Raw genomic sequence first — 68200 nt, 5'->3', positions numbered from 1 at the left:
CCGACGCTTTGTAGAAGATTTTAGGTGACTTGGGGCAATATATAGGCCGCACGCTAACTTCTGCGAACTCCTAGACCAATTAGAACCATAAACTAGTTTTAGCCCCCTACGTACCCCTTATTACTAGCAATCTTCTATAGAGCGTCTAAGAGCTTATAGGAGTCTCTTTAGTAATAACTAAATATTTTAGATTGTGTATTTTAGCTTTAACTGGCTCTACAGAGGCCCTATTAACAGTTATTATCACTTTATTTAATGCATTTTAATCTTTAGGTAATAACCTTTAATTCTATACGTATAAATACTAATTATAATATATTTAGAGGCACGAGATATAGCGCGTAAAACCTTAAACGCGTTTTTAAAACGCATCTTTATACCACCTACGGACGTTCTACCTACTATTATCCACACTATAACCATATTACGTCTATTTTTTATTATAAGTCGATTCCTATAACCTTCTATAAACTTCTATAAACTCCTACAAACTCCTAGGTTAACCAGAACGCTTATATGCGGGACACTAGGATATATTACCCTACTATATACACCTATTACTGGCTAGAATACTACTAGGCTATATTCTTACTAACTCCTATAAACTCCTATAAACTCCTGTGAACTCCTATAAACTCCTAGGCCAATTAAATGCCGCCTAACCGCGATTGTAGGAAGAAATGGTATAAGGGCGGCTGGTGGAAGGCGGGGATAGGTGGGGCAGAAGCTTATCTACGCCTAATATTGTAACCAAGTCGTATTGCAGCAATTGATTAAATAGATCTAGAAGAATTGCCGTCTATTATTTAGGAAGCTTAGTATAAGGGAAATGTTCCTTTATAGACGAATGTTTTAAAAAAATGTCTTAAATAAATACTCCAGCATATAAACCTAGGAGGCCGCCCTTAGACCCCTTATCCGGAGCAGGTGCGCACCTTAAGATGTTTAATATTTGGTTTTAGTAATATACTTCTTATTGTACGCACCGGTTTTGGAAAGAGTCTTATTTTTTATACTTTTTTAATCTTAATGGGCAAGATTACTATCTAGTTGGTCCTATTAAGTAAGCTTGGGGATAAGCAGTTAGATAATATCCGGAAGCTTAATGGTTCTAATCTATATCTTATTACTGCTAAGAATAGGATTATAGATAAGGCCTTAATTGTAAAGGTAAAGGATGGTGTGTATATATACGTTCTTTTTAGTCCTAAGTAGGCCTTATTAAAGTCTTTCCGGGCTGCGTTAAAGAGCCCAGAACTATAGGCTAGGATTAGACTTATTATAATTAATAAGTGTTATCTAGTAAAGTAATAGGAAACGTTTTAACTAGCGTTTACTATAATAGGCGAGCTACGGATAATTCTTTGTTAGGATGTAGTTTGGTTTAGTTGTTCGGCTATACTTAATAAGGAGGTAGAGCAACTAGTTCTTTAGAACGCCGGTTTTTGCTCTATTAGTAGTTGTATATACCAGACTGAGGTTATTAGGACTTCTGTAAATCGCCCCGATGTCTTAATCTACGTACTGCCGCTTGGTAGAGGTAAGGTGGATTTATAGGACGTACTATACTTCCTATTAGATATGTGTATAGATTTAGATACCGCAGTTTTAGAGCAAATACCAAAGACGATTGTCTTTATAGACAGTCGTTGGTCTGTTTAGGAAGCAGCGGTATACTTTTAAAGAGTACTCCTTATAAAGACTTTAACTGTCGGAACATTAATTACGTGACGTAGTCATGGGACTACGAAGTGAGACTAACTGTCTGACCTTGGAGCAACCCCTTTCTTCTAGACAACAATCAACTACTAACTTCAACACCGCATACGTACCACTACAAGTGATATTCGTGCACGTTAATAAAGAGAGTTATACCGATACTGATTAGTAGATATATAGATTAGGAAATACGCAATAGCTAGCGCTTAAGAAGTAGTACTAGAAATAGGTTACGATTGCCTAGTTCTTGTTTGTTTTATTAAAGGAGAAAGCTATATTACCCTTAAAGCTTAAGACCACGTATTAACTTAACTGCTAACGCGTTAGATCGCCTAGAGAATTATATCTTTATTTAGAGAAGATTACGACCTCCCTTAAGCTTAAGAGAATTTGTACTAGCTTTACAGCTAATATAACAGATCGCTAAGAGAATAGCAATCTTGCTAAGAATACTTTATAGGCCTAACGGCTGTAGAGAACGTACACACTACCCTCGACCTTAACCTTAACTTAACCTTAACCTCAACCCTTAACCTTAACCTTAACCTCAAACCTTAAATCTCGAACCTTAAACCTTTACAACCTCTACTTAAACGCACACTGCTTTACACTATAATGGAGTGGTAAGAAAAGATATTAAAGCATAGTAATAGAATTACTGCTACTATAGCTTTTAAAGATGAGCTAGGAGACTATATAGTAATAAAGGTCTACGTACACACATAGGAGAACTTTATAGACTATATACTATAGATAGTATTTAAGGAGGAATTTAAAGGCTTTACTACTGAGGATTTTAAACGTATGCGAACTAATATAAAAGCAAAGTTACGTATTTATCTACTTAAGAGAGGAGTATATGTTGGAAAGCACAATAACAGATATTTAATCTTAGAAGCACTATTCGACCTCCTCTAAGAAGAAGAGTTTCACAAATAGATAGACGAAGAGATTGGTCTAGCCCTTAATGATATTAAGCCAATAATTACTATAGCTCTATAAGACCAACTTAATTTAACCTTAGATAAGCTTGCTATAGCTCTACCGGCGTTAACACCTTTCTATAGTCCCTTACTAGCTATATAAGTATCACCAGCTCTTCTACCAGCTATTCTAACCGCTATACCGCCAACTACTCCGATTGCTACACCACCAGCTACTCCGATTGCTGTACCGCTAGCTACTTTAATCACTACCCCTGCTATCTCTGCTACCCCTCCCGGTCCTTAATCCTCTAATTATAACTAAATCCACACTCTTATTAACTAATTGCTATAGTTACAGCAACTATAGTAGCCGCAACAGCTACCTATATATACACTACCTGAACTAGTTATGCTTAGTGTAGAGTAAGGACCTAGGCAAGGGCCTGGATATAGTAAAGAGGTAGCTATAATTGTAAAGATCTATATAGACGACCAAAAGTACAATGGAGTTAGTGACAGCTTTAACTTTAAGTTAACTATCTTCTACAACATCTGTAAGAGATCTGGCTTGCCACCAGAAGGCTACACAGTAGCATTCCCTAGCATGCTAAAAGGGCTTGCTCAGGACTACTACTATAATAGTAACCTTGAGTTAAGACCTTTTACGGAAGCCTATAACTATATATAACAGTTTTTTAAAGGGCTAGAATACTACCGCAAGAACCTTATAGAGTGGAATAGTATAACCCTTTAAGAAGTTATAGACGAGAACCCTAATAAGTTAATCTATTAGAACTTCCAACTGCTTATAGATAAACTGCTAAAGTAACGTTATAAACTACACCCAGACCTCTATATAAACCGCATTCTTATAAATAAGCTAGTTACTGCTTACTAGGGAGTACTAGTATGCCGTATTGCTGTCTCCAACCCTTTAGAAGACCTCTCTTAGTTAATTAGTAAACTATAATCCTCTATTGTTGCATGGGAAAAAGAATACCCCCTATAGGCCTTAATAAGATCGTCTTACTAAGCTTTTTTTTTACGGATTAACGCTACTACTGAAATAACCAGAATTAAGACCGAAACACTAACCGCTATAGTAGCAATCGCCCCTATAGAACTAACGGCAGACTAAAGGCTAAGTGCTACGTCTGTAAGAAGGAGGACTGCTGTTTATAGAAATATATAGAGGAGGAGCGTAATCGGTCTAGAGACGATTATAAGAGACGCTTTACTAATATTAAGGGCCATAATAAGGGTAACTTTGACAACTACTTTAAGCAATACGTCGCTGCTTGCGAAAAAGATAAAGACGATAATTTAGACTTTGAAGCCTATATATAAGACGCTAAAGACGCTAATAACTTTAGGAACGATGCCGGAGAACCTAATAATAGTTCTGCCTATATTACCACCTTTAGAATACTTACCATAGAGAAAGCAATCTCTATAAGCGTAGAGCTAGCCAATAAGGCTTATATATACTTGCTTATGGCTTTAGAACTTACTATAGAGTTTACTACAGAACCTTATACGGAGACCAACCTATTTACCTATAGTACGGCTACAACTATAGCGTTACGATACACCTTAACGGTCTTTATGGGAATTATAATTAATATAGGTGCTTCGCGTAAGTCTACGGCTGGCTATAGCTAATTCCAAGCTCTATAGGCCGTAGATAAGTCCGTAAGTCTTAATATGTTAACTAAGGGTTAAGTAACTGTCCAATTCGGAATCGGAGCATTTACGTCTATCGGAACTATAGACGTCAACAGCCCTATAGGTAAGGTATAATTCCATATCGTTAAAGCAGATACCCCTTTTCTACTTTGCTTAGTAGATATGGATAGACTTTATATTAAATACGATAACCTAAAGGACGTTATTATCACTCGCACTAAAAGGGTGCTAGTAGTTAAACGATTTAGCTACCTATTTCTCTTATAGAGCTTCTCCTTATAGTCCTATTTAGTTAAGTCTTTTAATATAAACCCTTNCTACTTAACTAACGTNNAACTACGACGTCTATACCGTNNATTTNGTTACCTNTTAGTTAATAGACTATAAAAGCTTCTTAATAAGGCTGGCCACGGCTATAACACTAATAGATCTGCTATTAAAGAGCTAACCAAACTCTGCTACTATTACTAGAAGTATAGCAGATCTCTAGGTAGATTTCGCTTCACCCTATAAGACGACGTTAATTTTAATTATAATATTATTGTTAACATTATATATATTAGCGGCTCCCCCCTATTACACGTAGTTAACAAAGCAACTCGATTTTAAGCTGGCAGATGGCTATAAGATATTAGCGCTAAGCACACTTAGGACATTCTACGGATGTGCTAGATTAATAGCTACTTAAGACCACTAAACCTAATTACTATAGACACTAGAAAGAACTTTATTAGCAAGGAGTTTAAGCACTACGCTGCTACCATGGGAGTAACTATAAAGTTAGTTTTAGTTAAATTACATAATTCTATTGGAATAGTAGAGCGCTACCACGGTCCGCTACAACGAGCCTACTAAATCATTATAACTAAAATCCCTAAAATTAGTAAGGAGATAGCCCTATAAATGGCCTTTAAAGCTATTAATAACACGGCTAGCCTAGAAGGCCTAATCCCTATACTCCTAGTCTTTAGAGTCTACCCCTAAATAGTTAAATCGGACGCGCTATTACCTTTAGTTATACAGCAAGCTGCGGCTATTAAGAAAGCAATAATAGAAATCTAGAAGCTATAAGCTAAACGATAGATTGCTAATACTCTTAATATGCAAAACGGACCACGAACTAACGCCATTTACGGCCTCCCACCTAGTTCGCCTGTCTTAGTTTAGAAAGAAGGCAATACTGGCCAGAGTGGTTATTGGGATGGGCTATATACGCTACTTACCGTTAACGGTAAGACCTATACCGTAAAGCTACTAAATAGGCCTATAACCTTCTGCTCTATAGTTGTAAAACCTTACTTACTAGACCTATAAGACCTAGTTAAACCACGAGAGTCTGTTAAATTAGCTAAACTAGTACCTTTACTAGCTAAACCTTAATCGTTACCTAAAGCCGAACTATAGCTATCGCCAAAGCGAGGCAGAGGTTGCCCCCATAAATACCTATTACTTACGGCTATCGCAGACACGGCTACTATAGACGCTATAATAGATATAGGTGCCTTTACGGGTGATATTGTAGATATTGCTAATATCGCTATCTACTTATAGAACGATAATAACACCTAATTTAGCGCTTTACGACAAAAGGAGGTTACAGGCCTACTTAAAAAAGGCGTCTTTAAGATTATTAAGCTATATAATATGCTAAAGGGGGTTAGATTCTTTAACTTACGGTTTATTAACGAGATTAAGAATAAGGAAACCGATAGAGCCTTTAAGAAATTATAACTTATTATATAGGCCTATAATAATTTGGAGAAAGAGCTAGTTCTTACTTAGTTACTAATAATTTAACGGGTTAGCCAGCGGCTGATTCTCTGTATCGCTACTATGCTACCATAGATATAACTCTACCTCTAAGACATCTTATAAGCCTACGTCCAGTCTACTACGAACCTAAACCGCGAGTTCTACGTATAACCACTATATAAGCTAAATAAACAATTAGGAATTAATACGGACTCCGTTCTAAAGGTTATAAAGCCACTTTATAGAGTACCTAAAGCTAGAAACTACTAGTTTAAGACCTACTATTTACACTATGTTAATTAGCTGTAAATGGACCAGTTTATATACAACCCTTACTTGCTTTATAGCGATAAGCCTTTTAGAATCGTTAGCCTACAGACTAATAATATACTATTTCTCGCAGATAATACCTTTATAGAGGCTAAACAAAGCGAACTATATAAGGCTAAATTTATAGCTAAGGAGCGAGAGTAATTAACCGCTAATATACTAATTAAGTTTAATGGAGGACTTATTTAATTAATATAAGATAGGAGTATTACGCTAACATAAAAACGCCAGTATAAGAACCTTAGTGTGGTTAATACTACACTAGTAGATAGCACTAGCTCTAGAGGAGTTACGCGTGGCCTACTTACGCTAAAGGACTAGTATATCGCTTAACACGCTAGAGGAGCCTATATTGCCTTAGTCTGTTAGCTAGAGGCCTTATTTAACCTATCCTTTACTACCTAGGTAATTAACCTAGTTAAAGATAATATAAAGAGTTTTAATAAGTAATTAAGCTGGTAGATTAAGAACGTAAATAAAGGCCTAAAGTTTGTTAAGCTAGACGTTAATACCTTATAACTCCTAGTATTTACAGACGCTTCCTTCGCCAATAATAAGGACTTATCTTCGCAAATTGGCTACGTACTTATACTAGCAAACGCCTTAAATAAGGCAAATATTGTTTATTAGTCCTTAATTAAGTGCAAAAGAGTTACTAGGAGTGTATTAGCCTTAAAGTTATGTAACCGACTACCGACACTGTGCTGAGACACAAGATCACCGCTTGGAAGGCTCCAAGACTGCGTCAACGCCACCCTATATATTGATCGCAGATCAATATTGCTTACAGATCACCGTTCCCATTTCAGTTGCCTATCACCTTTTTATGTCTTATTTCCTCCACCTTCTTCGTGTATATATAGAGGCTTTAGAGCTGCATTTACAATCAAGTCGTTCATTTAATTCTTTACACTGCAAAGCTTATAAGTTATATGGTATAGTATATAGTTTTAATATAGGCGCTGTAATTAAATCTACGCTAAACAAGGTCTTATAGGTTAACTTACTACTTATTCTCTATACTAATTTAAAGTCTTTATATAACTGTCTTATCCGACTAAAAACTACGTAAAAGAAACGCTTAATAATTAATGTAATATGCCTTCGCCAAGCTTATAAACGAAGACAGATTACTAAAATTAAGTGAATTAATAGAGATACTAACCCTGCGGATGCTATAATAAAGGGTAAGCCCTATACGGCACTATTATAGCTTATTAACACGAATTAAGTCGAATTATAGGCTATAGGGTAGGTTAAGCGAACGGATTTGACTTTAGTTTAGCGTTAGCGCTAGTACTAAGCGAGCTAATAGCAATTTTCTATCCCGGGGATGGAAAATCCTAATTAGTTGGCAGAAGTTAGGTTCGGCAGAATTTGGCAGAATTCGGTATTATAGCAGAATTTGGCAGAATTTGGTAATATGGCAGAATTTGGCAGAAAGTCGCTATTGCGTATACGTTACGAGTAGTCTAAAAGACTTAACTTTGGAGTGTAGATTAGCCTTCTTTTTAGAGTTGCTCTAGTGTTGGAATATTAATTACGTGATATAGTTACGGGACTACGAAGCGAGACTAACTGTCTGACCTTGGAGTAACCCCTTTCTTTTAGACAACAATTAACTACCAACTTTAACACCGCATACGTACCACTATAAGTGATATTCGTGCACGTTGATAAAGAGAGTTATACTGATATTAACCTTTATACCTAATAAACAGTATACTATAAATGCTGATGGTAAAGCCTATTACGTTACTAATGTAGTCTAGGTGTATACTGTATATATTTAAGAGTATAATCGTACTACTTAATATAAAGAGTTTAAGAAATCCTTATCGTCTATAAGGATTATAGTGGTAACAACCTCTCTTAATATAGGTATTAATGTCCTGGATATTAAATAGGTAGCGCTTTAAAAGTTTCTAATTACAAAGAGTTTTATAAATCATTAGTAGCGTCTTAGTCGCGGTAGATGGGGCTATGGTTAAACTAGTAAAGGTTATATATTTCTGCTGTATTATATTACGGCACTGGCAGAACTTGGCAGAACTACGCACCGGCAAGTTGCCACAGATTGCCGCATATTGCGGTCACGTGACGCGAAGATCGTATATAGCTTCGAGCGGCGCTCCCCTTCTTCTCCTTTCCTTTCTTTAGCTTTAGATTCTCGTTTATAGACAATCTAATCGTACAGGCTTGCGCGACCATTTTGCCGTACTTATGTCTTGATTGACTAAGTCGCTAACATTATCTAAAGCTCACTCTACTCTTTCTTCCTAAGAAGGAACTTAAATATATCTACAAGAACACAGAACAGGACCCTAAAGACATTACTAGGACTATAAGGACAGGACCTAAAAGAAAAGAACAGAACCCTAAAGAAAGGACCTATAAGACACGCACAGACCAGAACCCCTAAAGAAATTACCCGGAATTACCTAACACCCCTACCACTATGCCACAAACCATAGCAGTAGGTAAAGCAGCTGTAGGACCCTTAAATACTTTAGACAAAGAAACAATTAACGTTTTAACCCCCTAGGCGGAGCTTGCGGCTGCTAATACCAAAATTAAACAATTGCGAGAGCTGCTTAAAGCCAGAGATACCCCTATATCTAATAATAAGTTATTATTAAACAATTAAAGACTTACTATAGTCCTTTAGGCCCTATCCTAGCGCCTTAGTAGATCTACTAAGGCCTATATAGCACTAAAGCGGTTAGCAAAGGTTGCGGACCCTCTACTACTTATAGACGGAACTAACCCTATATTTAATAATTAGAAGCTCTAATTACGGGATAAGCTTAAAGTTAATATAGACTACTTTCCTAACGCCCGAGCCAGAATAGCCTACGTCTTTGGCCGTACTGGCGGAGACGCCTAGACGCATTTACGCCCGCGATACACTAAAGACTTAGCAGACCCCTTTATCTCTAAAGAAGAAATAATTAAACACTTATCTTCTATTTATAAGGACCCTTTTAAAGTATAAAACGCCCGCCTTAGCTATAAAAGCCTAAATATAAAAACAATAGAGACCTTTTTAGCCTTTTAAACCCGCTTTCTATACCTAGCCGGATAGGCCTAGATCCCCTAAAAAGACCTACTACTAGACCTCTTTAATAAGCTTACCCTAGACCTATAGCGGGCCGTATTACTAGCTTATACTACGGTATAGACGTTAAAGGAACTTATAGATTATTGCCTAGCTATTAACTAAGGCCTCTATTAAATTAAGGCACGCGTTAATTAGCTAAAAACTAGAAACCTTGCAAACTAGGCTATAAGTACTATAAGTACGGCCCGTAGTGCCCTGGCATAATTGGCAACTCCTACAGCCAACCTAGTAGCTAGCCGCGCAGCTACCCCTACTGCGGGCCCGGTGTATACCCGGCCTATATACAGTGACCCCTATATATAGGCCCTTAGCGATTAAGGAGCTTGCTTTTCGTGCGGTTAAATAGGCCACCCTATAAGAAACTGCCTAATAAAGGTAAGGATAAATGAGGTCCTGTTAATTTAGGAAAATAGTATAAAGCTGGAAAAAGAGAAACCCTAGAGGAAGACTCCTCTCTAGGGTTAAAAGGGATTAATATGTCACATATTAATCTAGGTCGGCTAGTTAGTAGAAGAAGCTGCACTATCCCTTATACTTTATTTTGTAATAGATATTAAGTTTTAACCTTTACTTTAGCTAACTTAGGAGTAAATACCTTTACCTTAATTAACATAAAGTGCGCTGCAAAACTGGCTGACTTTTTAAATGTACCCTTTAAAGAACTGCCCAAACTAATCCCTATTTGCGGTTATAACGGATAGATAGGGCTACCTATTATAACTATTTTATAGATCTACCTCCGTATTAACAGACGAAGGTAGTATAATGTCCCCTTTCTCATTACGGACTTAGGAAGCCACGATATAATTTTAAAAAGAAAATGGCTAGCCTATTTAGGCTTATAGCTCGAAGTACGGAGTAGACGGCTTATCTAGCCTAAAACTCTACCCCCGACCCCTTCCTTTATAAAAAAAATCAGTATTATAATAGAAAACCTTATACGGCCCTAGATTAATACTATTTACTAGGCCGATGCTATACGCAAAGACTAGGCCTTTAAGAAGGACGTATAGCTTAACCCGCAACGGATCTATATATTATGCCGCCCCCAGACTATTTATATTACGCCACCCGTACTAAAGACCTAGAAAGTCAGTAGTGACCTAGCTAAGTTCCCTATAGAGAACCCTATAAAGCTATAAAGGAAAGCTAGGGATATTAGACGCCATACTAAACTAATAGATAGAAAGGATAACTTACGGAAAATGGAACGTAAGCTAAAGAAGACTATAAACCCTATACCGCAAACTACGGCCTAACGGACGCTAAAGAAACCTATAGACCTCCTACTAGTTAATGTCTGCTATATTAGCGCTATAGGATTCTACTAGAACCTAGTTTAGCCTAATACTATTACTTTTATAACTAGCTTATATAAAATTAACTAAATAATTAAGGAAAAGGAAAGTAAGCTTAGTAGATAGGAAAGCGGGCTTACGGATAAAGAACTAGTAGAGTAAAAACTGCCTAATTAACACCAGAAATTTAAGGATATATTCTCTAAGGTAGCGTCTAATATACTTCCACCCTACTAACTATATAACTATAAGATTAAGATTAAGCAAGATAAGGNAAGCACCCTTAGCTTTAGCCCTCTCTACCTATAGTCTATTGCCGAATTATAGGCTATAAAGTAGTACCTTATTAATAACCTAAATAAGGGCTTTATTAAGCCTAGCTAAGCCCCTTTTAATTTACCTATTTTCTTTATTAAAAAGCTAAATAGAGGACTGCGCTTTTATATTAACTACTGTAAGCTAAATAATATAACCCGCAAGGACCGCTACCCGCTACCCTTACTTAATAAGACTCTTACCTAAATAAGTAGAGCTAAGGTTTTTATAAAGCTTAATATCCACTAGGCCTTTTACCGAATTAGGATAAACCCTAGGTTTAAGAATCTTACTATATTCTGGATCTGTTACGGGACGTATAAATATAAGGTACTTCCTTTTAGACTAACTAACGGACTAGCTATGTACCAGCGGTATATAAATAATGTACTCTTTAACTACCTTAATAACTTCTATACGGCCTATCTAGATAATATTATAATCTATTTAGAGAATAAACTGGAATATAAGGAGTACGTCTATAAAGTCCTATAACAGCTCCGCGAAGCTAGCCTCCAGGCCAATATTAAGAAGTTAGAATTTAGTGTTAAGCGTATAAAGTACTTAGGTTTTATTATTAGTATAAACGGAATTAAGGCCAACCTAGAGAAAACGACTGTAATTAACTAGTGGACGCCCCCTTAGACCGTAAAGGAGGTGCAATTATTTTTAGGTTTCTATAACTTCTACTAACGCTTTATTAAGAACTATAGTAGAATCACCTAGCCTCTTAACCGCCTTACTAGAAAAGACCAGCCCTTTTACTTTAACGCTATATATATATAGGCCTTTAATAAGCTTAAAAAACGGCTAGTATTAGCCCCCCTATTTGCCCACTTTAACCTAGAATAGCCCTTAATGCTAGAAACTAATGCCTTAAACGGCGCGATAGCTAGTGTTTTTTCCTAGAAGCAACCGGACGGAGAATGGCACCCTATTGTATACTATTTAAAGACTATAATAGATACTAAACTAAACTACCATATCTATAATAAAGAAATGCTAGCTATTATCTCTAGCTTTTAGCACTGGTGTATACAGCTAGAGGGGACCCTTAAACCTATTAAAGTAGTATTAGATTATAAGGCCCTAGAATACTTTATAATAACTAAGGCCCTTATAGCCTAATAGGCACGCTAGGCGGACGTCCTATCTTAGTTTAACTTCTTAATTATATATAAACTAGGCGCTACGAACCATGCGGATACTCTTACTAGGCGTAAATAAGACCTAGGTAACTATATGGCTATAAAGATCTTATTACGGACTTAGATGCTACTATAACTAAAGCACCTTAACCCCTAAATATAGGCAGAACTAAGTACAGACCCCTTAGGCGCTAAGATGTATCCTATTAACCCTTTAGGACTTAACTTAATTGATAAATTGCTATAGATAAACCGTACGGCCCCTTCTCTATAGGAGTACCGTAAAAAGGCAAAGAACGTTACCAGCCTATAGTCCTTAAAAATGGATTACTTAAGCATTAGGAATGGCTAGTAGTAATAAAGGAATAGAACTTACGGACTCGGCTTATTACTAAAGCATATATCTAGGTCTCTACGGCTTACCCCGGAAAGAATAAGACCCATAGGATTATTGGCAACTGCTACTACTAGCCTAGAATAGTTATGGATATTAACCGCTATATATAGAACTGTAACGACTGCCGTAGGTCTATAATCCCACGAGATAAAACCCTAGGACTATTAAAACCCCTCCTAATACCCGACCGCCCCTAGCAATATATCTCTATAGACTTTTATAAGCTACCTCTAGACCATGACGGATATAATATAGTTATAATCCTAGTTAACCGCTTTAGTAAGCGCCCGTTCTTAATTCCCTATTATAAAAATATTAATACTAAAGAGGCAGCCCAACTATATATCCACTACGTCTACTAAATTTACGGACTATTAGACACTATTATATCTAACCGCGGGCCGCAGTTTATATTAGCCTTTTAGAATAAGTTTACCCAGATTCTAGGCATTAAGCTAAAGCTTTTTACGGCATATTACCCCCAGACAGACGGTTAAACGGAGATTGTGAATTAATACTTAGACTAAAGACTCCGGCCTTTCGTTAACTACTTTTAGGATAACTAGGCTAAACTATTACCCTTAATAGACTACGCCTAAGCGACCCTACCCCACAACTCTACCGGATTTGCCCCTATTTAACTAGAAATAGGTTACCTACCCTATATAAGCTTTAACTAGGAAAGACTAGAAGGGCCCTAGACTATACGCGAAAAACTATCTTATAAGGAAGCCTAGCAGTACGCTAAGCGCTTAGAAGAAGCCTAGAAAGTAGCCNATANNAACCNAAAAAAGGCNTAGAAATTAATANAANAGNAGGNNAATAAGTATAGGCGNGAGCCTAACTTTACTATAGGCGATATAGTCTAGGTTATAATAAAGAACTAGAAGATAGAACGGCTTAGCCGTAAGCTGAACTATAAAATAGCAGGACCGTATAAGATTCTTAATAAAGTAGGCAACTTATATAAGGTTAAGCTCCTAAACTTAATTAAAGTCCACCCTATCTTCTTACTAAATAAGCTATAGAAAGCTATAAATAACCTACTACCCGGACAAAAGAATAAACCTCCCCTGCTAATTTAAGTTAACGACGATAATAAATGGGAAATTAAAGAAATACTAGCCTATAAACTTATAAAGGGAACGTTAAAGTATTGTGTTAGTTAGAAAGGATATAACCCAGACCCCACTTAGTACCCTATATAGAACTTTATAGGTAGCCCCTATAAGCTTTAAGAGTTTTATAGCCGTTACCCTAACAAACCTAAACTACTAAAGTACCTAAATAAGTGGATAGAATGCTGGTATAATAAAGATAATAAGCTACTAGAAGAATATAAGGACAAAAACACCCTAGAAATTTCTTAGTCACGTAAGGTATTAAGATATCTAGGAACTTCGACCGGCGGTTAAAGTTGTCTAATTAGTCAGATTCTCTTACTAAGACTTTTAGCGGCAAAGCCTAAGGGCAGGCTTTTTTAGAGGGGGAGGTAATGTTACGGCACTAGTAGAACTTGGCAGAACTACGCACCGGCAAGTTGCCACAGATTGCCGTATATTGCGGTCACGTGACGCGAAGATCGTATATAGCTTTGAGCGGCGCTCCCCTTCTTCTCCTTTCCTTTCTTTAGCTTTAGATTCTTGTTTATAGACAATCCAATTGTACAGGCTTGCGCGACCATTTTGCCGTACTTATGTCTCGATTAACTAAGTCGCTAACAATTAGGCCTTTAACACGGAAGGTGTTAATAAACCAGAAATTAAATAGCCATAGTTATAACTAGACGCACCTTAGAAGACTACTTGTAGGCTATATTAGAATTAACTACTAGCTGATTAAGTAATAGCACGTAGTTAACTAGCTAACGGCTATACACTTAGCGACGTAAGTGACACAAAAAGTGTTTCCTCTTAGATATTAGCTTTAAGCTAGGCTTCTGCTCCTGTTAATAAAGCTATAATAACTAAATTTTAGAATAAGGTAGAAATGTCTTGTTACGCTAGGCTGTTAGCTATATAGATGGAAATAATTAACGGTATATACTATCGGAAGGCCTTTTTAACTTACCTTGGCGAGGATAAGTTACTACTATAAGTTTAGGTTACTCGCGTACCGCCGGATTAATATTATAGTTGTTGTAATTTGGTACTGCTTTTAACTCTTACCTAGGCTCCGGATATCCTACTACTAATTACTTAGCTAAAAGGCGGTTCGCGACCTTATTTTGCCCTAACTCTTATTAATAAACAGATAACTACGCAGGCGGAAGCATTATATAGCGTAGGTAGGCGCTTCCCTATACTACCAGATAGGTATATAAATAAAATATACCGTTAGCAGCTTGCATACGTATATAAACTAGGGCCGGACTTTTAGGATATGCTTACCTTTAATTATCTCTATACTAAAGCTCCTCTACTTTAGATATGGCCTTATAGAGAAGAGGCTAGGCGACTGTTAGTAGAGCAACTTTAGTACTTTATTAAGGAGGTTAATGATTTATATACTGAGATAAAGGCTATAAGATATACAAGAAAGTAATAATAGTAGTAATAGTAGTAATAGGAGCTATAAGGCCAGCATAGTTAGGAATCTTATACTAGTGCATCTAATTACGCCGTAACTATTTGTAAAAGGGACGATACTCTTGCCATATAGGTTGCGAGATAAGAGGCGTTAAGGGCTATATAGCTACGCGCAATTAAGATGGCTGGAGCTAATAAATATACGTTATTAGGTATAGCGAGAGTTAGTATACTGCTGTTAACCTTATAACTAGAAGAATGGGTTAATAGAGTTATTGGTACGCTAGTATTGCTATTACTAGCCTTACCTGTTCCACCTAATGGTGTATTAGAAGGTATTTAACGTGCTATAAGATAGCTTAAATAAGCTCATATCTTAGGAGTAAATGTTGCTAGGCATAGTCCTAATAATAGCTAGTTAAATGTTTAGTAGCCAGTTATTAATATATTAGACACGCAGAAAAGTGCTACTTTTAGTTAAAAAAGATAAAGGTAAAGGCGTAATAGTTTAGAGCCTACTACCCCATTAACACGTTAGTTGCCGTTAGTAGAGAGAGATTTAAATGTAGATAAAATGCTAACCTTTATACCTGTTTTAAAGAGAGGGCGTATAAGGCATGCGACTCTAAAGGGTAATGAAAACTTTTGTATTAAATATATTTAATTGGCCTAGGAGTTTACAGGAGTTCGTAGGAGATAGTATGTTGTTTTTAATTAGCCTAGGAGTTTGTAGGAGGTTATAGGAGTTTATAGGAGATAGTATGTTGTTTTTAATTGGCCTAGGAGTTTGTAGTAGTTTAGAAAATTAAGAATATTAAAGTAAATATAAATTAAAATTAAAAATTTGTTTAATAATATCTTTAACCTTATAAAAATATCTTCTTTGTACTTATATCTATCAACCATCTCTTATTAAAGCTTTTTTTTATTAATAAAAAGCTTTTAAAATGTCTTCTCCTGCTCTCTGGGTGCGTGCGTATCCCCCTAACGTCCTTCTTAATAAGGAGAGAATACTGCGGGCTACAGCCCTCCTTTATTATTGCTAGCTTTGGTCTAGTAGAATTCGTATTAAGACGTAGTTAGTATTAGAACTCTAACTATTAACTATAAGATATAACTAACTGGATTTAATAGGCGCCCTCGCCCTTGCCCTTGCCACCGCCCTCCCCCCTTAGCAGCAGTAGTAGTAGCGATAGTAGTAGTAGTACTACTACTACTACTACCTCCTCCTCCGCCGCCGCCGCCGCTAGTGCTGCCGCCGCTGCTGTTGCCTGCCGCTGCCGCTAATAACGAGGATAAGGATGAGGATAAGGATAAGGATAAATGGTTTAGCGGTAGGGAGTTAGAAGAGGAGCCGTAAGTATTAATAACTATATAGTATGTACTTAGCTTATATATATTTATAGACCACCACCACTATTACTATTACTAACCCCGGCCCTAGCCCTGGCTCTGGCTCTGGCTCCTGCTCTGACCCTCCCCCTACTGCCCGCCCTCTTGCTACCTACCCTTACTACTACCGGGTTTGCCCTTACCTAGCGCGCCGACCCTATCCGCCTGCCGTAGGCTTGGGCTCCCCGCGGCAAGATAACTGCTATATACGCCCCCACCGCCTAAGGTAAATAGTGGTCGCAGTTGGTGGCGGGGTTAGTGGTTATGGGGCCGAATAAGCAAAGAGATTAGGGCTATATTAGCCGGATAATGGAGACGGAGTTAGGGGTGGAGTTAGTAGGTGGTAAGCGATGCACTGCCTGCTAAGCCTCGGGCGATAAGTGTTGGGTGTACTCTGAAAAGGGTATATAGCAGGTGAGTAGGCCTAGGGATACCTACGCTCGCTACTAAGTAGCGGCCCGCTCCGGCGGGTATAGCCTCTTAAAGTGTAGGCGTAAGGACCCTAAGGATCCCTTGCCCCCACCTTCTAGGCTAAGGTCTTTGGCGGCGTATAAGCTATTTAGTAGTCCACTACTAGGTCCTAGCAGTAGTGGCATTATAGCGTAAGGCGGAGGGGGGTGGAGGTAGAGGGAGGGGTAGGTTGGTGTTGCTTTCTGGCACTCCGGTGTGCTAAAGTGGCGGCTTTTATAGTATGTTCTTTATAGGTAAGCTTTAATCTGGCTGTATTAATCTAAGGGGTAAAACCTAGTTAATGATACTGTTTAGTGCGGGCCTAACTGTAAAGCATTCTTCGTAGGCAAGCTTTAATCTGGCTATGTTAATCCGAGGGGTAATCTTAGACGACGGCACTATTTAGTATAGGCCTAACTATAAGGTATTATGGAAGCCCTAGAGTTACCCAGTAGGTAGTATAAGTAGATAGTAGTTGAATATAGTTGCCAGGTTCTATTGTTATCTTATATAAAATTTCGTGTAAAAGTATATATAAAAGTTTATATATAAGTTCGTATAATCTAGGAGTTTATAGGAGTTTATAGGAGTTTAAGGATTAGGTAAATTTAACCTAAGGGAGTTGCTGCTAGTATACTGGCTTAGAGCATTAATAAATGCAGGTATTTAATTTGTCTAGGAGTTTGCAGGAGTTTGTAGGAGTTTATAGGAGTTTAGAGATTAGTTAGTCGTTTTAATTCCTATAAGGTTAATAAGGTCGATTGTTATAAGGTTAATTATTGTAAGGTTAATTATTGGATTAATAACCTTATCTAACCCCTTCCTAACCTAGTTAGTATAGTCTTCTATATTAGCAAATTTATTAGTATTATTAATAGTCTTAGAAGGATATGACCCTTTAATTGTATCTAATTGTTAAATATGCTATTAGTTAAACTAATTAACCTTATCCGCTAGCACCCTAATACCTTTTTGTAAGATATTGGAAGAATTAAAGAACTTTATACTAGCTAATTGCTTAGTACTCCGCGGTTTAGCTAAATCTAAAGTAAAGAGAGTATAAGTAAGTAAAAATATATCTGGTAATGCTGTAGCAGTAGTATAACTCCTAGGTATATGCTCGCTAAATATAGCCTCTAGTTTTTTACGTAAAGTTCTAACCTAAGTATTTAATAGATATACTTGGTTAAATGTAATATCCGCATTATAGGTTGAGTTCTTATAACACTTTATTTTAATCTTATAGCTACTGTTAAGATACTTAAGCCTAAGGTTAATTACTTTGTGTGTAGTTGCCCTACTAAGCCAGTTTATAAGCCTAGAGGATAGTATTGTATACTATAACTTAGGCGTGTTTACCGGGGAGAGATTCCACCAATAGAATAATATCTCGCGGCTATAGTTGTGCTAGGACGCGCTTAAAAAAGTAGATAATAAGAGGGTTAATAAAGTGCCTTAGTATACCTATATCTGTATATTTAATAGTATACCTATATCTGTATATTTAATAGTATACCTATATCTGTATATTTAATAGTATACCTATATCTGTATATTTAATAGTATACCTATATCTGTATATTTAATAGTATACCTATATCTGTATATTTAATAGTATACCGAATAGATAAAAATAGCTTGACCTCTTAAAGCATATAATATATTGTTTGGAATTTAATATCGTTATATAGTTGCTTAGTAGAACTATTACCATTCTACGCATTTAATATAAATGCGGCTAGACGGACGTCTTTTATAAGTTTTAAAAATTGATCTGGTGTAAGGGAACTAATAGCGTTGGTAACGTAGTCTATTTGCTTAAAGAAGTCTCTGCTAGAGGTAATAAGGTAACCCCTATATTATATCGCCGCGTAAAATAATGTAACTATGCGTGCCGTAAAGCCCTGCGCAATAATTGGTTCTATTAGGTGGTATTTAGCATTCTCCTAACTACACTAACTGCGGCCCTATATGGTAGTATTAGCCTATAGGCAATGATAAGCCTTTTCTCTAAAAAGAGTGGGTGCCTAATGCGTATAGATAATAGTATTTAGTAGGTTTATCTAGATATGGAACCACGTAGGTAAACTAAGAAGCTAATCCCGTCGGTCGTATAGTTGGCGTGCCTAGGTTTGCTCGTTTTTAACAGCCCTAATATGGCGTGCTGTAAGTTAGTCTCTATAGATAAGCCAGAGCCGATTACGGAAGTTGTTATAGATAGCCCTAGCTTTGGTAGGGTTTTCTAGTGCCTATAAACTAAGCTAATTTAGGAATATACTTTTATAGACGCTATATATACCTTTAATAGTACCCTTATCCTTAAATATAGCCCTAAATTACTAGAACTTAGTCTTGTTTACGTTAAGACAATATATACTTAGTATTTTAGGATAGTAATTACTATCTCTAAATATAGAAGTAACGCCAGCTGTATAAATTCTCTTAATTATATCTAATATAAGGCTTTGTGTAATACTTAACCTAATCCTACCGTCTTTACCAGATATACTAGGGGCAGCCAATATATTTTTAAGCCTAAGGGGTATTATTAGATTGTGTATAGACTAATATAGACCCGAAGTTGGTAGCTTAGGGTAAAGAACAGTAGCTGCCGTTGTTATTAACCGCATAGTATCCGTATAGCCCGTAACCTCGTCCCTTTTTCTCTCTTTAAAGTTAACGTTGTTATAGATAATTACTATCTGCTTATTAGACGCTTAAAGCTGGAGTTATTTCTAAAGAAGTTAGTAGGTTAGCCTAGGAGTTTAGAGAAACTAAATACTATACCTTTACCGCCTTAGTGATTTTGTTTATTAACCGACTAGCCTAATAGTAACTATAATATATTCTAAGCCCTAATAGAGTCTTAATTACTTACTGCTTTATACTAGAGCCTACTAGATAGATATTTAGTATTAAAGAGAGGAAGGCAGATCGCTTTTTAGCCTAAGAATGATATACTATGCTAGTAATAGTAAATAATTGCTTAGATAACGTATTAGTCTAAAGTGAAGCGTTATAACTAGGTTGGTGGGCGCGCTAATTGCTTATAAGTCTTATAAGAATAGTATGCTATATAGGGGCAACCTCCTGGATAGTCCTAAAGGCTAGCTTAAAGTTAAGCGTCTTTAGGTCTGTAGTATGATTAAATTAAGTAAAGTAAGGCTAATGGATAAGATTATCGAGCTCTGTAGTAAAATAGTCTACTAGAGAATAACGCGAGTAGACGTCCCCTATGCGCGGATCATTTATAGTATGCCTTAGTTTAAGCCGTCGCTATTATTAACTGCTATATAGGCGGTGCTTAATTATAACCTCTTAGCCTTCTTTTAACCTAACCTAAGTAAGTATAAAGCCTTAAAAGCTCTATTGAACGCGGCGTAGTATATTAGCCACCTGTTATAGCTTAAATTGTATAAACTGCCGTTCCCTATTACTTATATTGTATTAATTATGGGTAGGAGAGGAAGGTCCGTTAGAGGAAGGCTAAAGGGCCTTAATAGCGTTGCTATTAATGTGAGGTGAGGATGTGGATAGGGAGCTTAATGATGGAACAATAGGGTATATTGTATAGACAGAGACGAATCCTTAAGGGAGAAGGAGGAGTCTGAGGTGTGAGGTAAGGGGTTTCCATAGGCACGTGCAGCGTACGTGCCTCACAGGCGAGTCGCCTGCGGGTCGCCTGTACCTCGCAGCTATATAACTATATGCTNAGGTTTNACCTNACAATGCCCCCCCCTTTAAAAAGGGTNGTCCCCNATNCTTTACNTACTNAGGCCTTAATAAAACCCCATAAAAAACCTTAATAAGGAAAAATTGAAAAGGGAAAGAGTGTCCTAATTTTACGCACGAAAAGATAGGTATATACTTCGCCGGTAAGTTATAGGTTATTCGTATATAGCCAGGCGTATAGTGGTAAGGCAGTATACCCGTTAAATCCACCGCTAACCCTATACTTTGGCCTTATACTATACCTACGTAGCATATAAAGATTCCGCCAAGTTCTACCAAATTCTGCTAAATTCTGCCAAATTCTAAATGCGTACTTATATAAGCAGGTCGCTAATACCTCATAGGTAGGTCATAGGTTATTCGCATGCAGCTAGATTTATAAACGGTAAGGCTATATACCTATTAAATCCGCTGCTGACCCCGCTTTAGCCTTACGCTATACTAGCGTAGCGCCGTATATACTTCGTGGGTAGGTTATAGGTTATTTGCATATAGCTAGACGTATAGTAGTAGGGCAGTATACCCATTAAATCCACCGCCGACTTTATACTTTAGCCTTACGTTATCTGCGTAGCACATGCGTAGCATATACGTAGTTATATCGGGTTGCGATGCGCCTGCGTAAGGTATGCGTTTAGGGGTATACGGTATCTAAGTCTTCTGCCTATTTAATATTGGGTTACAATACGCCTACGCACGATATACGTTTAGGGGTATACGGTATCCAAGTCTAATATATAAATCGTCAGTACAGGTTACTACTAGCAGGTCACCAGTAGGTTATAGACCCCGGTTAAAGGACCCTAGTTACGGATAGATCTGTCCTCTAAGATATAAGTTATTAGTATAGGTCGCTATTAGCAGGTTACTAGTGGGTTAAAGGACCCCAATTAAAGGACCCCGGTTATAGGTAGTATCTATTACCAATAGGGACTCGCCCCTAAGTTAGCTAATTATACATAGAGCGTAAGGCGTCCCTTTTACTCTACGGATAAAATCAACTAGTGACTTGTAGGGTCGTTAGGTCGCAATACGCCTGCGTAAGGTATACGCTTAGGGGTATATGGTATCTAAGCTTTCTTTTCTCTAATATTAGGTTATAATATACCTGCGTATAATATGCGTTTAGGGTATACGGTATCTAAGTCTTCTTCCTATTTAATGTTAGGTCGCGATGCGCCTATATAAGGTATATATTTAGGGTATATATTATCTAAGTCTTTATAGAGTAATATATATATCGTTAGTATAGGTTACTACTAGTAGGTTACTAGTAGGTCGTAGACCCTGGTTAAAGGACCCCGGTTATAGACGGGCCTATTATATAACATATACACATAGTTGTTAGTATAGGTTACTACTAGTAGGTCACTAGTAGGTTAAAGGACCCTAGTTAAAGGACCCTAGTTATAAATGGACCTGCTACCTATTACCTAACGGCTAGAACTTATTTATAACGGCTTACCGCTAGTGTTCTTTGCGGTTACTGCCTACGTTCCTCTAGTAAGTTATAGGCGTAGTGCCAGCGTCTAGGGGGTCCTTAGGGCCATCCGGCTATTAAGTAGTCTCCCTAGGAGTTTACTTAAGAAAGCCTCGCCTTCCTTAGGTTCTGTCTTCTAAACCTAACCCTATAAAGCTTACGCTATAACTACGCTTTAAGCGTAAGGATCTACTATTAACTATACGATCTTCCGCAAGCTTTATAGTATTAAGCAATTGCTTTACACGGTAGACTTTAGTAAAAAGGTCCTTAGTAGTTCTTACCTATACAGCAAAGTTCTAGCAGAAGAGCTCTGCTTATAGGTAGATTAGGAGATATAAGAACTAAAAGTTTACCTGCTAATTAGGATTAATAAAGGGGGTATATAATAAGAGGTCCTCTAAGCTATATATACGGGCTAAAAAGGTATTAAACTTCTGGTTCTCCTTTATTATAGTCGTATAGTACACAGTAGCATTATTAAAGCGTCTTACTATAGGGTCCTTAATCTGGTCTTAAACTATAGTCTTAAATTTATCCTATAGTAAAGGACCTTTATCTTTAGCGCCTAGCCGGCAATGCACTAGTTAAGTAATTATCTTTACTTTTATAAGACCTTTAATGGCCTAACGCGTATATCGCTCGCAGTTATAGTTAGCGTTATTAACCTTAAATTGGTTCTTAACTGCGGCGATCTACCAGTTAAACTTCTGTTAAGTAATGCCACTAATATTGGGCGGTAACTTCTTAACTAGGGTGTTAAGATTCGTTTAGCGTATACGCTCGCTATATAACTCGTATTTTTCGCTTAAGAGACAACAACAACGGGAGGGCTTCGTTAAGTCAATGATGCTCCATAAGTTAGCTATTTTCTTAGCCAGCTCATCTAGCTCCTTTAGGTCAGTAATATTCGGTAGGACGCTAATAACCTTACTAAGCTTCTGTTAAGCCTAGGTATATAAGTTAAACTGGTCTCTAGCGTTCATAGATATCTAATTGTCTTAAGATTTAGAAGGTGGCCCAGATATTACTAGTGTAGAGACTTCGTCTGTACTAAATCCTAAGGCGTTCTACCGTCGTATTGCGGGCGTATTGCCGTTAAGTATAGGGGTTAATCTTATCTTCGGAGGCATCGTGGATTATAGGAAAATTAAACCAGCTATCCTCCCAAAGGGATTGGTAAGGATTTAAATGTAAGGTAAGAATGTAGATAGGGAGCTTAATAATAGAACAATAGGGTATATTATATAGACAGAGACGAATCCTTAAGGGAGAAGGAGGAGTCTAAGGTGCGAGGTAAGGGGTTTCCATAGGCACGTGCAGCGTACGTGCCTCACAGGCGAGTCGCCTGCGGGTCGCCTATACCTCGCAGCTATATAACTATATACTCAGGTTTTACCTAACAATTAAGTTTATTGTTAAGGTAATTTATATTGCTATCGGGTTTATTAAGATACCCATTAGGATATCTATTAGAAGGCGGAAGAGAGCTAGGAGGGATGCTGGATAAAGGGCTTTGCGAATTGTCGGATAGAGGCGTAGGTATTCCGTCGGTAACGTTTATTGTTTCTTAATAAGATAGAGGAAGTAAATAGCTTTTAATTGAATATGGTTGGAAGTGTTTTGGAGTTAATTTGGGGTATAAGATATAGCGTTATAATGGAAGAGTTGTTGCCTAATAAGAAACTTTAAGTTTGTATATAAAGGGCTCCTATAAGCTCTTAGACTCTCGGGGAGATATTCCTCTCGGTGTGATGTGATTGGTTTAGGACTTTGCAGGACTAGGGTATAGTGATTTGATTGGCTTAGGACTTTGCAGGAGTCCACAAGCGTCGCACTAGATCCTTAGCGTCACGCCGTGGCGGGATTTCTCCCCGGGGGTCTGATTTATGAGATAACAATACTAAGATATTTTAATGTTCGTCACGTGGATTCTGCCACAAATTACCGCGCGCAGTTTTGTTTCTAACTAATTAGAAGTCAGCTTTCTAGCCAATCAGAAGCTGGCTTGGCTAAGTTTGAAATCCAGGACCCGAAAATATAGACCACTCGTACCTCGGGTCAATAACTGCTTAAACTAGGATCATCATACGTAGTGCTTGCTGTTGTCGCCTGGTCGGGAGTATTTATGGGTCTGGCGATATCTGGTGCGCTTGTAGGCGTCGCTTCGTTTGGCACGCTGGCGGAGCCTGCAGCACTCGGACTGCTAGCTGATACCATATAGTCTATCGCGTTGGATGGAAATGTATTGTCTGATGTACTGCAGTCAAAGGTCGGATCTAGCCTAGAAGGAGTGGGCACGGAATCGCTCACGTTCTCACAAAACTGGCTGAGAATTTGTTGGAGTTCCTGAAAGCTGGTTTCACCAACTCCATGATTGAATTGAGCCGTACTTTCGCAAACATTGGTAGCAGAATTAAGATAACCATGATAGTATTGTTCCGCGTCACACTGTAATACGTCTGAGGGATAAGAGATTTCTGAATTCCGACAAAAACATGTGAGACTCTTATGCAGTGCCAAGTAGTTGAGATCTTTGATCTCTTGCTGAGATCTTATGCTCAGACATGTTTTGTTGCCGAGCAAAAGGATTTGTTGGTAAAATTGCCAGTATGTGGCCCTGTGATGTAGTCGATGAGGGGACTGTGGAGAGAAATAGCTGCTCAAAAACTTCGTGGAGTTTTACGTAGGAGTTGCAGGCGCAGAAGATTTCGGCGTTGAAACAACTACAGATAGATCTGGTGTCTGCGACGTCGGGAGTTTAGTCCTAAGATTAAGATATTTGTCAAGTTTCTTGTACTCCATAATCGAATATATAACAAGTGTGGCAAGTAATACGGTTAAGGTAGGATAAACGAAGTAGTAAACCATGGTTATCAAGTCGTTCTTGCTACTTCGTTGGTGGGGGATGCCTGGTGGAGACCTAGGGTTCAAGTATGTTGCAGGTTTAATTTGCGCTTCCGTGTCTAGATGTTTGTTTCTTGGTCGAAGCGGAGCTGGCTTCATTTGGGTATTCATTACTTCTTCGCTAAAGACGGATTTCCTTGTTAGCTGTTCTTACGTAGTCTCTTTGGAACTAGAAGCTGTTCGGTAGGAAGCTCTAGGAGTCGAATGCGTATCTATGCCGAATGATCTTGCCTTAATGATTCGAACGTCTCAATTAAATGATTCTTCTCTGCACTGTACTAACGGTGTAAGTGTGTCGAGGTTAGCTGTGCAGAACTGCTGCTAATGAGTTAGAACCCTTCAAATCATTTAGAGGAGCAAGTGTTATAGGCCATGGGTTGTGGGTCATATTTTTCTGAAAGAGTATTTTACATTAGCAGCTCTGGCTATAGCTTAAAGCCACGCCCAGGTTACGGTCACTCTACCCAAAGTTGGGTCAGCAAGCTTCGCAAACATTCCAGGGCTAACATCAAGATCATCTGGTTGGCAGCCTGTACCTGGAAGAGCAAGTTAGCACATGCAGCTCCCCACACCTGAACAATGTTTAAAGACCGATTCTCGCAATCACTTACATCTATCCACAACTGTTAGATCCACGCTTTTCATAGCGCCATTATCATTTCGCTCTGCCCTAATTTTCCTACCACATAGTGGATTTGCGTTTGGATTTGAGCCTCCTTGAACGGCATCAAAAACGTAATGGCTGACTGCTACGATAGGATCATCATCGCCAGAGACTACGCCGCATGCACCCATCCCAGGACCGTAATATGTTAAATCGCCAGTATATGTCTTAGAACCAGTTGGTAAGGGTAAGTTTTTATGCCTACGCGCGGTAAGAGGCTGGTCAAAACGACTCAGGGGAAGCTGGCGCATACTTTGATTTATAGCTAAGGCCAACAGCCAGTCCGATTATAAGAGCAAGAATGAGAAGAAATATGACGCCTATGATTATAAGAAAGGTCCGGCGACTGCGACCAAGATAGCGTTTGTGTGGTGAGAGTATGCTATCGAAGCGGTCTGCGAAAGTTGGTCCTCTAGTTGCGCCAGCTCCAATTCGAAAGCGTGAGGGTTTCCTACCCTCCTCCGGAGGAACTTCCCAGTCTGGGCCATTGTTCATGTATGCTGGAGGAGCTTCTTTTGGGACTTCATCTACGGTCGCCATGTTGCTAAACCTTCCGGTGCGTAGAAGGTTGAATGGTGTGGAGCAATTGATTGTATTTGATATAATTGAAGGAGAGTGGTGATTTATTCGATATAATTCACAAGTTTCGAAGCATGTTTATGAACGAGTGGAAGTCCAGTGCGCAATTCACCAGGTAGGGTACGTCACGAATGCGCGCAACAAGAGTGGAAATTTGAGTGAATCTTGGTGGGGTGGCTTCAGGTATATAATATTCAGCTCCACGCGAAATGCCAAGAATTATTTTGGACCGCTCTGACATTCAACCAATATGACCCTTTAGAATTCATCACCCACTTAGAAAAACCCCTAGCGCTCTCTAAAGATCTGCATACAGAGCTTGCAGGCGAGCTTTAATGAGCTCTCACCATCAAATACCTGCTCTCCGCCTCTCATTAACACCAATCTGACGTATCCGGACAAATTCACTGTCGAAGAGTCTAAACCTCCGCCACCTCCAGCACCGCGATCTTCCACATTTCGCCTTCATAACATGGCGGAGCAGACATTAAACATACCCCAGATCCTCGTGTTCCTTGTCATCACGTCTCTCCTCATCCGATGGCTGTTCTCAAAGCCCTCAGGTAGCAGCACACGACTACCCGCCGGGCAGTCCCGGGGTTTCGGAGTAAATCCTGCGCACGTAGACCAGTTATCACAAATGTTCCCACAATTGAGTCAGAGGGATATCATGTGGGATCTACAGCGAAATGGAGGAAATGTGACTGCGACAACGGAGAGAGTGTTGAGCGGAAGAGCCTTAGAAGTGGTGAGCCCCTCTGACTGTTCATGATGGCTTCGTGAAAAGTCGCTTGGACTCCCTATGCCATCAAACTAGATTCCTGCTTCTCGATGAGCTATGATGCTAACTTGCTATGTGCTATACAGCCGCCACCCTCTTTCCAACCGCTAAACCTTCGCCCCTCAAACCCCACTTCCCGCACGGCCACTCCCTCATCAAGACCGGCACACACAGATCTGATAACACGCTACAATCTTGCCTCGAAAATCAACACTCCAACCTCCGACGAATCCCCTTCAGAGTCAAATGCGCCCAAGAAAGCTTGGTCACAAGACAAGGACGAGCGGCAGAAACTTCTACAACGGCGACGGGAAGAGATGATTTTGGCAGCGCGGAGAAAGATGGAAGAGAAAGACCGGGCAAAATCTGCGGCAACATCTTGAAGTTAGGTTAAGGAGTAGTGGAGGGTGGTTACCGTTCTTGTACGTATTTGTATGAAGATTGGTGCGTTCATACGCGGACAGCGATCATTCCATGCCGGATGCGTGGGCGGCATTACACTAGATTATCATTCGACTTGTTTATAACCCAACTGCCATAACACGCCAGGTACATGTCCAAACATTTGAGTTGAACAGATCGGATTATGGGCGAGTGCTAATAATACCAAAATAAAACCTCTTACAGTGCATTCGACTTTTGACATTTATTTGCAGCTATTTTGGTAGGCAACTTCTGTATATCGCAATCCTATGCATGGCTTCTGCGTTAGTATTCAGACTATTAAGTCTACCTCTCGACTTTCAGCTTCAAATCTTTGAGTTGTCTACCTCATTCGGAGTCGTACTGGAAATCCAAGCCAAAGCAAGTCGTTGGAGGAACTCATTTCATACTGGCAGGAATACAGGATTTATATTACAGATATACAGGATCCGTGATAGTCATCACTACGCAATTAATAGTCTCAATATCGCCAAGATGATGCTATTAATGGAGTGGTTTTCAAGGGTATAATTTTCTAGAATATAAGAGCTCTTACACTAATTTCTATAGATACTCTTTCAGCTGACCAAAAGCAGACAGCAGATCGGCATCTTTTCCAACCCTTTTACTAAGAGTATGGTCTTATTCAGTTCAAGGCCCAGTACAGGCATTGGAATACAGCGATCCGTTCTCTGAAGGACAAGGTCCTTCTCTTGAATAGCTTTCCAATCACCAAACTACGCTCTGCCTTCCACCCTACAGGTGTGTTTACATATACTTACCCTAGATTAAATCTCGGTGATGATCGCCAGGTTCTTTCGAGGATGGTTAAGCGTACCGTCTGGTGCGATTTCTATTGGTGAGCATTTTCTTCAACTGGATATGCAGCCTAGCTCCATGCTGTTATTTAAGATTATCCTCACTGTAATAACAATTGTAGGGGTGTAATTGTGTGAGGGGGCCCTGCCGAATGCTTAATCGGCCATGACTTGCATATTCCCGATGTCTGGCACGGTGCGGAGCCAAGTAGTGCTTGGACGGCCTGAGGTCAAAGCCTTGTATAACCGAGCTTTGACAGCCCGGAATGCCGGTCGTTGGAATGAGGTGGTTAGTCAAGGGTAGATGTGCTCATCGCTGAACTTGAATCTCTTTCCGCAGCCAATCAAGTGTCGAGAAATGTGGCTCATCTCAGCCATTGATTCAATTGGTTAGAGCGAACCCTGCATTAGCTGAGTGATTCTAGGAGACGGAATTAGTGAGTTACTGCATAGGTGGTATTACGTGATGCCATGCTAATTTCGTAGAACCCTCCAAATACGTATACTTGTTGAGGCGAGACCATTTGATTACTCGGAGTTGTATATATGGTCTCTATCCGCAAGCAATAAAACTTGGTGTCGACTAGTAAAGCGTTATACGAAGCTCGAATATCTCATTCTAGAGCCTCCATTTTTCCAAAAATCAAAAATGTCCTCTCTCCCAACCCACCCGCTCGGGAATAATGGTCCTCTCATCCCCGCCATGGGTTTCGGCTGTATGGGCTTGAGTGCGTACTACACTGCCAATCCTGCCCCTGATGAGGGGCGTTTTAAAGTGCTTGATCGCGCTGCGGAGCTCGGAGAAACCTTTTGGATAACTTCAGACGTTTGTAAGCTACGGGCTATGGCTTTAAGTTCATATTCTATCACAAACTTACACCACTGACTGCATTCCAGATAATGACAGTGAGGACCTCCTGGGTAAATGGTTCGCTCGCACCAACCTCCGCTCCCGCATCTTCTTTGCCACAAAATTCGGTTACGAGGATCAAGGAGCAGGCGCGTATCCTATCTTACGTAGCGATCCGGAATTCGTTAAGGCGGCTTGTGCGAAGTCCCTGAAGCGTCTTGGCATCTCGAAGATCGACCTGTATCTTGCTCACCGCGTGGATGGAAAGACACCCATTGAAAAAACCGTCCAAGCCATGGTGGAGCTAAAGGAAGAAGGAAAAATTGATTACTTAGGCTTGAGCGAGATCTCAGCAGCAACTCTGCGACGAGCTCATGCTGTGCATCCGATTTCGGCTGTTGAAATTGAGTACTCGCCATTCGCGCTCAATATTGAATCTGAGCAGATCAAACTACTCAAGACGTGCCGTGAGCTGGGCGTTGCGGTAATCGCGTACAGTCCTCTAGGAAGAGGGATGCTTACGGGAGCCTACAAGTCTCCGGGCGATTTTGATGCCAGTGATATGCGAAGGTTCCTGCCAAAGTTCAGTCCTGAGAACTTCCCGAAGAATTTGAAGATGGTTGAGGAGTTCGCAGCGTTTGCGGAGAAGGGTTGCAAGCCTGGACAGTTGGCGCTTGCCTGGTTGATGGCACAAGGAGATGACATATTTCCAATTCCGTGAGTTGATCTGTAGATTCTGTGGACCAAAGAATGTAGCTAAATCACTTGCAGTGGTACGACCAAGACGAAGTATCTCGAAGAAAATATTGACGCGGTTAATTTACACTTAACCGATGCGGAGGTGAAAGCATTGCGGGAGATCATTGAAGCGACGGAGGTGTATGGAACGAGATATCCGGAGGGTTTTACTGCAGAAACATTCAAGGATACGCCTCCATTGACATTGGACTAAGATATCGCTGTTTCGAAAATCCGGTGCGTAGCTTATAGCCTGATTTATTCATGTAGCAAAAGTCGGCCTCCGTATTGTCTCACTAGTCATAAAATCCATAAATCTTCAAGATGAATCCCACCGTAAATCCACTTGTGTCTCTCCTCTCATTCCCCTCCACCATTGCGTCTGAGCCCACACTTCTGACTCCTTGCCACCAATTAACATCCAATACTTCCTTAAAAACTACGGAGCAGCTTCCCAGCTTCGCATATCCCACGGCTGTGCGCTGATTTTCTCACTTACATGCCAGCAAGTCAACCCGTCGTTCATGATGACATCCAGTTTAAGTTCCTTAGCATCAAGAAGTGGCGGATTCATGGGGGCCAAAGTGATGGCTCATTCACGGAGTGTCGGAAATGGAATCAAGTCAAGCCATGGGTGATGAGGATGGAGGACTTGCGCAGACGTAGGACGAAGATGATGAGCTATTTTGTCCGGGAAACTCTTCAAAACCACGCCCATGTCTTGTTTGACGTTGGTTTGTGGTCGATAGAATGGTGAGGAGCAAACATCCCTATAGAGTTCATCTATTGACATTCCAATAGCGCGAGCGTTAGATAGATACGCTTGGAGAGTCAAGGTGCGCACGAGACAAAGGTTATTCCTCTGAATATCTGGTAGCCGCGGAGATGCACTTGAAGAGACTTCCATTTCTTCCGTATCACGGATTTCAGGAGTCTGCAGTCCAGCTAGGATTATATCTCGCGCACTGCGACGGCGCTCTATAGCTGTTCGGATAAGTTGCTTATGCTCTTCCGTATCATCGAGATGAAGCCAACGGATGATGTCATTGGCTAGGCCTCCAGAGTGTTTTTTTCACTAAATTAGGATCTCCACGCGTTCTTATTCTTCTAACAAGCTGTATGCTTGAAACAGAATCGGGAGAAGGTTCATCATGATAAGCAGCACCCTGCGTGGGACTGTAAGCATCTTTTCCTGTGGAGGGATGTAGTATCTCTGATATTTCTGATGTTACATCTGATGACATTGATTTTAATTTTATGGGGTTGATTCCAGACTCAGAAGTGCTGCTGAAAATCAAACTCGGAGTCTGGAGGATATCATCTCTTTTGGAAAGGTTCAAGATTTATTTCAGGTAACAATTCGGTTTGGGAGAACGTGATATTAACACCAGGAAGTTCGAAGGATATTTCGGGAATATCGTTGAACGAAATCTGAGGAACAATGTCTTCGGTGGACGCAAAGGTGTCGAGTCCAGACTCAAGACTACCAAGGGATAGGGACGATCCAATCCAATCATTTGTGGAGTTTTGCAAGCTGATATCGTCTCTAGATGTCTGATACCCTTCCGAAGGCTTCCGAAGATCATGATTACCCGCAGTACTGATTTCAGAATAAAATTGTGACGCCGACTGATCTCCAGAAGCCTGCCCGGCTGAATTTGCAGCTTGAGTGACAAGGAGCTCTAACTCGCGAAGACGATTGGCCTGCTTTTCTCCTATCTGTGCGTTAGGACTGGCACTTCTAGTCTCAGAAGTGGAGGGATGCTGGGGAACATGCTATATTTCCGCTGGGCAGTTCTAATTTGCATTCTTCGCTTCTCAGTTGCAGGCCTACGTCTCCTACCGCCTCCTTGTGCTGTTCCTTGAATAGTTCTGCTCGTTGGACCCAAGTTTCGACTTTCAGCTAGGGTGCTCTCAGAGACTGCTGCTAGGGGGAAAGCTTGAGTAGGCCTAGACATTTGGGTTCCTAAAAAGTCGCACTGGTAAGTACACAGAGTTACGGGTTAAAATTGCACGAAAACGACCGAAAAAGGAGCAAAGGACGATATGTATCTACATCATGGAGGGGAGGGTGTTTTGGGTTCGTTTAGAAGCTCTTTCTGACGGAACGGAAGACCTACGCTAAATGAAGTCTAGAGTGCTGACGCTAGCAATAATTAGTGCGATTATTCAGCATCTAAAATACTTGCACGATCTTGCTACCGCGACACCTTTCCTACAGCCTCTTCAGCATTCGTTTTGCATTCAATTTGGAATTTCAGTGTTCGGTGAATGTGTCATTCTCTCTACCTCGCGATTAGCTCGTGACTTTTGTTTACTGTCATATCGTAGCTCTGCTTACAAAGGTTGTTTACGCTCAAAAGCCATGATACTTATAGCCTTAAAGCAATTTTACTAGAAGGTAGTGTGCTGTGGCACATCTCCTTGCAAATGTCTTGCCATTTCCTGCGATCGGCAAGGTAACTGAGCTGGAGGCTTTTGCTCGCTTATCTCAGTGTTTCAGTTGGTAATGGTTACAGCAGGCTCTCCCTTTTGTTCCAACAGTCTCTTTCTAATGCTTTCCGCCCACTCCTTTCTCTCCTCGGAACTCCATTGCTCAGCTCGCCAATCTGCAGCCTCACGCTGAGTGAGAAAGTCGCTCCCTTCATCTGTGACAACAACAGTAACAAGTTCCAAAGACAACCGCCGGAACGCGAAAAGCCCAGCTAATCGGTTTTCCAGCACACGCATATCTTTCCAAGATTTATCTTGGTAGTGCGGATGGAACCAATTCCTCTGATATATGTGCACATGGAGGGCCCGTAGGCTAGTCAGAGGTAGTGTGTGGTGGACCGGTATTCCTCCAAGGTCCCAGTTGTGGATTGCCTGCGCGTCGCGAGCATTTATGCCGTTAATAACAATACGTAAATGTATAGTGGTGATGGCATGCCGCTGTGCTAGACCCAAAGAGGGAACAAATTCCTGAAATGCCCAATTTACTCCGAATGAAAATGCGTTTGAGGTGTATGGGATCAGCTTTGCTTCCTGGTAGATCTGTCGGCATACACGCAGTAAACTCAATTCTATATGTTTGTTGAGAGTCATACACCCCTCGTGTCGAAATCCCATCATACAATGAGCGCTCTTGTGATCTTGCCAATCCTGCGCAAGAAATCTTTCGTATATTTCGCTCTCCGAGGATTTAGCATTGCAAATATAATGTGTGAGCTTAGTCCTCCTGCCCATCAGCGAAGAGACAGATAACATTGAACCAAAGGAGTTGTAGGTCTGTCGGAGGTCTTCCACACTATTGAACGCTTTGAATCGGATGTGGAGGGTTTCGCCTCCAAGGATGTGCTCGTATATGTAGAGTCGTAATTCTGTCGGCAGGCGGAGTAAGGGAGATGTGGCTACATTGCATTCGTACCTATTTAATATTACGTTAGTAGACAGTCATAGAGAGAGCTCACTAAAATACCGATGGACTGACGTCGTAGCGACTTCCGGCCGTATCAGCTGAGGGAGCTTCGAGGCCCCGGCCGGTAATGTCACAAATCCCCTGCGACAGCGCTGTTGTTGAAACATAGTTACAATCTAACGCTGGCTTTCGTATTGAGTATCCAGCACAAGGACGATTTCTCAGGAAAAGGCACGGCTGCGTCCTGTAAGAGGATATAAATCACAACTGAGCTTGAGCTCAGACCGTTCCCTGGCCAAAGCCTTGAATCCTGCTCGGAAGCAAGTACGACCATTCCTATTCGGCAATTTTATGCAGGATTCGGGAGTAACTGGAATGATTCATTACGCGTAGACTCGATTGGAGTTTCGAAGAGAGTATCTGTTGTGCTGTCTTAAGACCCGCATGGTTCTGCGGATCGTGCAATTGGCGAACCTGCTAAAAATACCTTGTTGGTGCGTCCAACTGTAATTTCTCGACCTAGAAATCCCCACAAAGCTGAGGGAATTTCCACTATCAATCCGCCAGTTAACCTTAACCACCAATGTCCCTCAGTCTCTCTCACTACGGACTCCCCGCGAGCCCTGCGAACAGATCTACGGGCATGCGCTTTGCGCGCCAGGAGGACTCTGCATCAGCTGGGATGAATGCAACCAGAAACTCGCTACCCAATCGCCGGCTGCATTGCGCACCAACCGCGCCGTCTTCCCCGAAACCACAGAACTGCTCAGGAATGGAAGTTAATACTCCCGAGAACCCTGTTACCACAAAGCTGGAGCCGAGCCCCAAAAAGAACCTGGAGATACACGGCATTGTTCGTAGGGAGAATAGAAATAAGGAAAATCCTAGAATCTCGACGTCAAATGGCATCGTGCACTAAGCGAACTACGAAGTTTTCCGAAATCTGGACCGCACATAGCAATATGGGCTAATGGGATCGCGATGTTCTAGAAGATTGATCACAGGTTGTAGCCAGCACTAAATATGTAGAAGGCTTCCGTAAGATACCTTCAAAACCTCAATTGGTGTTCGAAAGCAGAGGTAGCCTCTGTCACAATGCGTTATTTCCCGAGCTTGCAGTTTAATGCATCATGCCGCCCAAGAAGCTCATGCCAGCGCTCAAAAGTCTTCACCAATCAGTCAGTTCAGCTACCACGTTGTTAGCTTTATTCATAGAATAATTTAAAACTCACAAACCTATGACTTAGCCTTTCGCGAGTCTTTAAACTTCTCAAGTCTGCCTTAGATTATTTCATTGCTCAGACGCCCGCTCTCGGCACTTTTCTTTTCAATCACCGTCAGCTCTTCGCAAATTTTCCACATCTCTTCGGCTTTTCTTTTCCCTTCCTCCCTAAACCTCTCCGCGCAAAGCCTCCCAAACCGGTCGGGATGCCACCGAAGCCTTTCTTGCCGTAACCACTCACAACTATACAATCCTGATCCCCGAAATAGGGCCTCGACGTCATGCTTGCATGCACGTAATCCGGAGGCAACAGATTTGGTTGGAATACAAGAGGGTAGTCTGCATGCGACGAGAGCCGGAGGAAGATGCGGGAAGGAAGTAATGAGAGATGGGTTGGGTGGATTGGATGGTGAACTTATATTGGTTGGGGACACTGCACTTCTAGGTCCACGCCGAGACGGAGATTTTGGGGTCGCTCGAGCTGCAACTGCAGCTGCAAAGAGGGTAGCGCAATGAGTGGACCAGGTTTCATAGTGTGCTTGAGCTGCAGGGGTGGGTGTACTGGCAGGATTCCAGGATTGGCCGGGGTTAGAATGGGACGGACGCTTCTGTGCAGAAGGCTCCCCGGGCGGTGGTCGCTTCTCGAAGAATGAGGAAGCAAATGCTTCCAGTGCTTCACTATTCGAATCATCGATGGCGCCTTGCCAGGTCTTATCGGACCGGATAGCAACAAATTGGTCAGATTTGGTTGGGTCGAACGCGACGAACTGCTATTCAATTAGCATTGAAATCATGCCAATTATGAAAGGTTAAAACTATTCAAGATGCAAGAAGAAATCGAGTCACGAGAGCATTTAGAATTACCGCAAGTTCACTCCATTCAAACTCTTCATCTTCCCACTCGTCCCAAGTTTCCGCTAAACTCTCGAATCCATCCGGAATTTCCCAAGCTGCAGCACCGTACTCAGACAGCATAAACCAGGCACCATCAGCTCCGAGAGCCACCATGCGTGGCGGACCTACTTTCCAGCCTGCAGGACTAAGCCATGCTTGTACTGTTTCTTCCAAAGATTCGGGAATGTTAGACCAGCGCATGCTGTTACGGTCCCAAGCAAAAAAACCTGATTTAGGACCGAACACTACTCGAAGATTGCCGTCACGCCGAACTGTCTGTGATTCTTCATCAAAGAGATATGATTTCAAGGCCGAAGGGCATCCGTCCCCGAAGTCTGCGCGAGTTTAGTCTGTGTGGAGCGAAACATAAAAGCTGCTTTGCAAAATGAGAGGCGCTTGGTATCACTCAAAGAGTTCACGGAAATGAATTGGACATAGCTTTGCAACTTACAAATTTTGGTATTTTCTTTCTCCTTCATGCACGACAGCACCCATGAGTCTTCATCCGGACCAATGGAAGCCCATTCAACATTCGATATGATTCCTGAGGCAAGTAGGTGGAGTAAAGTACGAGGCGGATTCCGACTAGCATTATATTATTAGTACAAGGGCTGGAGGGTGGAACAAAAATATACATACTACGTTAAGCCATCCGGCGACTTAGATATATAGCTGTCATCTCGCCCAAACAAAAAGAAATATTGTTCCATGCCTGCGGTGAAAGAGAGTTGTTTAACGACAAGACCACTATGAGATCATGCGGAAATGCATGTCAAAGAACACGCAAAGAAACGGCAAGCTAGCGGGCGTTTTTTCTGGCCATAGATGTTCTCCAACGCCCCTCCGGAAATGCACAAGAAACCGCATTGACTTCGCGACAGAGGAAGGCCGGGGCAGGCATGGCAGCTCGATGGTGATCTTGTCATGGTCGTTTTCCTTGCTCTGACCCTGGTTGAAGATCCAACGGTCTTGGCACGGCCGCTTCCTTCTTTCGACCTCGCTGGTGTCCAACTTCCGCGCTCATATCCTCATCCCTTAGATATTATATTCATTCTCATTTATCCCCACAGTCTAAGCAACTATCATATCCTCATAGATGAAAAGCTATTATGCTTATGTAATTACGTATCACCACCAAATGATGTAACAAGCAGTATCTACCTGCAAGTTCCACCCCGATCCATCATAAAACCATCCTAGCCTGGCATCTAGGCAAAGATATTGCTCACTTCTTGTGCGTAGCGAGCATATATGTCTAGAAGGAGCAATTATGTGTGATTCTATCTTTGCATTCGGTCAAAGAGGTGGATACTATTTCGAATGCCCCTCTAAGCGATGCCAGTAAGTGGCTATCTCTCCATCTATCAAGCTCTCCTGCATCTCATTTTATAGCAGTTCTTCTCTTCCGAAGCAACTCAACACTCTCTTCACTGAAAACAAGGCTGCCGGAGTTTATCACATGACCATTGGAGCCAGTGGTAGTTTCACGATAAGTTACAAGGAAAGAAACGGAACTCATCATATTAGTATGTATTTTCAATTTTCCATCACATTAAGACTATTTTTCTGATTCTGTGTAGAAAGTCATGGTCTCCCTGATCCTCTTAATGCCTTCCTTCACGAACAAGACCGTCAGGGCCGCTATCTTCGCGATCTCAAGAATATAAGCATTTGCATAGGCCCATACAACGAATCCTGGTTTGCATCAGATGGGAAATCCTGGCTCTGGATGAACCTTCCATCCGGACTCGAAGCTGCGCTTCGAGCCCGCATGAGAGACGGAAATTGGACCGACAGACCTCGAATCGTTGCACTTGGAGCCAACGACGATTTCCTGATGATCACTGAAGGCAATACAGCCGTATGGAGTCTGGGGTCTTACCGTGCCCTCTCGAAAATGATTCAATTCTCCAAAACCCAAAATGATGGAATCGCCTCGATCCACTCCGTCGTGCTACACCCTTACCGCTTCCAGTCCTTCATAGCACAATCCGTAAACGGTGTCATTATCTCGGAGAATCTGCCTCCGCATATGCAAAATGATTTTGTGGCTACAAAAGAAGCCATCAAATCCGACACAGCCCAAGGCCGACTGCCCCGGCATAGCATATCGCGACCGGGTCCGTCTCGGCAAGCGACTTTGCACCACGAGTGGTCGAACCAGGCGGATGGGGCTCGAGAAGAGCTAGAGCGAGAATATAAGGTGAAACTGAAAGTCACACTGAATCTCTCAGCCGGCTCAATCTCAAGAATGTTCGGGGGCCGTTGAGATATCCTATTCGCAAGAGAATTCTAAGTCAGGCTCCTGGTCTTTGTCAGTAAATACTGCAGCAAACTTGCAATGCAATATAATTACGGCCCTTTTACGAACCAAACAGATCAAAGTTAAACATCGAAGCCAAAACGGCCAAATTCACCCTTCATCAACCGTCCTTGGACCTTCTGCAAGCGTGTGTTGCGATATTGACGCGCGAGATGTCAGTATAGCGAGATGGCTTTTCTAAGGGTTTTCCAACCTCATTATCCCCATTCAGAAATAAAATATCGCATTATTGCATCTCAAGACCATATTAGCTAATTCAAAGTCTTTGCCCACCAGCTTGGTATCTAGGTATCCTTGGCTGCCAGCGCCTCAAAATGCTAAAAATCAAACCTTGAGACCACAAATTAAGTCAGTGCCTTAAGAAACGTAGAACCTCACGAACACTGAATGCATTCACTGCATGCCCAATTCAATACAATCTCCCACGAACTATCCATCTTCGTCGTCTTCAAAATCAAGATCTTCACCCTCCAAATGTTCCGCCTCAATATCCGATGATGCATCGCTCGATGATCCGTATGGTGATCCAGAGCCAACGCTTCCAACTAAGGCTTCAGGCGATATATCGCGTACATCGCAATCTCCGGAGGGAGGTAGAGAGATATTTGTTTCACGAGGGAAAAACTTCTTGACATGCCGGCTTTGATTTGGACTGGTGAGGAGGAGTTTAAAGAAACATCCCAAGTGAGAGTCGAGGCTAAGCTCGCAGAGCATTGAAGCAACTATTTCCAACTCATCCTCCAAACTCGCCCTCTCGTACAACGAAATTCCGTCAACAATGCAGAAGACGACTGTATGGGCGGGCAGCTGGTAGATAAGGTTCCTAAAGGTTTCGCAGAGATGACCCAGCTCATGGTTCTCGAGAAGAACTCTATAGTCATGTGAATTGACGAAATCGAAGTGAAACCTGTAGTTTCGAAGAAGTTGTGCGATAAGACTTCTCATCAAACCACGAGGGCCAGAGAGATCGTCGTCGGAGGCAGTATGGAGACCACAAAAGAAGCTTAGTCGGCAAGGTGCCTTATTTCTCAACTCTCGAAAGCTCCGGATCAAAGCTGCGCAAAGCGTTGACATTGGGGTGATTCGTTCCAACTCAAAATCATCTATATTGCCGTCGACTAGGAGCGCCTCCGAGCTTTTCGACGCAATCCATTCCTGAAACTGCCTCGAATGAAGTAACCATGCTCCCTCTCCATGAAGTGATTCCTTGATTGCTTCATCTTTCCTGAGCATATTCTCGATGTCCTGAGCTGGAATGATGATGTCTACCGCAAGGCTCTGCAAGAGCTGATCCTGGTTAATGTAGGCCTTCGAAAAGTCTATGGGCGGCGATGGGCTTCTTGTCGCAGAACTCCCTGGAAGTTATCAGCATTTGTGTCTCCTTATAAAATATGCGAATAGGCCACTCAGGGGAAATACTAACATTGGGCATGGTGGAGGACATCAAGGCACAGCTGAATCAAATATTCTCTGCTCTCTCTTCCAGCAGCTTGCGATTTCTTCCACTCATCTTTCCAGTCCTTGTCACGATTTACAAACTGCCCGAATTCTTTCCGATGATCATCAACTTCTCTCCTGATCCCTTGAGAATCCCGGCGAAGGGGCGGAATCTGGATAGACATACAACCAACCGAGGTTTCCACGCGACCAATCGAGGCCTCCACATTCCTTTGAATCAATCCCCCTAAGGTTGTATATTTCTCCCGAAACGCTCTCAATTGTCTACGGACCCTTTCCAGTAAATCGTCGAGTTTCTTTCCTGCAATCGGTCCCTTGACAATGTACGTGGTAGTTTTCCCCGATGGTGTAAGTATTCGGAATAGTATCCGGAGGTCTACTTACTGTAAGGGTTATCAGTAAACCACGATATCATTTCATCCATAGCTTTCAGAATGGTTTCGTAAAGGTTGACAGCTAGGTTTTTTAGGTCGTTATTGAAAGGATGTAGCGTCCGCTTCTCGTAAGCTCCCTGAATCATACCAGTCAATTCTTGAAAAGCCTCCATAATCCTGATTCGGCTATCCGCCAGCTTCGACGCGGCCTATAAACGTGTCATTAGTTCTCGAATATCACTGCAACACTAAGGTTAAGGGGGGATACCGTGAACAGCCGCGTTAATACTCCCTGGATTGGTTTCGCATATGTTCCTTGAGGCGCCAAATCCAACCAGACAACAATTGCCGACGCCCATTCTCCATTTTTCCTCAGGAACTTCCGCAATTCCCCTCCGTCAGCAATGTACTTCTGCTCAGCGCTATTCGCCATTTTGAGTACATCATCCCATGTCGTATTCGTTAAAGGAGAATATTTGAATCGTGCTTTCGACCCCATATCCTTGTAGTATCTTTCCATTGCAGTTTCAAGATCCCTACGGTCGTAAGTATTGCTACCAGTGTAACCTCAAAGTTTTCGCTTATGAAGACCTACTTGGATGGTCCCCAATTCCCCGGGTCAGATTCTTGTATGTCCGGCCCTTCACGAGTTGCAAAAGCTGGATGAATGGCCGGACCTTCCTGCTGTACCCAGTCCCAAGCCTGCTTTCTATTATCGACAGAGAACATCTTTAGGAGTTGCAGCAGAGTCAATTGATGATTGGATTGTGATCAGGTGTCATCAGCGCATATGAGTGCTTTGGGATACACTTAAATTCAACTTGTCCTAGAGACAGAAGTTATGTATGTGGACGGCAGACATCAAAAGCCAGTTTCTACCCTCCAGGAAGCAGAAGGGAAATTGACCGGTTGAAGTCCGGTCAGCACGCAGACAATTGAGTGTGGCTATGTGAACTGTCCCATTCGTTAGATTTATGCAGCCATATATGGAAAGTGAGGTCCGCAAAGTGAGGCCCGGAAGGCTAGGAGCATTCCCCGCATATGGCGTGGGGTGAAAAAATGGGAAAACTTCGCGGGGTGTAAGGCAAATATGATGAATAGGTTCGACCTATTGATAAGAGATAAAGCGTAGCCTTAAATCTAGAAGGCAAATAGAAGGTAGCAGGGAACTCGCAAAAGGCTACGCAAACGTGTGACAAGGCTAAAGCTTTACATCTCTCGAAGAGTGACCCAGAAGGCGGGTAAAAACGCCTCATTTTGAGCTGACAAGGATCATTGGAGTACACCGGCTAGTCAAATACGAACTTTTAGAAGCCATCAGAATTTACATATCTCGAAACAAGAACTGCTACTATAAATCAGTGCCAAAATGGTTGATGAAGAAGTGGGTCATTTCGAGTGCGGGTCGAAAGAGCTGCGTTTGAATTATCTACCCCTCGCATCGTTGTTTCGCGAGAAGGATCCCGTGCAGCATGGAGCATAATAGCCTCTAAAGAATTTCGAGTCCTCTGTACCCCCCACGCGATCATTCCACCAGCCCTCCGTTCCAACTCTGGAGTCCTTGGAGGCGTTTCCGGGACGTAATCCTACGCTAAGTCATCTGCCCAATCTGGAGCGACTCGGCTGGAGCATCGAAAGCCTCACTTGGATATACCTCTTCATCCAGAGCGAAGCCTCCACAAACCTTCAAGCTACTACCTAGAGGAGCTACGTGCATTAAGAAATAGTTTCGCATAGCCCTCCATTTTACCCCGCACTAGATGTTATTAGAGGACCTTCTCTTACTTCTCTTTCGTAATGCTATGCATAATAGACCCAACTCGATTGCTTCAGCCGTACGAGGCATCTAAAGTCTCGTTGCCCTCTTGGATATAACCATTTTCCCCGCTTCTCGTCCAATTGGGAGTATTCCCGGCAGCTGCACTTGCAAACCTGTCTATCCTTTATTCTAGGGTAAGCAAGAAGGCACAGTAAGCCACTTTTGAATTAAAAGATGACTGAAGCAGACTCCGCAGCCGGCTGGGAATGCCTTGTGGGACTCTGATATATGATTGGCCCGTATCATTATTTTGCTCGTCTTGTTCTTCATGATAATCACAACTTCAGGAAGATAACAGCGAGGCTACCAATTACATGTGTGTGTGAGAGAGAGAGAGAAACCCAATCGAATGGTCGTGTGATTCTTATCTTTTGTGAAGGCTGTAATTTCCCAAAGGAAACCCTAGATCTAGTCCGATGTCCGTTCTTGTTGCGGCACTAGAGCTGAATAGCAGTAGGTGGCATGCGAGCAATAGCCCGTCTCGATTCCATCTTCAGCAGAAGCATATAAGTCTGACGGACCTCACTCCATTTCTATTTGAATAACAACTCGCTATTTATGGTCTTCTTGAACCATAAAAACTGAGCTGGAGCATCATATCAGCATCACTTGAATTTGCGATGGTCACTTAAGTCTTGCTCAGTCCAGCATCCCTGATCCATTGATATTTACGACGATATCCTGAAGCCCTTCTGGATACTTCCAGGTAAACTTTGGACCTACCAGAGGCTCATGAAGATGTCGAGAAACCCAAACTTACTTTTCACAGAGCAAGTAAAGCGGCATAGAAACCTCGAGACAAGATAACCTAGACTGTCCCTCGCTCTCAAATACATCTAATTTTGAGTAAGTGTCCTCTTCACAAAATAAAAATGCTGGACTTTAAGTAACCTGATATAGTTTCTTAACTCCACAACGCCTTTCCGTTGAATCATGTCTGATGCCAATTCGTCCTCCGGCGGAAGCCGCCATGAATCGGGGTGTGCTGAAGAAACGCCATTGAGTTCTGGGTTTCCAAGTCCAGTCGAGGGAAAGGAGAACTATGTCGGCTTTGAAACTTGTGCTAATGAAGCTGATGATGTGGCACGGATGGCTAATCAGAACCCCCCCAACCATCTCTACACTATTGAGGATAATATGCATCATGAGTATGACTTAGGCTCTGTTGAACAAGGCCAAGACTGCATGAGGCAACGTCAAAGCCATATACGACCTCACTACGACGGAGTGCGGCCAGAAGAGGCTTTTGGAAGACGATCCTCTCAGCTGTCCAGTCTACTCGACGACGAGTTCACCGACCAAGATTCCGAGTTTCACCCGACGGAAGAGCATGTTGAGAAAGCACGAGCCAAAGTACAACAATATTCCCAATATATCCATGTGATGGAAGAGCGAGTTAGCCTTATTGAATCAAAAATCCGAAAGATGGAGACAACCGATGAAACAGTCAAGCCAAGCAAGCCCAAACCGAAAGAGCTTCACCTGCCTGCGATACCCGAACTTCACTTTGTCAAATGGTTTGACTTCAAACACAAATATGCAGATGACAAGAAGGTCTACGCAATAGAAGTTCTCGTTGGAAATGCGAGGTATTTCCACCAGTACAAGATCGATGAGCAGATCAGAAAGTACGTTGCGAGAGGCGGCATTTACGAGAGCGATTCAACCCCACAAGTCTCCCAGGCGGATTATACCCCAGGCTCACTCCAAGAAATGCCTGGGCGTATCAGGATCAACTCCCACCCTCTTCTAGCAGTCCTTTCTCACATAGCGGCTAAAGATTGGTCAATGAGACCTCGAGTTGTGCTGAAACCTTACAAACTTCTCGTTCATTTTGAGTCAGAAATTAGGGAGTACCTCAAGAAGCTGGAAAATAAATGGGCTCATGCCGACATACCTCAGCTCCGTGGCAGAAGTGCCCGGGTGGACTCTCATAGTTCTACGCGAATGGATTACCAAGTCGGTACACACGCAGAAAAAAATGTAAACGTGGCAGATGTCCACAGGGAATTAGGAGATAATGTTGAGGGCGCCAACCATAGCGTTCCAGAGAGTATGAACTCTGACATTAAGACACATGCGGACATACATGAAGAGAAACAACCGAATGACTTTGAAGAAATACTGGAGAGCTATGAAGCTCTTTCCGACCTCAAATGCTTGGTAAGATTTATGAACAGGTATCTTTCTCCGACATTGAAACACTTCAATAAAGCTTCGTTAAAGAAGATCGAGTTTGAGGATCTGTGGTATCTCTTCAAACCTGGCGATGAAGTTTATGCTCCAGCACCGAAGATAGCTGCGATGGAGATCAACCACCAAACATCACCCGAGAAAGCTAGAAGGCCTAACAGGTACCAGACTGCCTGGCGTGTTCTATTTGTTGGTGGAGGACGTCCAGCTCTTACAGCCGATGAAGAGACTAAACCACTTCTAGAGGCGCGGCCTCATGATTTTATTTTAACCTGTTACTACCTCGACTACAACGGCCGACAATATGGCCCGACATGTTGCAATTTTGTCATTAAGCCGTTTGAGGGTGCAATTGATATCACATCCCTTGAAGTATACCCATGGAAATACGCGAAGATGGGTCCTACCATTCGGGAAAGACTAAGGAAAGAGGGAGAGTTATTTCAAGAATATGTTGATGCGAAACATCTTACGTATGATGGGACTTCATTGACTCATCACCCCTGCGGCCGTCCTCTCTTGGTGCCTGGCGCGCCAAACCACCCTGAGGGGATTGAAGGCCAAGTGATTGTTGGTTTCGAGGAAGGAGTTCAAATTGATCCTGGTTGGCTTGCCCCTATTGGCTTTCCAGACGAGATGAATGTATTCTCTAGCGAAGTTGTTGAGAGCTATCCAACCAGACTGTGGACAGATCGAGACCAGGTGACATCTACGGATTCCTGGACCGACATTATCCACTCCGACATTTCGATTGACAAACTACGCTACACGGAATTAGTCGAATCAGATCCTTTCTTAAGAGCTTGGGAGAGTCGTTACTTTAACGAGAATGGCGTAGATGATGGAGTCTTGCGAGACGAGGATTTGATACTACTGCCAACACGAGTGCTTGCCTACGTATTTCGAGAACGCAAATTTGCACTTCTCAGCCTTCAAGGCCTTAGAAAGTGCAGAACCGACGGCGACGGATTTGGAAATTTGAAGCTTCTCCCAGGATACAAGAAGATGGTCAAATCCTTAGTTATGACCCATTTCATGAAGAAAAAGGCTTTGATTACCTGGGGGGGAAATGACACCATGGATTTTGATGTGGTCTATGGCAAAAGCCGTGGTTTAATTATACTTTTGCACGGAGTTCCAGGTATGAGTGCCTTGAAATGTGTTTGAAGCATTTTCTGATCCCAAAGCAGGTGTTGGAAAAACATCGACTGCGGAATGTGTAGCTGAGGCTACGGGGAAACCACTCTTTCCCATCACTTGCGGAGATCTCGGTTTAACTCCAGAGCATGTCGAGAAAACCCTCCGAGATACCTTTCACCTAGGTCAGCTGTGGGATTGCGTACTTTTGCTTGATGAAGCAGATATTTTCCTTGCTCAGAGGAATAAGACTGATTTGCAGCGCAATGCTCTTGTATCAGGTCAGTATTTTTGGTCTTAAGAAATTAACTAAAACTGATGAGATTTACAGTCTTCCTACGCGTTCTTGAATATTACAGCGGCATTCTGTTCCTTACAACTAACAGAGTTGGCGTTATTGATGAGGCCTTCAAATCACGCATTCATGTTACATTGCTCTACCCAGAGCTTTCAGAGCAGCAGACAAAGGCCATTTGGAAAATGAACCTCGACCGTCTCAAAAAGATAGATAAGGAGCGAGCCGAAAGAGCGCATGATCCCGAAATGATAATTGATGACAGTGCCATAATGGAATTCCAAAAGGGGCATTTCCAAGAGTGCCGGGATAATAGAAGGGTATGGAATGGAAGGCAAATCCGAAATGCATTCCAAACCGCATCAGCACTGGCACTCTTCGATGCACACCAAACCAATATAAGCCGCTTCGACGAACAATCAGACGTGGAAAAAACACCGCCGGTCCTCAAGGTCGAGTACTTTGAAAAGGTTGACAAAGCCTCCAGTGACTTCGACCTATACATTTCGGAAACAGCTGGGGTGGGAGGTAAGAGCGCTGCGGAGCGGGCAAGAGATCGTGGTGAACGGGCCGACCATTTGAAGTTCTATGGAACCAGACCACTTGAAAGCCAGACGCAACTTAGATCTCCAAACACCCGGCGGACGTCTTTTGGTCACGATGGCGTTCGACAACAGGGCCCGAATTCGCATTATTCAGGCATGCATATGCACCGGGAGCACAGCCAAGTGTATGGTTCTTCGCCAAGGGCGACCTCCCAGTTTAATAATTCGACTAGTTTGTACGACCCCCGTCAGCCTAGATCGAATACAGGAATGTACGAACACCAACAGCCGCAACATATTGGATCGGAAACCGCCATCTACCACGACAATATACCTTTGGGTACTACACCACGTCCGATCCGTCGGGAGTCATGCAACGAATATGACTACAGTAATGAAGATTGATTGTTTTCCATTAGAATATTGGAGATTTTGGTTTATAACTCCCTTGTCTTGGCGGTCGTTTTGGAAGTATATGCAAGGCGCCATGTCGAAAATTGGGTAATGGCCTCATTGTTTTAAATTAATGCTAATGGTTAGGGATACTAAGTTGTTCTACTTCACATTCTTATGGAGATATTTACCAAATTGGCAAAAGGACTTTTCCATAAAAATCCTGTAACCGCGGCGTTCCTAGGCTGATATGTATTGGATTTCTGTATCACAATGCACTCATTTGGAAAACCTTTGACACCTAGCTCAGAGGGTAAAATATAGAGCAAACCCCCGTTAAATCACTTTGGATATGGATACCATTTGGAGATAACCGGGGATGAATGGCTACGATTCCTGAAATTGCGTCGTTTGTGGTTTTAAGTTTCCCTGAACTGAAGAGGCATCTTAGCTCTTCAGATCTTCAGGAAGAAATGTTCACCATGAGCCAAAACCTCAACTTCATCCCCTACCTTAATCTCACCCTGTTCTTTAACAAGAGGCGTGACTTGCATCCCAAGACACGGCTTAATTGACCCACCGTCGATAACACGGTACTTCCTCATAGTAGTTTCTGGCTCGTTGCGATCTCTGATCCCAGTGGCGGGATCTACGTTCGGCAATTTGCAACGAATGGTTCGGCAGGAGGTGTGGTATGTGCATTTCCCGATACGAATTTTGGCCCAAGAATCCTCACTGAAGGCGGGTGGTCCAGTTACTGTCAAGTCAAGATGTCAGCATTCTCCCCTGCATCAAGAATAGTCAGGAAGTGCTGACTGTATATGTTGGCGCGGTACCGCAATGCGTTGAACTCCTTATAATAGCCTTTGGGAAGGCGCGATGCAACATCACGAACGCTAGCGAGATTCACGATATGCAGTGGATACTTGGGTAAGTTAGCATGATTCAGTTGGAAGTTCAAAGTTTGTATGGCTGGCTGACTGAATCTGCCATTCCAATAATGGGCTGGAACCCAACTTCCTCCTTCTTCGGCGCACACTTGAATACTTCACGGTATTTCCTCGTGTCGATTCGGAAGAGCGTTAGTGGGTTACTGACGCCGAGACAATATTTCAGTTTCGCCTTTATATCATCTGGAATCTCGACACCCATATTGAGCGCTTCAGGCATGTCTGTCCAGATCTTCATCTTCTCGCTCCTATACTTTTTCTGCGTGATTCGCTCCAGTGTGGGATTGAATGGGATGCAAAACTGAATGGTAGGCTCGGCTCTCTGAGAAATTTTCGCAGCCAAGATGGTTACGAATGCTCTTAGTCCTTCCCAGCTGAAGTCGACATCCGGCGAGAAGGGAAATCTCACTACCACGCACCCCTCGCTCTTGACGAACTTTGCGTTCGGTGAGAAAGTGGGTGAAGTCGGATCGGGCACCCATATTTCCGTCTCAACTTTAGCAAGACGAGGAAACGTTCGCTGTGTTATTGAGTTCCACTCACTATTGACTGAGTGTGACCCATCTGCTTGCTCTTCTAATGATGGTAGGCTAGTAACCTCCTGTGCAAAGGAAAATTGTCGGTCATACTTCATACCTGTCCGGATGATGTCACCACGGCCTAGTTCTACGCCGCAGCAGCTCTTGATGGGATAGATGAATAACGCCTTCACTCTCCAGAGAGGCGAGCCGTCTTTCGCTGTACCCTGCTCGCTTCTGGTGCTGTACTTTGTAGAGTATTGATCTGCAAGATTGCTGCGCATGCGGAGGCCTAGCTTGCGGCACCCTGCTGGTGAGATGGCTTCATACCGCCGTTGTTGGAGCTCCCATGCGACGAGGACGAGAATTGGAATGAGCAACGAGAATAAAGTGAGACCAAATGCCAGCGGAGAGAGTTTTAGAGTGCCTCGAATTAGCTCGAAGGATAGACTAGGAAGTAGGCTCATGGTTGGAAGTCTTTCAATGCAAGAGGGAACGATGCTCGAGATGAATCAGGCCTAGCGTAATTTTCTCATGGAAGGGGTACACCACAATCATTGAAGCCAATAAGCAACACGAACTTGTAGACCTCATTTACCTTAACGTGTTCACCCTCCTCGGGCCACCCCACTCCTCGGGCCGCCCACCATCCCTTTGTGTGGCAAAGATTTCTTTCGTATATGCAAGCCTCTCAAGCCAATCTAGAGGCTCTATACCGTATCCCTTGCACAGATAAGGTACTATATTTTGTGGCCCGTGCACGACATTAAGAACATCATTGATCAGGCTTGCGGAGGATAAATTATCCTATCCGGTCGGGCGGATAATAATCCTATCCGAGGATAGCCCGGATATCGGATAATATCCGGATAATATCCAAATAATATACTACCTATAACCCCACTAATATAACTCTATATTTTATAAATAGAGGCCTATTTTATAGCTCTATTCTAGGGCTATAAAATAAGCCTTTATTTATATAATTTAAGGCCGTTTTGGTAGAGTTATAGGGGGTACTTATTTCTAGGAATGGAGGGGTCGGATAAGTTAGTGGAGAGCCTTAAGCTATTGCAAAGCACCCCCTATAACCCTACTAATAACGCTCTATATTTTATAAATAATAGCTTATTTTATAGCCCTAGAATAGAGCTATAAAATAGAGCTCTATTTATAAAATATAGAGTTATATTAGTGGGGCTATAGGGGGTATATTGTTTTAATGGAGGGCAATATACGCTGCTACGACTTGGCGATTTTTACTGATCTTTTATAGTAGATAGTAGAGGTTCTACACAAAGCTCTACACGAAGCTCTGCAAAAGCTCTACTTAAAGCCCTATTTAGATCTCTAAGGCTTTACTAATACGTAGCACTAATATACTATAACGCTCTATATAACGCTCTGCACGATACTCTATATTAAAAACTCTATATATAGAGGCTCTATACGACGCTCTATATAACGCTTTATATATAAAGGCTTTACGTATAGGGCTCTATACAACGCTCTTTATTAAAGACTCTATATATAGAAGCTCTACGTACGTAGCTTTATATAAAGCAGTAATAGCTATATTTATAGTGTTATATAATAGAAATAAAATATTTAGTTTTATAGTTAAAATTTTATAAATACTAAGCCTTATCTGGATATTATATCTAGGCTATCCTTAAATAGTATTATTATCCGCCTAACTAAATAGGATAGTTTATTCTTTATAAGTATATCTTTAATAGACTTATAAAGGATAGGCTAGATAGGCCTCTTAGATAATAGACCTATTAGCTAATAGTATTTAGAGACTATCCGGATAGTCTTTAGATAGCCTTAGCTATATTTCTTAGCATATAATTATTTAAAGCTTAGAGAGGTCTAGATGTCTATAATAAAAATAATATTTATCTTTACAAAAATAATATTTATTAGCTAAGTAGTTATATATATTTTTAATTAAATATTATTATATTATATAGAGGCTCTGCATATAAAAGCTTTATATAAGGCTTTATACGAGGATCTACACGAATCTCTACGTACAGAGGCTCTGCGCGACGGCTCTACGTACGACGGCTCTACTACGGAGGCTCTATATAAAAGCTTCGTGCAGAGCCTCGTGCAGAGCTTCGTGCAGAGCCTCCATACGCAGAGCCTCCGTACGCAGAGCTTCGTGCAGAGCTTCGTGTAGAGCCTCCGTACGTAAAGCTTCGTGCAGAGCCTCTATACGCAGAGCTTCGTGTAGAGCCTCCGTATACAGAGCTTCGTGCAGAGCTTCGTGCAGAGCTTTTGCTGAGCTTTGGTAGAGCTCCGTGCGCGGCTCCCCTAAAGCCTTATTCCGCAGAGCTCTTGTAAGCTTTATATCTATATAATATTGCTTATCCTTAGGATATTTAGATAAAAGTGGTACCATTTTAAAGCGCTTTGTAAGTTCTATAAATCTATACTAATAGAAAATTTATTTATTTAATATTAGGAGGTGCATTACAAGTATAAGCATATTAAGGGGATTTTGCCAAGACTATCCGGAGACTATCCGGATAGTCTCCGGATACTATCAGCTGATAGGCCTATTATCCGAGAGGCCTATCCGGCCTATCCTCCGCAACTCTGAACATCATAGAAATGGGAATAGATAATTAAATTAACCACCAATATAGTGCGTAACTATTTACCCAATGATATAGGTCTTGTGCAACCTACCAAATATCCTATTTCTAAAGGTCAGATTGCGAAAAAGCCTCCTCCGAAGCCTGAACCACTGCCTCCTTTCGAGCCTCTCCCGATGTGCAGTACAATACAAACGAGTATGGGCAGCCAAATCTTCTGCCCCGTATCGGCAACAAGGGCCGTCGGATACCACCGTGCAAGGGTGGCCCGTGTTAGCGGGGACACATTGATTGACTCAACACCCTTGATTGAGGCTCTATATATAATCTACACCGGAAGTACAATATATTTGTGGTTTCGTGCGAAACCTTTGGTTGCCTGGCAGAACGACTTACCGCCTGCAGCTTACTGATTAGTGCGCACGGCGCACGTTCTATAGGACGTATCTATCTGTGCAAGGGATATGACTTGGTGTTGGAGCCCCTGGTCAGTGCGGCAGGGCTGGCGCCTCATTGACGCTTGGTGAACAGAAGTGACGTGGCTAGGAAGCCTATATATAGAATATTTAGTAGTATAGTTAATTAAAAAGCTTTAATATTATCGCCCTCTATTCGACTATTTAATCCTCTACAAAATATTGTCCTTATACCGCCTACAAAACGTTATATATCTTTAGCTCTAAAGCCTCTAAAGCCTCTAAAGCCTCTAAAAGTATCCAAAGCCTCTAAAAGCACCTAAAGCCTAGAAGTCTTATTTGTGATCCTTCCAAGCGACGCAGTATATACACGGTAGCTTAGCGTAGTAGTTATACAGCCTCTAGAGGCTTTAGTGGCTCCAGTAGCTATATAGCAGGTAGTGCTAAGGATATTAAGGAGGAAGAACCAGGAGCCGTTTTTATATCAGCATATTGTTCATGCCTCCTAACAGTACTAACAGGCTCCTAGCAGCTCCTGTTAGGGCTGTCGGGGGCCCCGGGGGACACTCATACTCGGCTTCCTGTCAGGAGCCCAGTGTGGCCAAAAATTATGCGTATTAAAACGATTACGATATCGTAAAATCCGATAAGATAAGCGAATAAAATCCAATATCGAATTTTTTTGGTATATAGGTATTTAATATAAGTAGGCAGGCTAGCTGCTAAGTAGTATATCTAGGTATAACCCATTACATAACTCCCCTTCTCTCTCTTTTCTTTGTATGTCATACGATAGGGGGTGCGCAGGAATTATATACCGGAGTAACGGGTGCCTCGTACGGTGGGTAATAGAAAAACATTTTTCCGTGATTCCAATTTGAGCTTTAAATTTAAATATTTAAACCTTTTCTTTAATTCCTAAATCAACCACAACGCCTATAGTTCACTTGGTTAATTGCTTAAATTTATCTCGTTAANCATGGCTTCAAGTTCAACTCCTGCTATTGCCGCCACTACAATTACTACGGCTCTTAGTACTGGCGAGAAGTTATAGAATTTCTCTCAAGCAGAGGTAGATGCTTAGCTTAAGAGCCTATGTCATACGGTAAGTCTCCCCTTGTTCATATAATCCCTAACTAACTTCTTCTAGGACGTCCAATACACGGCTCTTCGCTACTACGCTGCTAAGGACGTTACTGCGCCAGCTTCTATCACTAAACAATAAATCGACACAAAGCGGCCTTTATACGTCAATGCAATAATTATCCACAGTCGTGGAGATGATATAGCCAATATAAGTACCTTCTTTCCTTAGTCGTACGGTAGCTAACTTGTGGATTTAGCCTTGTAATGCCTATATAGTAAAGGATAATTAAAGCTAGTTAGGACCTCGGCCCTTCTCTACCTATTATACGCTTAATGGATATTAGAATAACTATTATTTAAACTGCAAATGGCGGGAATAGGGAAATAGTTGTAATCTTATATATAGCAGCACTTATCCAGATAAGTTAGAGGGTAATTCATCGGCTAAGGAGGAAGAAGATAAGTTGGACGACGGGTTAAGTAACGTACCCAATAATTTAACGGCAAATGCTCCTTCTGAGTTTCGTTAAAGCTCACAGTTCTATACTATACAATACCCAAGCTATATAGCTTCTAAAATAAAATTTCTTTTTCTTCTTTAATAAAATTTACTATTATAATATTCTAGGCCTTATACGACTTAGTATCCGTTCTAGTAGTAATATTACTATTATATAAGAAGGATTTGTTAATAAAAGAAGAGTTTTAGAGTTCCATAATAAGTTTTCTTCTCCTACTAAGGCCCCTCGGTTATATATTATACGCTAATCAAAATAGGTAGATTAGCTGCTAAGTAGTATCTCTAGGGCATAACCTATTACATTTAACTATTCCTAGCCCCTTTTAGAAAGAACTTTTAAGAATACCACTTCTAATCCAATCCTTTATACTCTCCATAATCTTAAGCATATCTACCCTAAGCTAAACTCTCTCTCAGCCTACCGTACAACGGCCACCTAAGAAAACTACCTCTGCTTTATCACTTATCGCAGGAATACAAAGGATATTAACTGCAAAATGTAAAAGCTGTGGCCAGCGCCTTGCTTGATCCTTATATAACTACCACTTAATAGGATCCTAAATCTTTAAACCATATGAGACCTCTAAAAGGTAGTTATCAAATTCGTCTTAGCTCTATGGCTAAAGGTATTATTCTTCTATCTAAGCCTCTAAAATATCAAAAGTATTAAGTTCTTTTAAAGGCTTTTTTTAAGTTGTCTAGTTTAAAAGACTTTTATCATACGATAGAAGCGGACGTGCTTTATGTTGGTGTTTCTCCTAAAGCTACCTAACGTGCCAAAGTACTCTATCGTAGATATTACTTGGCCAGATCTTTTTACCGTATACCGTATAACGGCTTAGGTAAAGAATAACTGCTATAGCATAGAGAGGAGTAGTAAAGAGCTTAGTATAGTAATCTTCAAACTTTACCTTACTTCGTAAGACTTAGGTTTAAAAGTTTTAGACTACTTTTATATTTAGAAGTGTCTCCTAAAAATTTCTTAGTATATATAATAAATTTAGTATCATACAACATACTAATGTCTCTTTAAAGTAGAGATTAAGAACGTCCATAGTAATAAGAACCTTCTTAAGTATTGCATTTTCTCCTTTAAGCTTTAAAGTTGCTGATTTAAAAGCAGCTAAAAACTTATATATTATATAAAGCTATACCTAGTTTTACACTAAAAGCTAGTCCCCTTTATTAATTATATTAAGATTATTAGAGATATACCAGCTAACCCGCTCTTAAAGAGTAAGAGCAACATTTAGTATAGTCCACTAGCTATTCCATCTCATACGATTATTAAGAGGAATTCTTCTCCTAGCTTAATCTTAAAACTACTTTATATAACCTGGACTACTTTAAATATAAATAATAATATTATAGAGCTTTCCAAGGACCCTAAAAGCTCGAAACTTCGCGTCTCTGTCCTTTATCTCCTTTTTAGTTAGCCCTTTAAAGCTTTCCTTCTCTTCTTTGTCGTACAATAGGACAAAGCTAAGCTCTTCACTATTTATAAAAATAAATGCCTAAATAATAAGATTAATAACGTGTCCCTAGCAGCGGATACGCCAATAAGTTGCACTCTAAGAAATCTTCTTATGCTCTAAAAGGTAAGTGCTGATCGTACAACAGAGCGTATCGTTTATGCCAGAATTGTCTCCAATAACCGCTCCGATCTGTTATATAATACCAAAATCTTATAGAACTGGAAGAAGAGCAAGCCATTAATGCTCTCTGCTATAGCCTACTACCTAAGGTAGAGCAAGTAGGATATTATAAACACATTCTCCTATATTAATAAAGTGGCCGCAGACTATAAGATAAAGGTTATTGCTTAGAGATGTCCAGATATCTACGCTAAGATAGATTTGCGTAATTGTGGATTAAATAACCCGTTGTATGATATCCTTATTAAGGATAAACTTGTCTCTTACCTTCTAAATAAGGGTTATATAAGAAGCAGGAATTATTCTAATGGCTTGTCAATTAAGAGTATAACAAAATATCTAAAACTCTTAACTTTAAATAATTCGGAAAGAGAGATTTCGTACAATAATAAGATTAAAAAGAGTTGTCTTAACGGCCTTTTTATTAATTACTTCTCTAAGAATTTTATTGTCGAGATTGTGGTTTTTAAGCCATAGCTTATTAAAGACTGATTGTAATGCTTCAGCTGCTTCTGTCATACAATAATCCTTTCCATATAGTTTAATCTAAATCCCATGCTAAGATAAGTAGTAACCCCAGAAGTTTATTATCGTGCCTACTTTAAAATCGCATTAATTATAGAAATAGAGTAATCTTCTATAAAAGTCACGCTCTTCTCCTTTTAGTGCCGTACAACAGAAATCGTGAATATTAGACCGATTCTTTTAAGATTTTAAAGTTGGTTGAATAGATAATATAGTTTCAGATATAGCCTTAGGAAGAGAAGACTCAAAATTAGTCTCCAAAGCCATAGTTACTAGAAGAATCTAGTGTATAGTAGAGATTTTAAGTTAAAGTATGCGATCTAATATATATATATTACGATAAGCGAATTAAAATAAATTAATATCGGATATCGGATTATCGAATATCCATTTATTTCAATTCGCTTATCGTAATTTTTGGCCACACTGCAGGAGCCTGTCAGGAGACCACCCGGACCACCCTGACCACCGCCCTAAAGTATATAGGTACTAAGGTTTTAGTTGGGGGAGGGTGTCTAATAGAGGATTTTCCTATATAATTAGCAGGTAGTTAATAGAGAAGGGCCAGGAACGTACAACCATGACGTTATATATCACGACTTTCTGCCCAGCTTCCTCAAAATATATACTTAATGCCCTTTTTATAGTGGTCCACCAAAACGCCACTAACTAGCCTAACCGAGGTGTGCTAGCTGAAGCAGGATGGCTAAATACGCCCAAATCAAAAATTGCATTTTGCCACACGACGGGATTTTCAAGACGCGTCTTTGCACAAAGACAACAATAGCATCAAACAAGATACTCAATTACTCTAAAACTAGGCTGGAATACTTCTTGCGAAACAAAGCCTTTAAAATAATTAAATTTTAAGCCAGCGCAAAGCTGCAAATGATAGGGTGGTCCGAGGAGTGGTGAAAAGGTTTGGTCAACGGAGGAGGTTGAATTAGCATCGCCTGAGTCATGATTTCGGTTCGCTCCATATTCCGAGCCGTCACGCACATCAACGTCCCCGCCAAGCCATCACATCCACAGCGTTGCGCGTCGACATCTACGCGCCATGAGCCGCCAACGCAACTATTTTATAGTCACTCTAGATCGCCTTGAAGTAGAACGTCTCTCAGTTAACACATTCAAGCAATATCCGCCCAATGGCTAACCAGGAAAGCAGCAAGCTTCCCTCTTCGTCCTCTCGTTCGTAGCCCCCATGTCTCACCAAACCGCAGGCCGAAGGACTGACACTGTGATAGATAGACTTCCTACAGTCTCCGCATCTCAAGCACTACAAAATCTCAAGTCTCGCGGACCAAGCGCGATCTCTACTGGCCTCAAGCACCTTAATCAAATTCTCTGCCCACATGGGATTGGAAGTGCACCTGTGGATCGGCCCGGAGGTGGTTTGATACGTGGTCAGGTGACGGAGGTATATGGACCCCCGGGTGTTGGCAAGACAGCATTTGGGTGAGTTGTAATTTTGTTCTGTGGGTGGTTATTTCAAAATACGCTCACCCTCTCCAGGAGCTGAGGCTTGGGATAGTATGCAAACAACAGCGAATGCTCTGCAGGCGGGAGACCATGTAGTTTGGGTTGGTGAGTACAATGGAACAAGGCAACCATTTGCATACTTCCGAAGACAGCATTCAGCTGTATTCTAGCTAACATATCAAAAGACGCAACAGTTCCACTCGTCCCCCGACGCCTGGACGAATTCCTATCTGTTCCGAGACCTGTTAGGAACCCCGCCGCAGACCTAACCTCGCCGCCGAGTTTCTCTGTAGATGAAGTCAGGAGCCATTTCCACCACTACACAACCCCGACCCTCGCGCATCTGCTAGCAATGTTCATCCACCCCCAGCCATCCTTCCCGCCACTGAACACGAGCCTTATAGTAATAGATTCGCTATCCACTCTCTTTGACAATTCATACCCCCGCAACCCTGAGGATAGAGGGCCAAAGAATAAGAACGATGCCGCGCGCTGGACGGCCGGACGCAAATTTGCGGTAATGAACGATCTGCTCTCTAAGCTCGGAAAAACGGCTGCGCTGCACAACATCGCAATCCTCGTCACATGGCTCGGAAAAACGGCTGCGCTGCACAACATCGCAATCCTCGTCACATGGCTCGGAAAAACGGCTGCGCTGCACAACATCGCAATCCTCGTCACATGTCAAACGATTACTCGGATCCGCACAGGCTCGCGAGCGCTGTTACTGCCTGCCATGACGGGCATTGAGTGGGAAAACGGCTTTTCCACGCGTCTGGTATTGTTTAGAGATTGGCTACCGGCACAGGGGAAGGGGACCTGTGGCGACGTAGATAGATTGCGGCACGCCCGGTTCGTTGGAGTCGTGAAAGCGAACGGAGTTACTCTTGCAGATGAGGGAGGAGTGGGCACCGTTATTCCATTTACTATCGAGACCGTGAGTAGATACATCATATTGTAGAACCCGCCTTTTCGCTCTTTTTCAGATCTACTGCTGCAGCCTTGAGACGAGGATCACCCGCTGAACGTATTACAGTCTGGACTCTGCGACCTGCACGTCACCGCCGTTGACATGGCCGCCAAGCCTTTACAATCGCCTGCTCGACCTCCGAAAAGAAGATACGCAGAAATCGCAGACTCGGAGGACGAAGGCGCAGACTCTGATGAGCTCTACGGTTGGGCTGAAGACGACGAAGTGGAAGCCGAAGGTCTGCTCATCAACCGCCCATCGCTCCCCGATAACCCCAGCACCACAGACGCTGAAACAGACGGAGATGCTCTGCCCACTCCGGATGGGGGAGGAGTTACCACAGGCTGAAAGCACAAGTCCGTGACACGACGATACAAAACCGCCCAGTCTCCACCTTACCCCTGAGCACCGCATTGACACGGACCAAGTCCATTGAACCAGAGCCCAGGTTTGGTTCCTTTTGCCGCGCCGGACACCAAGCAGGCCCTCGCTCGCTCGCTCGTCAGATAGCGGAAGTCCAATACCCAGACCTACACCTAGGACCCCCATCATAAAAGTACTCAATTCCTTAACTTGATTCCCACACTTCCAAAAGTGGAATCTACAATCGAAAAAGACGCACATACACACGCACACACGCGCGTACGATACCCCACTTCACCCGAAACCTCCAACGGCTTTTCGGGGCCGTAAAAAAAAAAAAAACCTCTGGAACGCGCTCAGTTACGCCGCGATTTAATTTTCCAGCCTGCTGGACCCGATAAGGCATTCCCCAAACACCCCCCGCGCCAAGAAGCCCGGGGGTCCAAAGTTTGAGCGATGCGGAAAGAACAGCAGAGAAGAAGGGAACTTCAGAAACGAGCGCCTCCCCGGCGATTTTTGCTGCAGGAGCCCAGGTCCGCAGATGCTGCGCGAGAACGCGGGTGGTCCGGGATCCACTCCCTCGGGCACTCCCGCTGCTCGCCGGTTAAAGTGCTAGCTTGTTTCTAGACCCCGTGCCTTGTCCTTCGGAGGAGGGCAGGGAGGGCGTGGTGAGGAAGTGTGGCGCGGCAGGTTTGGATGGGGGTTGACTGCGCAAGGGGGCCTTGGGTAGTATCGCCTGCGAGCGCCTTAGCGTGGGGGCACACGCTCGTGCTCGTGCTCGTGCTCGTGGTCACCCCCGGGGGGAGATAGGGCGCACAGCGAGGTGGGGAGCAAGGTCCACGAGAATTGCCGCCTTTGGGCTTTCTTGCCCGCCCCCCCCCCCAAAACTGTGTGCGACGCCCGTTTTCGTTTTCGGACTCGTAGGGCGTCATTTCGTTTTCTTTTCCTTCTCGTGCTTTCCTGGCTTTCGGCTTCGCCAAGCGCCGCGCGTATTTTGCCCCGCTCCGATTGTGGAGAATTGGGGAATCGGGGCCCCGGGCGACGGAACGGGAAGAAGCAAGGCATTCTGCGTTTTTGATGAGAACAAATGTTCCCACCAATGCAGAGTGCACGTGCGCGGGGAACGGGATCGCAAGGGAAGCTGCGCGGTGCCGCTGCTCGTCACCGTCACTGTCACTGTCACATGGAAAAAAGAAAAGGGAGCTAGAAAGGAAAAGAAAGAAAAAGATTCACTACAGGGCGCCTTAAACACGGATGCAGTAGCCAATACATAATACGTCGTGGTGGTTCGATCAATCAGCGCGATGCAGCTACATAAGGGACAATAAAAAAAATTGTTTAGGGCGGTTGGCGATGGTGTTGCCGCTGCCTGCCTGTGCGTCATTGTTTGTCCGCCCCACCAAGGAGCGTGTGCATTGCGCGCTTTGCTCATTGCTGCTCGTCCCTTCTCCGTGTACGCGGTCAGGAATACGGGGCACTGACCCCAGAGTTGCGGTGCGTTATGACACAGCGGCAGACATGCGGTCAGGAATACGGGGCACTGACCCCAGAGTTGCGGTGCGTTATGACACAGCGGCAGACATGCGGTCAGGAATACGGGGCACTGACCCCAGAGTTGCGGTGCGTTATGACACAGCGGCAGACATGGTTTCTCACCTCGTTTGCTTTTGGTTGAGGCGGTGAGCACCCTAGCGCGTGGTGTGAGGGCGATCTGACCGGACCCGCTGGCACGGCGAGCGCGCTGATTGATGGAAATGCTGCAGTTGGGTTGAGGTGCCGGGGATTTTTCGTTTGCGTCTTTTGCTGCTGATCTCGATCGGGCGTCGGGTTGCCTGTTTCAGGTTCCGAGTGCTCGTTTAGCACACGAGCTAGGATGATGCGATCGTGATTTAGAGACGTTGCGAAAGGCTGCATGAACAGACTGGAGACATGCTGATACCAAGACTGTTTGCTCTTCCGGTGGGTCTTTTTACTGTTACGCTTCCTACCTTGCAAATATAGCGCAGCGGTTAAATTTTTTTTTTGGGTCATGCGTCGTGTGATCCCATCTCAAACTGTCAAAAGGTTCTCGCTGCCTTGACCTGGAAATATAAGACATTCGCCACCAAGCGATAGTAGCGATGCGCATATATATACGACTCTATATATAATTTTTTATATTTTAGACATGTTCGGCATGCTCTGCCGGCATGCTGCTGCAGCTTACGCACGCAATCGCTCCTAGCCTATGGGGGTGGTGCGCTGCGGAAATTTATCCTTTATATGAAGGCTGACAGGAAATGCCAAGTTGGATATATGGCCATTCAATTTGCACGTCTCATCAAAATTGCATGGCGAAGTCGGGCTGTGCTACGACTTGGGGGGGCAAGATATAAGGCAGAATCACTGATCTGCAAAGATAGATTGGGTGCAGATGGGCCCGTGTGGGGACCGGTATGGTAGTCTGCATAGATGGGGTGGCCTCAGCCGACTTTCCGGGAACGCTGGAGACGACTATTGATCTGCAATGACATATTGAAGTTGCTGCTAGCCGAATTCCAGGCGCCGGGTTGGAAACCGTGGGTTTGCGATTGATGAATTGCGCTGACGCTGCGGGCTTGTCGCAGAAACATTGCACAACCAAGACTCGGAGGACAAATGAGATGCACTGGATCTGGGAGATCGGGGCGGACCATACGGACAGATAGATGGAGATACGGCCCTGCTGGCCTATTTGGCAGCTTGTCATGCGGACTGGAGATACGATCCGGCGAGGCAAAAACGCAGGCGTTTTTGTTGGTTGTAGATAGCCATCAGCAATACCTGCGGCGTCTGTTGCAAGTCTCAACGATGGTGTTCAAATTGGTGTAACATGCATCGTCAGCTTTTCCGATGCTTATCTATTGTCTTAACTCTAGGATGGTCTATTTTGAGTGAAGCGCACTGGGTATATTGAGTTCAATCATCCTAACGAGGCCACTTACCAAGAATAACGTCTCTGGGACAGGTAAATTTCTTCTCGAGGTGGAGTCTCCACTTTGGTTCATACCCCACAAACAAGTATGCGGGCAAGTCAGCATGAGGAAGGTTGGAAAGCAAGCATTTAGCATGGCGTTGCAGGATTTTAGTAATGGTTCACTGCAGTGACAGGCACGGGATGGTTTCTCCACCACACTTATGGTCTTGGCGTGCGGTGTTGGCCGGCGGTGAGCTTATCCGCTGATGATTCGTGAGAGACAAAAAAATATTGAAAAGAAACGGGCAGAATCGGCCGTTTTGGGCAGCAGAATGGGAGGCCTGACAAGTGAAGAAAATTATGGAAGGTGTGCAGAGCAAGTACGATATGCGGGATTGCTTTTTAGTGCGGCACTAACACTGCTCGAAAGGCTCAAAGACGACAGTCGGTCATGGCAGGTCTGAAGCGATCAGTCGTTCAGTTTCAATCGTTTGATACACGACGGCTGGCCTGAGATAGAGCCAGGTTACATCTTTTTTCTAACCCTGTTTGAGTGGACGACTGGACAGCTCACCCTGCATGCAGGAAATGAGTGAGGGCTCCCCAGGGAGGATTGGCGAACCTGGAATCCGGATCACTTCCTTCCCCTTTAGATGCTCACTTCCAAGATGTGATAGTTTAAGCAGGTTTAGCAGGTTTAGCAGGTTTAGCAGGTTTAGCAGGTTTAGCAAGTTCAGCAGGTTCACAAGTTCAGCATAGTTTCGGCCCGCCCGAAGTCAATCTGGTACCTTAAGCCTGTGGTCGTGCCCGGGGAAGAGTGGGAACATGGGGTTCAAACATACTCAACCAGTCACGTACAGCACGCAGGGTCGATCACGCCTCCACACGCGGAGAGTCGAATCTGGGGTGCAGAGTGCCGCCCACACACCCCCCTTTCCTACCCCACACTAGTAGGTCCCGTCTCCGCGTACCAAATCTGGTCTGGAAGCGCTGTTCCCCTTGTCCAAGCAAGGAATTCCGAGATAAGGCCAGCTGGCGTGCTTAGTCTAGGGATCCTTCGATGACATTCTAGCAAACTTCCTCTGTTCCTAAGCTTCCTACCTAGAGCCGTCAGGCTCGCTTGAACAATTGCCAGAAACGAGTTGGAGTCAGGAGGTCATTTTTGCGTCCGACCCCACTGCGCTCCTGGACCTGTCTGTGATGGCTGTTTAGGGACGCGAGAGGAAATGCGGAGAGCGTTATCGTCGGCCGAAGTGGCGTTGCTGAAGTCAGTAGAGGTCTTGATCATGCGGGAACCCAGTGATATGGTAACGCAGAGATGCGGTGAAGGCTTGCAGTGCTCGGGTTGATGCAGCCCGGAACATGGAGATGGAGAAAATAGGAGGAGATGGGAAAGGAAATGCCGCAGTCTGGTGGCTTGCAAAGTTGTTGAGAAATAGTGTTAAATTATGGTGCGGGGGAGACCTGTCGCGAGTCCGATCCTTGTCCAGTTCCATTCTCTCGGAATTCCGTGGGTTGGCCTTGGTGTTGACCACTCAACCGCTCGTCGCTTGGCATTTAAATCATGTCACAACTTTTGCTCTCGTAATGAGAAGGACGCATCTGAATTAGGGGATTGCGATTATACGCACGCTGAGCTGAGCTGTCTGTTTGTCTATCAAGCCGAGTGATATCCCACCCACTGGCTGCGTCTGCCGACCCGAGGAAAACACCAAAGTACGGAGGCTAGAGTAGGTAGTACAGTGCGAATCGCTAGGGATCGCGGGGTATGAGTAAACTTGACAAATGAAATCAATCTATCGACGACGAACACAATGAAACTCGTAAGGGGTTCAGCATTAGAGTGAAGTCCTAAACCTCGCGATCCCAATGTCGCTGAGGATCTCGCTTCCCACTCAAAGACCTGTCTATAATTCCGTCCTGTTATTGCTCGCTGCGCTCAAAAGAATAAAAATAAAAATAGAAATAGAAACCGAAACCGAAACCGAGACCGAAGCTGAAAATTCGAATTCCTGAAAACTCCAAATTCTTGTGCTACTTGTTCATCTAAAAACGTTCCATAAGATCGTTTCCAGCCAATGAGCCGGTTGCGGAGGAACTGCCGGAGGAAAACCCGCTGCCCCCATTTAGGAGATCCTGCACCGCTACTTTTGGCGCTGGAGGCACTGGTAGTTTTCTCTGTGAACCGTCTGTTCTTGATATGATATCTCCGATTCTAAGGCCAGAAGAATGCATGGGCACATAAGGCTGCTCACCCGTCGCAGACGGCTCCATAGGCGCTAGAGCAGGGACGTGTTGAAGTGAAAGGTGTCGAATATGAGGAAGCTGGACATCTTGAAATCCGTGAGGCCGAAGTCGCGGAGAATGAGCAGGGGTGGCAAGAGGAGTATGGTCAGGAGTCGGAGAGCAGGAGTCATGGGAGAATGTCGGAGAAGGCGGCGCTGTTGACATAGGCGAGCCGGGCCTTGATTTTTTGGTCATTCTATGTGCATACTGGTCGTCCTCTTCGTGAGAATGCGATCTTGACATAGGCTGCGAAGAGTATGCATATGCTGCAAGGCTTGGGAGCCGACTACCACTGCTGTGATGATTGTAAGGATGGTGCAGATGTTGGTGATGACTGTGACCTTGATAATGCCTGTTTGGGAGTGGGTATTGCTGAGATAGCGTCTGCCGCTGGCCCTCGAGCCGAGATGCAGCGTCTGCGAGCAATTCGATGTTGCGCGATAGACCATTGGGGCTGTTCGCCGAATTGCCGCCTGCCCTATACGAAGAAAGGTCCGAAGAAATATTACTCGAGTAGCTAGAGAACGAGTGCGGAGGAGAGACGTTTGGTGAGCCGAGATTCGAGCTGGGAGCCGAGCGCGAGATGGGTTTCGAGGGCGGTGGCATCATGTGCGCCATGGACGACCCTGTGTCGATCATACCTGCACTGGCTGCAGCCGCCGCTGCATGCTGCTTGTTCCCTCTTCGCGAGTTGGGATTGTTATGTATTCTTGAATGCCTGGTAAGCTCGTCCGACCGGCTGAAGCGCTTTGAGCAGCCCGGGAAGGCACAGGCGTGTGGCTTTTCGCCAGTGTGTGTTCGGATATGTCGCGTTTGGTGTTCTAGTCGGTGGAAAGCCTTCTCGCACAGCGGACACTTGTAGGGCCGTGGGAGGTCTTGTCGGTCTTCTTGTACGGGCCGAGCGTTCTGCAGCATAGGAGCCATAAGGCTCACGACCGCGGTCGCCATCTGGTTCTGGTTCTGGTTACTTAAGTCGGTGCTCGAGACCGACGGACTGGTCTGCGGTCGAGGTTGCGAGAGGTGCTGGTGCTTGTCGGCGGAAGTCTCCGGGTTCAGTAGATTTGAAAAATCCACCGACGAGTTTGAGGGTTGCATGTGATCAGCACACCCGGCGGCGACAGAGTGGCGTGCTAAGGGGCGTAGTAACAGCGAGCAAAAGCCGGAGGAGGGGGNGGGAAAATCTTTATATACCGGCGAGGATGCAGGAAAACGTGGGGATACAAGCAGGAAGAGCAGCACGGTCAAGCTTTGTCGACGAGGATCAGCCGGAAAAAGGAGGCCGCCAAGCCCGAAGTGGAAAGAAGAGGTGAAGTTTTCTTTTGAATTCGGTGGGTCTCCGGTCGAGATACGGCTCGTGCTTCAGGCCAGACCCCTTCCCGATGACTTGTCTTGTGGGGGGGAAATGGCTCTATTCGGCGCTGTGCCTGAGCCTCAGGCTGCAGGTTAAATCTCAACCTGCAGCGAGGCGCAGTCCCTAGGAAATGTGATCACGGGGCCAGCTGGTCTTCCCAGCAAGAGGCGCTGGGGATGCGATGCACTGATGCGACTACGAGCGGGCCAAGGAAGAAGAAAGCGTCTGGCGTGCGCGCAGGGTCGGGATTTCCGATGCTGGATATTAGTGCGCTTTCAACACAACGAGTACCCTCTTTTTTCGGCGGAACTCAGAGCCCCAATGCCCCAGAAATTGTGGAGAAGACGATGAGCCACGGCAAAGCCGACGTAAGACGCAAATAAAATTTCAGCTGACGACGGCTGCTGAGGCGCGGCCTCCCTGTTGGTTCGAGCTGACTTATACGGATGCTAGGCGGCTGTGAATGTGAATGTGCCACGGATGCGGTCTGCCTCGAAGGAGTACTATCTATTACTCACGCAAGCTGCCGCAACGAAGTAGCGGGTACTTGTACTCTATGGGCAGGACAGTGGCAGGACAGTACGCGCAACGGTCGGTGGGGGATATGAGTCAGACAGACTTTGTCGTGACCACGTCGCAAGGCTTGATCACGCTCGCACAGGAGAAAAATATGGCCGTGGTGGATGAGTGCCTGAGAGAGGTGTGAGTCTGGGAGAATGAGCTGTCAGGCGGCGATTGGACGGCAGACAAGGGAAAGAAAGGACAAGACGGTCAGAGGGCGTGAGGTCAGGATGATCTCTACGCTGCGTTCAGGGCAATAGCGATGCAAATCCGGGGTCAGGAGTGTTTGGACGCTTAATCTCAAAAGATGGGGGCGCGGGGGAGATGTTATACTCGGTCACATCTGCGCTTAATCAGGTCACCTTTTTCACAAGTCATCGCCCTGCTGCATGTGTGCACGCTCGGTTTCAGCGTCGGGTTTCATTGGCCAAGGCGACAAGTGAGACGTACGGTGACACGATGACAGAGCGAAAGATGGGATAGGTAGCAGCAGCAGCAATCAACAACGGGGCAAGGGTCGATGATCCAATTCAAATGCAGGAGGGCTTTCGTGCCATCTCACTGGCGCCCAGCGCGCGTTGTATCTCCAGCGGACAGCTTGTTCCCCCGCAAGCCGCCGCCAATCTCAGCGAGGGAGGAGCGCTGGAGGCTGGATGGGCTGGATGGGCTGTATGGGCTGTATGGGTTGTGTGGGTTGGGGGTGGGCTGGACGAATATGGGGCGTGAGAGTGGGATGCCGCTCGATCGACCGCCTGCCATGTTCGCATTCCCCGGGCAGGGCGTGCACCTTGTCTGGATCGCACATGTCAGATTATGGGGATGACGAGGCGCTCACAGCATCCAATGGCCCCTCCGCATCCGCCATGCTGGGTCCAATTACCCAGTGGCTGCGCTCTTTAGTGTGGTCTGTTCCACCGCAGCGCGATGGCTGACGGGAGGACCGGTGTGGGGGTCGCTGGGGCTGAAAAAGAACAAATCTGGAGCCCCTTCCGCGAGTTGGCGATCCTGGGGTAAGCAGGCCCCGTGTTGAGGGCTGCGAATCTAACAGGCACTGCAAAAGAAGACGACTCCCTCCAGGCCTGCGCTACTCCTTTTCGGCAGCTGTCGATAGGCCCAAGTATCGGCTCGACTGCTCGAGTCGCTAGAGTCGTAATAGTCGCAAGAGTCGGTGAGAGCCAGGCACCGTGTTGGGCTGCCGACCGCCAACCAGGAGTATACTGGAAAGAGTACTTCCGGCCAACTCAGGCAGAATCCTGCTCACTCGAGCGTTGGATCACCACATGTGTATTTACACAGTAAATGGTCAATGGGGCCTGTCGCCGCTGTGTATCAGGTCAGAGGAGGGTCCGGAGGTCGCCCCAACCCAACTCTGCGTCAGAAGGTAGGCCCGATTTCCCCTGCACCGGAGCCACAGCATCTCTAGGCCTCAGCACAGGCGCTGTGATCCTCGTCGTCAAGCCTGAACAGCTTCAGTGTCACGGATTCCTGTGGGGGTTAGCTGCCTCACACGGTTGGCTTGAGCTGAGTGCCCCGGCCCGGTCAAAAAATAGACGGCAAAACGGGCGGTTGCACAGCAGCAGCACAGACGTGAAAGTACAAAGGGAAAGGGCTTGGCACTGGGGAGTGTAGGTGTATCATGGTACGGTAATCGCTCACTTCTTTACGACGCTGGCATGCGCAAAGACTTTTGGGGGGAGGTTGTGTGGGTTAAAAGCTATTTCTCTCGCTTGTGGGTGTTTGCAGGAAAAACTTTCCTCAGCAAGTCTTCGATGCAGAATGCTAATTGTGATGCTGAGTCTAGTCTCCGCCTCTAGTGACAGCGGGTGCTGGCTCCAAACACACTGCACGTGGGCCGGAGAAAGTCGGACAGGATTGCCGCTCGAATAAGCCAGGTATCGTCAATTGGTCGGCTAGCCAACTGCGTAGAAGCGATTTGCACCGCGGATTGCACCGGATTGCGTCGGATTGCGTCGGATTAGCCCTTTCGTTTGAGAAGCTGCAAGGTACGCTCTGATAAACGACTCGTCCTTGACTCTTCGTTGTCCGAGTCATTCCAAACGGCTTGTGGTCCTACTGTCTCAGTTTTTTTGGGTAATTGTCTCTCAACCCCCCAGCCGCCGACCTGGACTAGTTAGGCATGCCTACCATGTACCATTTTCCAGCTCCTGTCCACGACGTCTTACACACTCTGGTGATGGTTTCACTGCGGTAACACTCTTCCCATGAGGAGCTGTAAGGAACATGGCGCTTGAGTTTCATCAGTCTTCGGTTCCAGTCGATCTCTTCATTAAACTGTGGAGCCCCGCTCACTCGTCATTCATCTGGCATCAGGGGGCTGGCCGCATGCCGGCCGAAGATCTCGGTCTGGGAAAGTTTCCGGAGTAATTACATTCTTCAATCATGTCGCTTCTAAACCGCCTTACTCTACCGTATCCTCTCATCAATTGGTGCCGATGTCGTGATTAGGGTCATACTCCCCAACATCTTCAGCCCCAGATTGCTTGGCATTGCCGTAGGATCTGGAACATTTCCTCTCATATCTCACACCATGATGACGAGAGCATGGTTGCGGTCGTCAACCTGAACCCGCGGCTGTGGAGTCCACGGGCTATCATGCATGGGTTACAGCATGACAAGTGCGGAAATTATACGTCTTGCAAAATGTCTGGTGATATAAGAACCCTAAGCATCCTAGGCGCAGTCTCAATACGAAGGCAAGCACCTATGATTATAGCTTGTGTACCCATTTCTCTTTACGGAACTGATGAATTGACTTGCCGAAAACAGCCGCGGGACTTTCGGGATTTCATGGCCCAGTCTGTGAAAGAGAGCTTCCCAAATCGAGCAGCTAACCGAGTATCAGCAACTTGGATAAGAGTATGATACGACATCAGCATGATACGACATCAACAACCTCAGCGTTGGGCTTCCCGGATGCAAGAAGAGAGTAATAGATCCGAAGACCGTCGGGCATAATATGTCGAGCAGCCTGAGAGAAAATATATCCCTTGTTGTCCGAAACCTTATTCTGAGGCTCGGTTAGACCCTAGATGGTGAAGCTGTCTGCTTCGAAGCGAGGAGATAGAACCCCAGCACTATACTGTACAGATTAAAAAATACCCATGAAGTTCAATGATCGCTGATCCGCATGTCTAGATTCATGACGGGCCGTTACTGCAACTAGTTCCCTCGTCGCAAATTGTTCAAGGATATCATCCAATACCCAAAGCTTACGAACGCCGGCTTGATGTCATGCTGAGCATCCGATGTTTGACGTTTCAAACATCTTATGACGCGTAATCATCACTGTTCTCATTTGAGTCTGCCAGCAGAAAACCCTCATCACTGGATCGACTTGTTCTGCCTCGATCCTTTGCGATGAGTTCTTTTTTGTTGCGCGCAAAAATTGAGTTTACGAACCAACCCGTTTCGAGGCTCTCTCCGAGCCTGGAAACGCATGACTCTAAATCCATATGCATGACTCACGTGTTGCGTTATAATCATCAATTCTCCCGGCCTCAGCACTTCCCTTCGCCAAATATCATCTCGGATTTGAAGTAGACACTTTGCAGTATACAGAGCCTGAGAGCGGGGACTGAATCTTGCTATGGTTCTGTAACCCGCTTACGTCGTTAACGGTGCATTGCCGCACATTAAAAAATCCCGGGCTCACACCACTTGTCGCTCAACTTCTCACGACGAGTAGCCTGCAGTAGCGCCTTCTAGGCCAGTGCCTTCTATGCATGTTTGGTGCTGTTCTGTGAATCTTAGTTCTTCGAATCATCAGCTCAATTTCACAATCATTCCGATTGCGTGATACTGCGCAGTTCTCATCCAACTCCCCTTCCTGTTTAAGTACTTCCAGAGAAAATGTCCACTATAGCTTTTTCCC

The 68200-nt window shown here is 43.6% G+C and overlaps 16 protein-coding genes across 16 annotated transcripts; 7 read left to right on the top strand and 9 right to left on the bottom strand.

Annotated features, from left to right (window-relative positions):
- Window positions 1-25613: 25613 nt before the first annotated feature.
- On the bottom strand, window positions 25614-26385 carry K441DRAFT_679637 (uncharacterized protein; the record flags this gene model as incomplete). Its single annotated transcript, XM_067651287.1, has 3 exons — window positions 25614-25717; window positions 25793-26046; window positions 26099-26385. The coding sequence occupies 3 exons, from the start codon at window positions 26383-26385 to the stop codon at window positions 25614-25616; spliced, it is 645 nt and encodes a 214-aa protein (XP_067500910.1).
- Window positions 26386-26896: 511 nt separating this feature from the next.
- K441DRAFT_679636 (uncharacterized protein) lies at window positions 26897-27588 on the top strand (the record flags this gene model as incomplete). Its single annotated transcript, XM_067651286.1, has 2 exons — window positions 26897-27172; window positions 27292-27588. The coding sequence occupies 2 exons, from the start codon at window positions 26897-26899 to the stop codon at window positions 27586-27588; spliced, it is 573 nt and encodes a 190-aa protein (XP_067500909.1).
- A 1507-nt stretch (window positions 27589-29095) lies between these two features.
- On the top strand, window positions 29096-30248 carry K441DRAFT_679635 (Aldo/keto reductase; the record flags this gene model as incomplete). The annotated part of the gene is made up of 3 exons (XM_067651285.1): window positions 29096-29276; window positions 29344-30013; window positions 30068-30248. 3 exons carry the CDS (start codon window positions 29096-29098, stop codon window positions 30246-30248), a joined length of 1032 nt encoding a protein of 343 aa, XP_067500908.1.
- A 73-nt stretch (window positions 30249-30321) lies between these two features.
- Window positions 30322-31146, bottom strand: K441DRAFT_206784 (uncharacterized protein). The gene has a single exon (XM_067640520.1). It carries the CDS (start codon window positions 30939-30941, stop codon window positions 30627-30629), a length of 315 nt encoding a protein of 104 aa, XP_067500907.1. The 5' UTR covers window positions 30942-31146; the 3' UTR covers window positions 30322-30626.
- K441DRAFT_664672 (uncharacterized protein) lies at window positions 31091-32217 on the bottom strand. The gene is made up of 3 exons (XM_067649387.1): window positions 32155-32217; window positions 31812-32000; window positions 31091-31749 (listed from the first exon to the last, which is right to left on the bottom strand). The coding sequence occupies exons 2-3, from the start codon at window positions 31990-31992 to the stop codon at window positions 31352-31354; spliced, it is 579 nt and encodes a 192-aa protein (XP_067500906.1). The 5' UTR covers window positions 31993-32000; window positions 32155-32217; the 3' UTR covers window positions 31091-31351.
- A 185-nt stretch (window positions 32218-32402) lies between these two features.
- K441DRAFT_698462 (uncharacterized protein) lies at window positions 32403-33598 on the bottom strand (the record flags this gene model as incomplete). Its single annotated transcript, XM_067653066.1, has 2 exons — window positions 32403-33440; window positions 33504-33598. The coding sequence occupies 2 exons, from the start codon at window positions 33596-33598 to the stop codon at window positions 32534-32536; spliced, it is 1002 nt and encodes a 333-aa protein (XP_067500905.1). The 3' UTR covers window positions 32403-32533.
- Window positions 33599-33801: 203 nt separating this feature from the next.
- K441DRAFT_664670 (uncharacterized protein) lies at window positions 33802-34704 on the top strand. Its single transcript, XM_067649386.1, has one exon. It carries the CDS (start codon window positions 34015-34017, stop codon window positions 34348-34350), a length of 336 nt encoding a protein of 111 aa, XP_067500904.1. The 5' UTR covers window positions 33802-34014; the 3' UTR covers window positions 34351-34704.
- K441DRAFT_664669 (uncharacterized protein) lies at window positions 34256-36446 on the bottom strand. The gene is made up of 5 exons (XM_067649385.1): window positions 36187-36446; window positions 35999-36132; window positions 35518-35882; window positions 34668-35420; window positions 34256-34619 (listed from the first exon to the last, which is right to left on the bottom strand). The coding sequence occupies exons 1-4, from the start codon at window positions 36255-36257 to the stop codon at window positions 34713-34715; spliced, it is 1278 nt and encodes a 425-aa protein (XP_067500903.1). The 5' UTR covers window positions 36258-36446; the 3' UTR covers window positions 34256-34619; window positions 34668-34712.
- A 371-nt stretch (window positions 36447-36817) lies between these two features.
- Window positions 36818-37816, top strand: K441DRAFT_679631 (uncharacterized protein; the record flags this gene model as incomplete). Its single annotated transcript, XM_067651284.1, has 3 exons — window positions 36818-36888; window positions 36940-37073; window positions 37128-37816. 3 exons carry the CDS (start codon window positions 36818-36820, stop codon window positions 37814-37816), a joined length of 894 nt encoding a protein of 297 aa, XP_067500902.1.
- A 483-nt stretch (window positions 37817-38299) lies between these two features.
- On the bottom strand, window positions 38300-40431 carry K441DRAFT_679630 (uncharacterized protein; the record flags this gene model as incomplete). Its single annotated transcript, XM_067651283.1, has 5 exons — window positions 38300-39225; window positions 39294-39554; window positions 39713-39911; window positions 39971-40238; window positions 40298-40431. The coding sequence occupies 5 exons, from the start codon at window positions 40429-40431 to the stop codon at window positions 38300-38302; spliced, it is 1788 nt and encodes a 595-aa protein (XP_067500901.1).
- Window positions 40432-42082: 1651 nt separating this feature from the next.
- On the top strand, window positions 42083-46420 carry K441DRAFT_698459 (uncharacterized protein). Its single transcript, XM_067653065.1, has 5 exons — window positions 42083-42227; window positions 42291-42367; window positions 42422-44855; window positions 44905-45132; window positions 45183-46420. Exons 3-5 carry the CDS (start codon window positions 42455-42457, stop codon window positions 46094-46096), a joined length of 3543 nt encoding a protein of 1180 aa, XP_067500900.1. The 5' UTR covers window positions 42083-42227; window positions 42291-42367; window positions 42422-42454; the 3' UTR covers window positions 46097-46420.
- Window positions 46421-46469: 49 nt separating this feature from the next.
- Window positions 46470-48106, bottom strand: K441DRAFT_616201 (MOSC-domain-containing protein). The gene is made up of 3 exons (XM_067645737.1): window positions 47066-48106; window positions 46901-47009; window positions 46470-46841 (listed from the first exon to the last, which is right to left on the bottom strand). Exons 1-3 carry the CDS (start codon window positions 48017-48019, stop codon window positions 46540-46542), a joined length of 1365 nt encoding a protein of 454 aa, XP_067500899.1. The 5' UTR covers window positions 48020-48106; the 3' UTR covers window positions 46470-46539.
- Window positions 48107-55399: 7293 nt separating this feature from the next.
- K441DRAFT_664663 (uncharacterized protein) lies at window positions 55400-56901 on the top strand. The gene is made up of 4 exons (XM_067649384.1): window positions 55400-55551; window positions 55608-55947; window positions 56028-56382; window positions 56479-56901. Exons 2-4 carry the CDS (start codon window positions 55896-55898, stop codon window positions 56801-56803), a joined length of 732 nt encoding a protein of 243 aa, XP_067500898.1. The 5' UTR covers window positions 55400-55551; window positions 55608-55895; the 3' UTR covers window positions 56804-56901.
- Window positions 56867-57770, bottom strand: K441DRAFT_206647 (uncharacterized protein). Its single transcript, XM_067640519.1, has one exon. The coding sequence runs from the start codon at window positions 57434-57436 to the stop codon at window positions 56930-56932; it is 507 nt and encodes a 168-aa protein (XP_067500897.1). The 5' UTR covers window positions 57437-57770; the 3' UTR covers window positions 56867-56929.
- A 4386-nt stretch (window positions 57771-62156) lies between these two features.
- K441DRAFT_575122 (uncharacterized protein) lies at window positions 62157-63491 on the bottom strand (the record flags this gene model as incomplete). Its single annotated transcript, XM_067644142.1, has 1 exon — window positions 62157-63491. One exon carries the CDS (start codon window positions 63489-63491, stop codon window positions 62157-62159), a length of 1335 nt encoding a protein of 444 aa, XP_067500896.1.
- A 1982-nt stretch (window positions 63492-65473) lies between these two features.
- Window positions 65474-66146, top strand: K441DRAFT_206600 (uncharacterized protein). The gene is made up of 2 exons (XM_067640518.1): window positions 65474-66037; window positions 66110-66146. Exon 1 carries the CDS (start codon window positions 65608-65610, stop codon window positions 65935-65937), a length of 330 nt encoding a protein of 109 aa, XP_067500895.1. The 5' UTR covers window positions 65474-65607; the 3' UTR covers window positions 65938-66037; window positions 66110-66146.
- The last annotated feature ends 2054 nt before the right edge of the window (window positions 66147-68200 follow it).

This window comes from Cenococcum geophilum (genome assembly GCF_001692895.1).
Source record: "Cenococcum geophilum 1.58 unplaced genomic scaffold K441scaffold_39, whole genome shotgun sequence".
Taxonomy (NCBI): Eukaryota; Fungi; Ascomycota; class Dothideomycetes; order Gloniales; family Gloniaceae; genus Cenococcum; species Cenococcum geophilum.
The sequence above is the reverse complement of the archived record's forward strand: the minus strand, read 5'-3'. Positions and strand labels throughout refer to the sequence as shown.

Coding starts and splice junctions, on each gene's coding strand:
- K441DRAFT_206784 (XM_067640520.1), bottom strand. CDS start 30,941: ATGGAAGTCTCTTCAAGTGCATCTCCGCGGCTACCAGATATTCAGAGG.
- K441DRAFT_664672 (XM_067649387.1), bottom strand. CDS start 31,992: ATGTCTAGGCCTACTCAAGCTTTCCCCCTAGCAGCAGTCTCTGAGAGC. Junction 31,750..31,811: donor AACTGCCCAGCGGAAATATA/GCATGTTCCCCA, acceptor ACGCACAGATAG/GAGAAAAGCAGGCCAATCGT.
- K441DRAFT_664670 (XM_067649386.1), top strand. CDS start 34,015: ATGTCCCTCAGTCTCTCTCACTACGGACTCCCCGCGAGCCCTGCGAAC.
- K441DRAFT_664669 (XM_067649385.1), bottom strand. CDS start 36,257: ATGGAACAATATTTCTTTTTGTTTGGGCGAGATGACAGCTATATATCT. Junction 36,133..36,186: donor TCGCCGGATGGCTTAACGTA/GTATGTATATTT, acceptor ATATAATGCTAG/TCGGAATCCGCCTCGTACTT. Junction 35,421..35,517: donor TTGAATGGAGTGAACTTGCG/GTAATTCTAAAT, acceptor ATTGAATAGCAG/TTCGTCGCGTTCGACCCAAC.
- K441DRAFT_698459 (XM_067653065.1), top strand. CDS start 42,455: ATGTCTGATGCCAATTCGTCCTCCGGCGGAAGCCGCCATGAATCGGGG. Junction 44,856..44,904: donor ACTTTTGCACGGAGTTCCAG/GTATGAGTGCCT, acceptor ATCCCAAAGCAG/GTGTTGGAAAAACATCGACT. Junction 45,133..45,182: donor GCGCAATGCTCTTGTATCAG/GTCAGTATTTTT, acceptor TGAGATTTACAG/TCTTCCTACGCGTTCTTGAA.
- K441DRAFT_616201 (XM_067645737.1), bottom strand. CDS start 48,019: ATGAGCCTACTTCCTAGTCTATCCTTCGAGCTAATTCGAGGCACTCTA. Junction 47,010..47,065: donor TTATTGGAATGGCAGATTCA/GTCAGCCAGCCA, acceptor AACTTACCCAAG/TATCCACTGCATATCGTGAA. Junction 46,842..46,900: donor GTACCGCGCCAACATATACA/GTCAGCACTTCC, acceptor TTGACTTGACAG/TAACTGGACCACCCGCCTTC.
- K441DRAFT_664663 (XM_067649384.1), top strand. CDS start 55,896: ATGCAAACAACAGCGAATGCTCTGCAGGCGGGAGACCATGTAGTTTGG. Junction 55,948..56,027: donor AGACCATGTAGTTTGGGTTG/GTGAGTACAATG, acceptor ACATATCAAAAG/ACGCAACAGTTCCACTCGTC. Junction 56,383..56,478: donor ATGAACGATCTGCTCTCTAA/GCTCGGAAAAAC, acceptor CCTCGTCACATG/GCTCGGAAAAACGGCTGCGC.
- K441DRAFT_206647 (XM_067640519.1), bottom strand. CDS start 57,436: ATGTGCGTCTTTTTCGATTGTAGATTCCACTTTTGGAAGTGTGGGAAT.
- K441DRAFT_206600 (XM_067640518.1), top strand. CDS start 65,608: ATGGTCAATGGGGCCTGTCGCCGCTGTGTATCAGGTCAGAGGAGGGTC.